At 41.3% G+C, this 71,938-nt stretch overlaps 4 protein-coding genes across 4 annotated transcripts in view; 2 read left to right on the forward strand and 2 right to left on the reverse strand.

The window, feature by feature from the left end:
- The first annotated feature begins 3,287 nt into the window (after positions 1 to 3,287).
- On the forward strand, positions 3,288 to 33,340 carry Kmo (kynurenine 3-monooxygenase). Its single transcript, XM_028755258.1, has 15 exons — positions 3,288 to 3,548; positions 9,344 to 9,413; positions 9,721 to 9,818; positions 10,775 to 10,864; positions 15,633 to 15,681; positions 19,236 to 19,323; positions 20,941 to 21,106; positions 21,506 to 21,577; positions 22,384 to 22,505; positions 25,479 to 25,626; positions 27,005 to 27,062; positions 28,627 to 28,709; positions 30,519 to 30,620; positions 30,709 to 30,768; positions 32,129 to 33,340. Exons 1-15 carry the CDS (start codon positions 3,495 to 3,497, stop codon positions 32,306 to 32,308), a joined length of 1,440 nt encoding a protein of 479 aa, XP_028611091.1. The 5' UTR covers positions 3,288 to 3,494; the 3' UTR covers positions 32,309 to 33,340.
- Positions 33,341 to 34,697: 1,357 nt separating this feature from the next.
- Opn3 (opsin 3) lies at positions 34,698 to 60,670 on the reverse strand. Its single transcript, XM_028755259.1, has 4 exons — positions 60,207 to 60,670; positions 37,552 to 37,871; positions 35,843 to 36,094; positions 34,698 to 35,434 (listed from the first exon to the last, which is right to left on the reverse strand). The coding sequence occupies exons 1-4, from the start codon at positions 60,571 to 60,573 to the stop codon at positions 35,171 to 35,173; spliced, it is 1,203 nt and encodes a 400-aa protein (XP_028611092.1). The 5' UTR covers positions 60,574 to 60,670; the 3' UTR covers positions 34,698 to 35,170.
- Positions 51,142 to 60,263, reverse strand: Chml (CHM like Rab escort protein). The gene is made up of 2 exons (XM_028755257.1): positions 60,207 to 60,263; positions 51,142 to 56,710 (listed from the first exon to the last, which is right to left on the reverse strand). The coding sequence occupies exon 2, from the start codon at positions 56,389 to 56,391 to the stop codon at positions 54,526 to 54,528; it is 1,866 nt and encodes a 621-aa protein (XP_028611090.1). The 5' UTR covers positions 56,392 to 56,710; positions 60,207 to 60,263; the 3' UTR covers positions 51,142 to 54,525.
- Positions 60,671 to 68,028: 7,358 nt separating the features above from the next.
- Wdr64 (WD repeat domain 64) overlaps positions 68,029 to 71,938 on the forward strand; it is a 118,370-nt gene continuing 114,460 nt past the window's right edge. The window contains exon 1 of the mRNA XM_028755285.1: positions 68,029 to 68,173. Coding sequence (XP_028611118.1) covers positions 68,029 to 68,173 — 145 coding nt within the window. The remainder of the gene's footprint in view (positions 68,174 to 71,938) is intronic.

Consider the following 71,938-nt stretch of genomic DNA (forward strand, 5'->3'; position numbering starts at 1 on the left):
AACAATTATCTAAAACATATAAAATATTCCACAAATTTTCTTCTTTATTTTTATGATTTTTACATCATTGAAAAACCATGTATCCCAGGCTGACCTTGAACCAGTCCTATTACCTCAATGTTCCTAGGGCTGGGATTGCAGATATGGGTCGTTTAAATGTATTAATTAATTCATTAAACACTGAAAGCAACTTTGCTAGGTAGAACCCACTATGATCCCTTTTGCTAAGAGAACATTGATGTCTAAGAACTCCTAACTGTTAATGTAATGTGCCTTCTAGTTATCAATAAAAGTAGGTTTCTACTTGTAACAGCAATAGAAAGTTCCAGTTTGGCTAAATAAAACATCTACCAGTGAGAATCAAAAGGTGAAATGTGTAGAGAATGTGGAATAGCAGTGGTGGAAGTGTGAGAAACATTGGCTTAGTTCACGGTTGTCAGTAATGGACATGAATTTATAGGTTTTCATTAACAGTTGGCACTGTACATCCTTATTTTAAGAGTCGACCTTCTATCCAGGTAAAACCGTGGGTTGCTTTGCTTAGAACGGTATTTCTTTAAACTCTGGACTGGTCTGATAATAGAGACCTGCTTCGTTCTTGTTGACACCTGGTGATTTTGTTTGTGTTTCCAATTTATTTGCACTGTTCTTTAGGTGATGTGACCTTTGTTCTGCTTTAAGAAACAAGCACAAACCTAATCTAATGGTTTTCTTTTCTGCTCTAAAGTTCAACTCCCAGCTGACAGAACTGATATCACAGTTCAAATCTGGTCAAATCCTGCAGCGAGGATAACAGTTTAGTGGTAAAACACATGCACAAAGTTCAGGGTTCCAATCTAGCAGTGAGGAAAGAGACTGAGCTGAGAAGGGGCCTCTTATGCTTCTCAATAAAAACCTTAAGGTAGAAGTACACCCCATATAGCTTGGATGGCTAAGAGGAGGTTTTTGTTTTGGGTTTTGTTGTTGTTTTGTTTTTTGAAAATTGTAAGAAATAACCATTAAAAAGTTGTATATATAGGAAAATTCAGTAGAAAGTTTATAAGACAGAACCATAAAATTCTCCTGCGAATTAGAGGAAATACCGAAAAATAAGAAAAACAGTATGGATATGTTCTTCAGATTAGCAGTCTGACAGAATAAACATTAAACAATATAATGGAATAGAGTGGGGACAAACCTTTTGTCTTCCTTAGGGTTTGACTGCTGTGAACAGACACCATGACCAAGGCAAGTCTTATAAGGACAGCATTTCATTGGGGCTGACTTACTGGTTCAGAGGTTCAGTCCATTATCATCAAGGCGGGAACATGGCAGCATCCAGGTAGGCTTAGTTCAGGAGGAGCTGAGAGTTCTACATCTTCATCTGAAGGCTACTAGCAGAATACTGGCTTCCAGGGAGCTACAGTGAGGGTCTTAAAGCCCACACCCACAGTGACATAGATACTTCAACAAGGCCACACCTACTCCAACAGGGCCAAAGCTACTAGTAGTGTCACTCCCTGGACCCAGCACATACAAACCATCACATCTTTAAATCAATAAATTCAAGAAAGGGCCATTGGAGCTGGAGAGATGGTTCAGTGCTTAAGAACACATGCTGATCTTGCAAAGGACTCAGTTTGGTTCCCAGCATCTGTGCAGTGGCTCACAACCACTTGTGGTTCTGACCCCAGGGGATCCTACAACATCTTCAGGACTCTGAAGATACATGTGCTGACATATGCATGCTCCCTCATACATACACACATACATAGTTTCATAATACAGAAACATCATCTTTAAAAAGAGAAGTGAATTCCACTGAGCCAGCAAATATGAGCTAACCAGACAAAAGTATGCTAACAAGAAATGTTGGACCACCAGAGCCAAACGCAAGAGCTCAGAAATTTCCAGGGAAGCTCCATACCACGTATCAGAAATTCATCAAGATTTCAAAACAGTGGTAATACTGGGAAAATAGAAATATGATCAGGAAGCTGGAGCTATAAGACAAAATGTCGATGGATCTTAAGAAGTGTAAGCTGAGGAAGAAAGAAATCAGTTATGAGACAAAAGAATGCTTGAGGCCTGGGGCAGCAGACTACTAGAAAGCTGTGATGTTTTCTTTCTTGGACTCTGTGAAAGGCACACACTGTGCAGGAAATGATTGTACTGTACATTTATTCTTAAGCACTTTACTTTCATGTGAAATACTCCTTAATCTTTAAAAAGCTTCTAAAAAATACAATTTTCTCTATATCGATACTAAAGTTAATTGAAAGAAAAATTGGGGTGGGAAGGGGTGTGAAATCTGCTAACATTTATATCGAAAAGTTCAGGAAGGAAGAAGAAGGGAGAAAATGAGGCCAAGAGGGAAAGCAAGGAAGGTAAAAAGGAGGGAAGAGAAGGAGAAAGGAAGACAGGAGGGAGAGAAAGATGTAGGGGGCTTGGAGAGGAATGAGTAATCCACACAGCAAACCACAGCTTGTCTCTGGACAAGAGAAATGGGCTCCTGAAGAGACAGGATTCACAGTATTACCATTGTCTGTATACCCTTGCCATGTCTTTAACTTCATGCCATGTGATCTGCAACCTACTAGAAAGACTCAGCCGTTTTCTAGAACATCTAGCATACTCTCCCACAGGGGGCGCCATCGAGTGGTGTTTCCTTCTAGTCCCTACCCAAGGAAATGCTCCTTGTGTTCTCATCAGAAATTAGAAAAAACAATAAATCTTCACTGATGCTCTTATTCTACTTTATATTACAGTAAGGTCCAGAAAAGAAGCACAGCTCACAAATAGGCCCCAAACCAAGTACTATACGCCTCAAATGAAGTAGAGATGTCAAAGTGCTGAGACACCCTCACACCAGACATTCCAGAAGAGATGCAGGGAGCTTACCATCTTGCCCATGGCAAGGCATGAGCTAGATTCTAAAGTCCTGTGCAAGAAAAAAACAAACAAAGTGAAAACCTGGGCAGTTGGTTACATATCTACAAATCCTGCTCAGGAGACAATTATTAAGACAGCAAAGAATGGTTTCCAACAGAGACAGTTAAAGGCAATAAGCCCACAAGAACCTTTCAGGGAAATTCTTGGTTGGTCTCAGTAGCAAGAATTAGCTGCAAATCCAGGTCAGCTCAGTTTCTTTGAGAAGAGGAAGCTGCTTCGGGACCTCAGACAACATAAGTCTCATTCACACCCATATTTTGAATGAAAACGAAACTGACACACGTGGTAGAAAAAGAAGAAGAAAAGCCCCAAGGCTGTTATTTGGGGAAAAAAAAGTGTCTTTTACGTGACTGGGTTTTTCAAATTTTGGTTATCACAGTGAATTGTCTCCGAGAGCCAGGCTGATTGGACTTTGGGCTTCTAGTGAGTTAAACACTATCAGAGGAAGTGAGCTTTGACCAAACCTTGCTTCTGGCTCACAAAGGCTCTGGGCCTCTGGCAATAAATAGAACGCAAAACATCAGCATGTAGGGCAGAGAGTTCCAGCCTGAACAGAGGCAGCTATGGCATCATCTGACTCTCAGGGAAAAAGAGTGGCTGTCATCGGTGGTGGTTTGGTAAGACTATTCAGACATTTATTGCTCTTCAGGTGTTTTATTTTTGTTATTGTTATCTCACTAATGACCGGTTACTTTTGTGGATTGTTGATTCTGTCAAAACTTTTGATGTTTAAATATATATGCTAGAAATATAGTAGTGCTTTTTACTACAGTTATCAACACAAAATAATCGCTGATATTTCTATGTATGCGTGTTGGGTGCTAATCATGTCTCTCTACCCTTCTACACTCTTCCTTCTCCCACATCTCCTCAATCTCTCTGAAACTTCTAGGTCTTCTTTCTTCTTCACTTCTCTCTCTCTCCCCCCCCCCTCTGTGTGTGTGTGTATGTGTGTGTGTGTTTCCATATGTGACAGAAAATATGCAGTACTTGTCTTATGTATTTATATTTCATCTATCCCAATGTCTTCCAAATCTACTCATTCTTACTGAGACGACCTGAGACACATTCTTGTTTTTAAATAACTGGATTTCATTCTTCTTTATGGCTAAACACTACTCCATTGTGTGTGTACCATATTTTCTTCATCTGCTCATTCACCAGCAGCCATCTTGACAATAAATACAGGTAACAGCATTTGTTTTAAATTGTTCTTTCCAGGAAATGTATTTGATATCCACTAAACACACGAGTGTCTGTTTTCTTTTATCATTTTGGTTTAGTATTTCCTAAAAGATAAAACAAATTTCACCTTATTTTGTTTCCAAACATGACTTTTCTTTTAAAACAGGAATCTATCTCAGGTCATTATAATAAAAACATTTTGTCCCACTCTGCTTAAGGAGAGGAGTGCAAATGTGTGTTTTATTTTCATAGCCGAAGCTAGCTCCCTTAAAAAAAAATATGTACATTTTTTCTCAATAGAACTTCAATATTAAAAAAAAAATCCACTTAATTGAAATCATCACAGATGCTCTTTAAAATTAAGAACGGAACCTCTCTACAATTCAGTTACACCACTTCTCAGTTTATATCTATAATAAGCAAGTCTACGTACTGTAGAGAAACCAGCATGCTTGTGTCCACTGTTGCAGTACTCCCAACAGCTAGGTGACAGACTGACTAGGGAGCCACTAGAAGATGAATGAATAAGGAAATGGTCACACACACACACACACACACACACACACACACACACACACCATGCACACAGGTATTACTCTCCCATAAAGAATAATAAAATTGTGTTGCTCGTGGGAAAATGAATATGGCAGGTCCTTTATTATATCTGATTCTAAAGAAGCAGGTATGGTTGCCCACATCTGTAATGCTAGGCCTCAGCAGAGCAGGGGAGTGGAGTGAGGTTGGGGTTTACCTGGGATGCACAGTAAGTGCCTGTGTCTCAGCAAAGCAAGCAAAACAAAGCACTCAGGAAGAGCATCATGTGCAGTGGGTGTCAGGCATCAGGCCAGCCTTTGCACTAACTCTCTCCTATTAAATTGCTGAACAAAATGAGAATGTATACATTGCTGCCTGTGTCGTTTAAGGTACCATGGATAAAGGAGTGGGCCTTCTAGGGAGGAGAAGGGTAATGGAGAAGGAAACAAGGAGTCAGCAGTGAGCTATCAAAGCAAACAAGGCACTGCTTGGAGGGGAGGGTCTTGCAAGTTTTTGTTTGTAGTCCCAAAGATAGCCTTCTGATGAAGGGATAGGACCAGCCACCTCAACAGGATGGGAAGCAGACATGGCCAGGGCATATATATAGCATCTTAGAAGATCAGGGAAGAAGACTGGATTCTATTCAACGTTGCACTATGCTTGAGGGCTTGGGGTGGGTGAGGATTTTAGTAAGAAAGAAGACTGATTTTGAAAGATCCTCCAAGCTGGGCATGGTAGGGCATGCTGGTAATCACATCAGCAGGAGGCTGAGGATGGATGGAAGTTCCAGGCAAGTCTGGGCTTTAAAGCAAGTCTACCTAAAAACAAACAAACAAACATCCTCAGGCTTTTTGTGGAGAACATTTAGGGATATTAGGGAGCACCTGCCCAGTTAGAAAGCTGCTATCCATCCATGACTTACTCAAGGGCAGCAGCAATAACGGAAGGGAACAAATCTACCTGATTTTAGAAGATGCAAAACTGTGTCCTCCCTCTTTCCCTCTCGCTTGCCCTTTCCCCCACAGAGCGCCCATTCTCTCCATACATGTACATATATATGCACATGTATATGAGATAGGTATACATCCCATTACCCTGCTGGGTCCCCTCCCCCTTTACACCTCTTCCCCCCTCAAGCTCCCTTCCTCCCTTAATCCCTCCCCCAATGTTTAAATATGCATTTCATAAGTGAGAGGAAACATGCTGTTTGTCTTTACATTCCGCCTGATGTTATCACCTTTGACACCACCCATTTTCCTATAAATGTTATCATTTCACTATTTTCCAGCTAAATAAAATTTCATTGAGTAGATGTACCACGTTTTCTTTCTCTTCTTGAAGATTTTTTTATTACATTGGTTCTTAACAATTTCACATTATAAAATGCACACTATTTACTCTCCCTCACCCTTTCTAATCTCCTCCCTCCTCCCTCTTCCTTCCTCCCTTTTGGTTTGGTTTTGCAACCCATTTACTTTAACCAGGTCCTCTGTGTGCCTGTCCATTTTGATTCCCACTCTTTCAGCTCTGAGATTTCTCCCTGTCATTCCATCCTGAGGACATCCTAACAGCACATGGTATGGACTTTGATGGGCTGCAGAAATCTATCTTCCTTTATTCAGGAGGTCAAGGGGTGCTTTTAATGTTTCTGTGAACCCTCCTCTATCTTTAAGAGTTTTACATGGGCTTGGTTTCATCAAAGAAGTTTTAACTCTATGCCCTCTGCCTATATCTAACAGTCTTGATGGGTTTTTGAAGTCCTTTACAGAACCTAGTCTTTCCTACATGCAAAAAATATATCCCACACCTTGCTACTTGCTTATTATTAGGTCCTTGGCGCAGTGCTTTAAAACATGTGTAGCACTAGTTCCTAATTATCTATGTCCCTGTGGGAGGCCACGCTCACCACATCTTCCTTACTGTGCTTGCCCAGTTTCTTCCTTCCTCCATCCTCTCCCTGTGGTCAGGAATCCAGCTGTGCCTTAGCAGAGCTGTGAGAGGCTTTGGAGTGACTTTCACATCACATTTCCATGTTATCTCCTTGTCTTCTTAGTCACTTGCCACCTAACAACCAAGACGATACTGACAGTCTTTCCAAATTATGCGCTTTCTACAGCAGCTGAGAAGAGGGAGTACATTCAGAGTGTAAATCCTGTATCCCAAGCCATAGGATCAGCTCTGACCGCTGAATACATGTCTATGTTTCCATTTTAGCTTTAGGTGAGCCTCAGTTTCACAGAACTGGAATCCTCAGTCTTTAACATACTATTGTGACTCTGTTTGGAGACAACTCTCCTAGTTACTTTTTGTTGCTGCTCCTGGTTTATTATTAACAATAAGCAGGGACGAGTCCCCCTTAATACAAGAACTAATATATTTCATTGTCTTCCGCTCACCTTTTCTTCCTTGCCCACTAGAACATTGCCCCAAATATTATCCTTTTATTTATACTTGTATCATATCTATAATCATATGATCATAACACATTAATAAATATAAACATGTATTTTAATTATATATGCTTTATATATAATATATAATTTAATTATACACACACACATACACCTGTGCCTAGCATAGCCAGGGACACCCACGTCTACTACACTGCTTGTTATCCTTCCTTGACTGAAGGTAACTTTTCAGGTAATAGATAAATTGATCTCTTGCTTCTAAGTCCTAGGCTCTCCGTTCTGGAGCCATCTCCTTACTTTAAGGCTTTGCTCGCCTCCCGTCATTTAAATCATAGCTTGTGGTCCTTACCAGCTTTCTTCTGAGCTTTTTCCTTAACAAAAGGGACTTATTTCTGATGAGCTTATTTCTTGAGCTCATTCCTATTTTCTTGACCTTGTTGTCCCTGGAGCCACATCATTTCCTGAACCAATATTTTTATCAATTTGAGAGGAGCAGTTATGATTCTTTTCTGATAATAAAGTAAACTATCACAAACTATTACTGCTTCTTCTCCACATGGCTCAATATTCCCAATCCTCAAAGGCTGACTAGCAGTAATCTTCAGGAAGATTTACCAACCCTCTTGTTAGGATTATCTGTCATCATGTAACAAACTCCCCTAAAACTGAGTATCCTAAAATAGTGACATACTGAGTCTCATTTAGTGGGTTGGGGCCAGTAGTCATGTCCAAGGCGTCATTGGACAAGCCATCCAAGATAACATATGCCCATACTTGCTGGTTGGCGTCAATTACTGTCAGTCAGTTCCTGGCTGAGAACAGTGCATGTGGCTTGTTCATGTGATTTCACACATGTGTTACCATCCAGGTCTTTACAGTCATAATGATATAAGATCAGTGGGTAAAATGCTTATTGTGTAAGCAGGAAGATTTAAACTCAAATCCCTGGAACTCAAAGAAAAGTCACGTGTAGCCCTGCTCTAACCCCAATACTAGGAACAGAGAGGTTGATCCCTGGGACTTGCTGGCCAGTCAGTCTAGCCAATGGACAAGCCTGAGGTTCAATGGGAGACCCTATCTGAAAAACTAAGGACAATCAAGGAAAACACCTAACAGTGACCTCTAGTCTCCACACAAGCATGTGAACCCACACACACGTGCACACGTATGCAGATACCACACCCACAATTAAATAAGTCAATAATGATCGTTTATATATGAACGAATCTCCAAATCATGATGCTGTGTTGAAGAAGCAAGTACTTAATTAAAAAAATCCAAAGTGTGTTTCTAAGAATATAGTTCAAAGATGGACAAAATTAAGCTATATCCCATAAGGAAACAAACTTAGGTGGGAAAACCAGGAAGACGCAAGAATAAATTACCAAAAGTTCAAGTGTTCGTCTCCAAGAAGGAAGAGGGTACGGTGATTAGGTAGAGGTGGGAGAATGTTAGAAGGGAGAAATATTCTAGTTGGGTTGTTTTTGGTTTTGTTTTTTATTTATTTTTTTGTTTTGTTTTGCTGTTTTTACCTGAGTATCAGTTATAAAGTCTAAGTGGGCATAAGGGTCTGCTCTGTAGTTATTCTGCAAAGTACCCACATTTTATGTTCTTTCTCTTTGTAAGTTAGATATATCACTATTAAAAGAAAAAGTAAAAAAAGAGAAAAAGAAAGAAGGAAAGCCAAACCTGTCTCTACAACAACAACACTTAATCTTGAATTACTCTGATTATTTGGTTTTCTTTTCTTTTTCATTATTGGGGATTGAGTTGAGAGTTCTGCATATGACATGCAAAGGTAGTATTCCTGGGTCACCTTTTTATATTGAGACAAGCTGCTCCTAAGTTGCACAGGCAGGTCTTGAACTCAAGAACTTTCTGCCTCATCTAGATTACAGGCTTGCATAATCAAGCCCAGACAGATAATTTGGCTGGTCTTGCCTCTAATCTTCTTGAACAGTGACTACGATGAAGTCAATATAATGAATGAACTATTATATCTACCCATACAAATTATTGTGTTTTGGGCTGGAGAGATGGCTCAGAGGTTAGAGCACTGTCTGCTCTGCCAGAAGTCCTGAGTTCAATTCCCAGCAGTCACATGGTGACTCACAACCATCTGTAATGAAATCTGATACACTCTTCTGGTGTGTATGAAGACACCGACAGTGTACTCATATAAATAAAAAATAAATATTTAAAAAATATTGTGTTTTCCACCAAAATGTCTCTGTATGTACTGAACCAAATGAAGACATGAAAAAGATGATTCTGATTTCTAGGTTGGAGCATTGAATGCGTGCTTCCTTGCAAAGAGGAATTTCCAAGTTGATGTGTACGAAGCTCGGGAAGGTAAGTTGGTAATAGAACCTGGGAGAAATGTTTCTGATTCCTTGATCTACCTCTTTAGATTTTCTGAATAAAAGACAAATGTTTTGATAAAAATCAATTTAAGATACAGGAACTATTTGTAAGTTTTTAAAACCTCAGTGATCTAAATTTAATCGAATACCAATATACACTTGGTGTTTTCTATCCACAAGTTAATGAGCTTTTCAATTTGATTCTGAATTGAGCAGTTGCTCAAACACGAGGATCTGCTCACTCCTTAGCATCATTTAAGAAAGCATGTCCAACATGGCGTCTGTTCCGTTTTTAGATATTCGAGTGGCTACATTTACACGTGGAAGAAGCATTAACTTGGCCCTTTCTTATAGAGGACGGCAGGCCTTGAAGGCCATTGGTCTGGAAGATCAGGTACATTGTTGATGCAGTTTTCTTTCTTTAAAAAGATGAGTGTGTGTGTGTGTGTGTATGTATGTGTGTGTGTGGATGTGCGTGGATATGTGTATTGTGTGTGTGTATGTGTGTGTGTGTGTGTTTGTGTGTATGTATGTGTGTGTGTGTGTGTGTGTGATGTTGCCCTGTGTGTTCATATATGTGCTAGGTGACGATACCTATGCTATTACATATAAATGGTAAAAGTGTTGGACATCCGACTCCACCATGCTTTCTGTTATACTTCCAGGACAGGGTTTTTCATTGAGTCTTGGGTTTGCCACTGGCGTGGTCCTTATGCTTACACAGCAACCATGCCTAGTCACTAAACTGCTGCCCTGATCCTCAAAAAAGTTCTTTTGTGAAGCTGATGATGTTTAATGGTTTTCAACAATCCCATTGCATTGATTTTATCCTGATTTGAAATGTCATTTGATGCCAACCTACACATGAAAATTCATTCTGCAAAGGCTTGGAAAGTTGCAAATTTGACAAGCTAGTGAACCTTTAGCACATGGTGAGTGGAAAGGCTGGAGACATGAAGATAGGACAGGATACAGACATGACATTACAACCCCATCTGATGTCATGAGTCATGCTGGACTCTTATAGGAAGGCGGATCTCCGATTGGGTGGGTAAGAATGCTCTAGTTTCCTTTTCAGTTGCTATGATGAAACACTCTGATCAAAAGCAAATCAGGAGAGGAAAAGGTTCATCTCATCTTACAGGTTCCAGCCCATCACTGGGGGAAATCAGAAAAGGAACTTGAAGGCAAGGTTGCTTGCTATTTCATGCACTATTACCTGAGACCAGGGAATACACATCCAAGGAGATTCAACAGACTAACTGATAAATCACATTTAAATTCACATCTATTTAACTCTCGGAGTGGTATGTCTTACTGGTGGAAATGGCTATTTCTGGTTCTTCTTAGATCGTTTCCAAAGGTGTGCCTATGAAAGCCAGAATGATCCACTCTCTTTCGGGAAAGAAGTCTGCAATCCCCTATGGGAACAAGTCGCAGGTAGGTTTACATTGGACACAGTGGGATTATGCAAAATTTCTGAGTCCGATGCGTGCAATGTGCCTCTTGCTTGTTAGCCACTCCTTTCTTCCCTTGTACTAACTAGGGTACCTCAAACCTTGGTCTAGAAACTAGTTAGCTACTTAGTTCATAGGAGATGCTCAAGTCAGGGCCCAGCCAACAACACCATGACAAAAACGGGGCTACTGCTATCAATCTCCCCCGGCTACTTCTTATTCTGCGCATGACTCCTGCTGCCCAGCTGTTTGGGATGCCCTCTGTCTCCCATTCAATTAGAGAGAATCACCATGCTGTTTGTTGTTGAGTACCATGTACAAGGACAACTCCGGAGCATGCTGTGCTGCAGTTGCCTTCCCCTCAATGACCCTCTTGCCCTGGGTTTGCTTATAATAGACTATATAGAATGAATGAGAAATGTTTTCAGTGCCTTATAATTCCCAAAACAACAGAGGCTAGAGAGTGATGTAGTTTTTGAAAACAAATCCATTATCCTGCTCTGTGTTTTTCATGCTGACGTTCATAACTGGCAGAAAATATTTTTACATCTAATTATACCCTTTGAGTTTAGTTTTCTGAGAGAGAATGGAGGCTTCAAATATTCACTGCTGAGAGGGGGATTCCCAGTTTGCTTTATTTTTGTGGGGCCACACCCTTATGAAGCACAGAGCACGAGTCAGGTTCACATTCTTCTGAAGGACAAGGGATGGTCATCAGGTTCATGGGAAGAGACATGAGTAGAATAAGACAAGGAAACTTCATTGCATGGCATGGACAGGAAATGGAAAAGTGGTTTGGAGAACGAGGGAAGTTGTAGTTTACAAGAAAGCTACAGAGAAAGTTTGAAACAATGTTTCGGAATTTTAAATCAGTAGCAAACCAGAATTAATCTAATCAAAAGGCGGAAAACTGGGTGAGACTTCATTTCTAAGACTTAAATCTGAAATGCCAAGTATATCTCAGAGGTCTGAAGGAGAGAAAATGTAAGTTCACTCTCACATAGTAGAATCTTTAGATTTATTTATCCAGCTGCCATGTTTCATAAAGGAGGACACAGCCACAGACTCATGTGAGATTTATCAAGACAAAACTAAGGCAGCTTTCTTGTCAGCAGTGTGACCCGGAAGCCAGGCAGCACTGCATACAGCCAGCCTCATTGCTCTCTGATTGACAATCTCATGTCACTATTCTCATGTATTACCATGGAGCATCCTGAGGAGGCTGAGCCATCCAACTGAGCTGACTCCAGAGTGAATCACCTATCAGTAAACAAAGACCTTCCAATAGTAGTTCAAATCCCAGAGAAACTAGATAAAGAGAGTGACTGGGACCAGAGGCCACGATGCTTTCTTGATTCCCCAAGAGGGAGCAGGTGTGTGTGTGTGTGTGTGTGAGTTCTAATTTTAGAGCTTTCACTGCAACAGGGAGGAAGTGGTCCCTTCCCCACCTCCGCTGCTATTTCTCAATTCTTTCAAACTGGGTGACTGCCAAGTTTACACCCACATTCATCCTTCAGGGTATGCATGATTACATTGACATCCGTTGTGTTTTAGTTAAACAAAAGGCCACCTTGCCCTTTAAGAACTATATCAAGTTGTTTGAACCACTCAGTTACTCTGCCTGAGGAAATCCAGTTATCCTTGTGACCTCGAGATTTCTACACATTTTCAGGGAGACAGCCTTATTTTGGCCTCGGCAGCCTCTTGGCACCTGGGTCCCTCTCACCCAGTATTGGCTAGCTGCCACCAAGATCCAGATGTGAAATCCACCACTTCAACAGTGTCTATGTATACAACTTCCTCAGAAGAACATGCATTGGAGCTAGGAAGAGGACTCAGAGAGTAATTGTGCTTGCTGTGTAAGCATGAGGCCCTGAGTTGAATTCCCTAGCATCCACTCTGGAGAGACAGCTCAGCAGTTAAGAGCACTTACTACTGTTCCAGAGGGTCTGAGTTCAGTTAGCTGCTCTCACGTTGGGAAGCTTGCAATCACCTGTAAGTCCACCTTCAGAAAGCCCAACACACTCTTCTGATCTCCACGGGTACCTGTATACCTGTATTCACACACACACACAGAGAGAGAGAGAGAGAGAGAGAGAGAGAGAGAGAGAGAGAGAGAGAGGAGAGAAACATACTTTCAATGACCCACCACTCACATAAAAAGCCAGGCACAGGCACACCTACCCCTGCAATCCCAGCGTTGTGAGGTGCAGAGACATGACAATCACCAGGCCTAGCTAGCTGCCAACCTGGCTCCATGTTCAGTGACAGCCTGTTTCAGAGGAATAAGGCAGAGAGTGACAGAGCAGGACACTCAATGACTTCCGTACCCACCACACTCAACATTACACACAAACACACAGAGAGAGGGACAGAGGGAGACAAGGTGACAAGGCTAGAAGGAGAGAGAGGGAGAGAGAATGAATCTACTGAAAAGCTCCGGGCCATGGAGGAAGCATTTTGCACAAGATACACAGTTTAGATATTGGTGACGTGAAAACCTGACTTCCCAAATCCTTGTTCCTGTATCTGTTGGCCTCTTGTCTCTTCCCTCCACACCACACACAGTGGCTTTTGTACATGTCCCTCTCCCTCCTGGCCTGCCCTGGTAACTGTCACAATCCTGTGTAATACACAGAGGTGGGTGGACAAAGCTGTGGTCACACTCCTACGTCTCTGTGTTCCCATGCTCCCTTAGTGAGAAGCACTCTCCTTTGAAGGCAGCGTGTTGTATTTGAAGTACTCTGCGCTAAAACTATTGCATTACTGTTCTCCAAATACAATGTTTAACTTGGCTCTTAGCCTTGTGTTTTCTCATAGTGACCTCTAGGGATTAGCCTTTTAGAATGGGTGTTGGAGGCATGTACTGTGTCAGGAACAACACCGGCTCTTGCTTCTGGGACAATGCCGCCAGACAGTTGAAGTAGATGGGGTGGAGAAGTCCTGGTGGCCGCATTGGACTGATATGTTCTATTGATTCCCCTGGCACAAAAGCCCTATAACTAATATGTGAAGGATCTTTTCACCACATTGACTTAAACAAAGCTTTATAATTGGAATATTTCTTATCATCCTTTATAATGTTTCCTTGCTGTGCTGGGAATGGAACTCATGGCCTTGCTCATGCTGGCAAGCCACAGTCCCTGGCCTCGCACACTCTGAACACACATGCCAAGTTAGCTAGTCCTAACAGCAAACACCTCCTCAGCCACTGTCACTGTGACAACTGAGTCATCTTTATACTGCGTTTAGATTTGATTATTAAGGTCAAGTTTCTACTTCAGAATGAGAGGAAGAGCCGGGCGGTGGTGGCGCACGCCTTTAATCCCAGCACTTGGGAGGCAGAGGCAGGCGGATTTCTGAGTTCGAGGCCGGCCTGGTCTACAGAGTGAGTTCCAGGACAGCCAGGGCTACACAGAGAAACCCTGTCTCGAAAAACCAAAAAAAAACAAAAAACAAAAAAAAAAAAACCAAAAAACAAGAATGAGAGGAAGAGCCACAAGTTAGCATTTTTGTGTCTCTGCTAATTTGGAAAAATGATATACTTTAAATAGTTAAACAATGAATTCATTCTGACTCCATCTGTGTGCTTGTTTGGCTTGGTTTGCGGAGAGAGGGTTTCTCTGTGTAGCTCTGGCTGTCCTGGAACTCACTCTGTAGACCAGGCCAGCCTCGAACTCAGAAATCCGCCTGCCTCTGCCTCCCAAGTGCTGGGATTAAAGGCGTGCGCCACCAATGCCCGGCAAAAGTCTATTTCTTTTCTTTTCTTTTTTTTTTTTTTGAGACAGGCTTTCTCTGTGTAGTCCTGGCTGTCCTGGAACTCACTCTGTAGGTCAGGCTGGCCTCATATGCATAGAGATCTGCCTGGCTCTGCCTCCCAAGTGCTGGAATTAAAGGGGTAGGCTACCACTACCCCAAATTCACTCAAACTCGTAAGACTGAATTGTGACGTTCATGGTCCATGATAGGTATTTCTGAGATATATATATATATATATATATATATATATATATATATATATATATATATATATGTTTAAACTTAACTTTTTATGACTTTACCAGTGTGGAGATGACTATAAGCAACCCAAGATCTATTATTATGCATCAGCTTTTACTTTACTAGATTTTTGGTTCTGCTTTTAAACTAAACTAAAAATAAAACATTTTAACTGATTCTTAAAGCATTATGGTCCCTAGACACCACATGTGCATTGCATTATGGGACAGTCAACCTGCTACATTTTACCACAAAGTCTGAAATAACCGATATATGTCATAGCAGAGGCTGTCCTCCCCCACCCCTTACCCCTCAAACCCTGTTACCGTCACACACAGTTTTCTCTGAAATTAAGCCCTTGGAGGTAGATTTTTTTTAAAATGCATTTGCTTTGATGTTATCAGTAATGAAACAATGTAGCAACCATATTTAGGGAGCTCTGATGGAAATATGCAATTTAGAATATTGTTAAAATTATGTTAAAGAAATTAATATTTTCACTGTATGAGGTTTGATTTTTTTATAGTATCAAAATTTGAGAACAACTAAGATAAAATTTTCGATAGTATATTAAGCATATTAGATTAAAGTTATTTATTATTATCATCATCATTATTGCCATACTACTTAGCTAAATCGTTCTAAAATTAGTTTACAACATTCAGCTAAATAGTGAATATTTCTTCTTGCTGAGGAACTTAGTTACATTTGCCCACTCTCCAGGAATGATGTCTACTTTGTTTTTCTTGCAGTATATCCTTTCCATAAGCAGAGAAAACTTAAACAAGGATCTTCTGACTGGTAAGCCAGATTCACCAGATTGAGTAAAGCCCATGAGACTATTTGGCTTGTCACATGACTTACTAGGGTTTGGTTGCTGTTCCTTTTCATGGGTTATAAAAAGTAAGATCGTGTACATTACAGTGTCCTTGAGAAGTAGTAGTAAGATTGTCACAGAGTCTGTCTCATCAATTATCTAAGTGAGAATAATCCATTCCCTAGACATTGCAATTCTACCACACATTGCTCAGTCAAGCACTCACAGTCCAATGGGTCAAGAAACATAAACTGACAGCTTGGCCGGTGCTCTATCAGACATGCATGTCAGGGAGAGAAGATATGTAGGCTGAAAGGATACAGGCTTGCGGGCATTGTCACAGCTCCTGAATGCCAAACCAAGGCCCGGGGCAAAGTTAGAAAGCTGTGTGGTGAAGGGGAGGGCAAATTCATGTCTTGAGCAGAAAAATAGGCTGTGTAGAGGGTAGTGAGAAAGTGGAAGATGCAAGATCTCAAGATCTAGTTCTTAAGTTTGTTCTCTGAGTGATTAGAGAGGCCCACCCATAGAAAGCTACCAGGCTCTTTAAGTAAATCTGCAATTTAGGGAACCAGAACCCCACACCCTTGGTAACCTCTCATACCCTTGACTTCTCACTCGTCATTAAATCTAATAGTTAATTTTACCAGTTCAGAGATTATTTTTTTAACAGATTCACTATCAGCAGAACATACCCCTCACACATTCCTATCTTTTATTTTTAATTTTAAAAGCTTTTACTTTTTCGATCATATAATTACATCATTCCCCTCTTCCCTTTCCTCACTGCTAAACCATCCAGATACCCGCTCCTTACTCTTTTTCAAATACATGGTCTCTTTTTTCATTAATTGTTATTACAGGCGTGTGTGTATGTGTGTGCGTGTGTGTGTGTGTGTGTGTACATATATACATATATATATGTGTGTATGTATACACATATACATATATATTCCTAAATATAACCTTTTTGATCTGCTTAATGCTATTTGTGTGTATGTGTTCAGAGCTGATCATTTGGTGTTAGCTAACCAGTTGGTGTGCTCCTTCCTGGGAAAGACAACTAACTGGCTTCTCCCCCCTCGGCATTCCTTAGTTGTCCACAGTTCTCTGCATAGGGTTGAGGCCCCATGGGCTTTCCCCCACCCACTTTGCTGCTGTCCTTGTTCAGCCCATGTTTAGGCAGGCACGTGGTGAGGCTTTATGGGTGTAGCTTCTGACAGTAGGAGGAGACCCAGACCCACAGCAAAATCTCTGATCCTGTGGCTCTCACAATCTCCCTGTCCCCTTCCGTAATGCTTCCTGAGCCTTACATGCAGGGGTGTTTTGTATATGTATGCTTTGGAATGGCTCCACGGCTCTGTGTTTTGATTGGTTGTGGTTTTCTGTAATGATCTCCATCTGTTGCAAAGAGAAGTTTCCTTAATGAGGGGTGAGAACGACTATGGATATAAGGATTTATTATGCTAGTTTAGTAGAGTGGTGGTTGTAGATTTTCCTCCAAGACCCACAACTTCTCTAGCCCTGAGTAGTTGACTTGGTTCTCAGTCCTTTTGCTGAGCTTCTTGATGTATCCTAGAAGCCTTTGACTTCTTAGAAAGTTAACTATCCCACAGAATTAATTTTATCTCTAGTTATATTTGGAACTGTCTTTTCGATAGATTGTGAACGGAGGGGGACCAATTTACTACACACATCCCTGTTGATCTTTAGAAAGAAGACAAATACCAAGCTGTTTTTAGGAATAGCAATGTAGCAGATCTGTTCAACAATCTCTGAATTTGCTAAGATAATGATTATAGCAAGTTGATGTTGAAGCACCAGGTACTATAGCAAGTGGTTCATAAGCACTAGTTTCCACAGTCCATTCAACAACTATGTGAGGTGGGAATTAAGCTTATCTCAGCTTTATAAATAGCAAAATGACAGCTTAGAGATCTCAGTTCTCACTGATAAAAGTGGCTGAATCTAGATTTGAGCTTTAGTCTGTTTATTCCAAAATCTTTGCTCTTTAATGACTCAATTTCTGATTTTAATATTATGTGTGAAATATGTGCTAACATTAAAGAGCTGAAATATGAAACAGGCACACTCTTGGTATACATGATAGATATTTACATTCTGTTTTTCTCTAGGGTTATGCTTCAAGGGCTCTAAATTAATAAAGAAGTGTGTATGTACATCTCTTTCTATGTATGTATGTATGTATGTATGTATATGCATATATATGTATATGTGTGTGTGTATGTGGGGGGGAGAAAGAGAGAGGGAAAAAGAGAGAGAATCTCTGATCTAAGCATTGTTTGGCATATAAAATTCTTCACTGCAAGGCATGAAACATGTGAACCACCCATTCCATATATTTGATTAATTATAAATACTTTTCTTGAACTAAATCACCTCCCTTATAAAAGCATTGCAGGTAAAGCCATTCTCAGATGCATCTACTTTTCATGGACAATTGTTTCATGGTTTGTTCGTTCATTCAGTATTAATAATAAGGAAAATATGGATCAATGTGGTTGGGACATTCAATAACTCCTGTATCAAGACACTTGTAAAGGTCTTTTTCTAAAAGTAATTCTCAAGTTTCTTATACAGTGTTCTTCCCAGTGAACATCATAAGGTTGCATGTCCAGTTTGGGACCACACATGCCAGCCTCATATGTAGTATTCTAATGGTATGGACATGGGTTTATGTAGCCTGGTATAAAAAAAGTTAATTAAAAAAAAAAGACATCCTAACTGTATTAGATAAACTCTTATTTATGCAGCAATGAGATAAAAAGAATTTCTTATTTCTTATTTCTTTTTAATTCCTTTTTGTTTTTGAGACACAGTCTTACTATGTAGCTCAGGGTGACCTTGAACTCATGACCCTCCTGCCTTAGCCTCCTGAGTGATGTGATCTCAGGCACATACAACCACACCAAGGTCAACTTGTTCTACAGTTTCTCGATGTTCATATGTTGTACTTATAATACCATGAATCGGAAGCAACGAGGAAAAAGAGACACGCATATGTAACATTCATAATGGTTGAATGTTTCTAGTCACAAATCAAGTCTTAAAGGCAATTTTAATAGTAATACATGTGACAATTGCTTCTTTTCAAGGGCACAGTCACAAAGGTGCAGGAGTTTGGTGGATTTTTAAAAAGTGACAACAGATGTTTTCCATTTGTCTACGTTATTAAAAATTATACTAGACTACACACAAAACAATTGTCAAATTACCATTTTAACAAATTCAGGTGAAATGAAATATAAGTGTCTTCTCTGATATGGTAGGCTCACACTCAGAAGCCCAGCACTCAAGTGGTAGAAGCTGGAGATTGTCAACTCAAGACTAGTCTGGGTACACAATGAGTTCAAGATTGTGCTACATAGAAAGTAAGACCCTGTGACAAATAAAAAAAATCAGCAAATTAAGTAAGCAGTATCCCTGTTTACTGTTTACGGAAAATGACCGTCGTTTCCATGGGATTACTCAAAGGTACAGTTGCAGCTTGGTTCTGTTTACCTTCTGTTTCCTCCCTCAGCTGTGGAGTCATACCCCAATGCGAAGGTGCACTTTGGCCACAAGCTGTCGAAATGCAGTCCAGAGGAAGGGGTACTCACTGTACTCGGGTAATTGCTCTTCAGCATTTTGGCTTCAGAGGGTAAGGGTAGGAATTGAGAACTCTGCCTATAAACTTTGTTCTCTGGCTCTTTTGGAAGTGTTAAATGATCACTGGATCGAAAATTCAAATGGTTTTCACAACCATAGATTCTTTCTGAATACCCAGACCTCCTTCATTTCCATGCTCCAGTGACCAGTCTCTATTCAGACTCTCTCTTCTTGGGAAATAGGTGACCTTACCCTGCTTCGTGTCCCCTGTCCTCTGCTGTAGTGTGATTTCCTTGCCTGTCATCCATCAGTTCTGTGCCTTCTAATGTCCCACTCTCAGAATGCCGTGCATCCAGTTACAGTTACACAATCACTTGTAAATTCAAAGCTCTAGCATTATCATGCATATCCAGGGCTTTTTCTCATCCTGAGTCTCAGCAAGCTCCTGATCAGTGATGTTCCAGTGAAAGAACAGTGGCATTATCTCAGATTTGTAGGTGCCTTGCTCATCTCTAATGCCTTCTCTGGTACTCTTGCAGTATAGTCATGGTGGTTTATTGTGCAACACACCCCTTGTTTCCGACCGTTAAATCTGTAGATTATCTTTCTTCTCCTGGATCTACAGTTTCTTTCCTCTTCCTGAGGCATGATGGTGTCCAGCTCTTGTTGCTGCATGTGTGGGCTACTGCTACCCTCTCCTGTGTATCCCCTCTTCCACTTCAAACTGAACAGTCAATTTCCTGAAACTGCCATTTATCCATCATCATCCTTCTAGTGGAAGAAATCATTTTCTCCTCCTGCCAGAATCAGGAATTTAAACTTTTGTCTTTATTTCCAAAATGTTCCTTCTCTTCTCCCCTTTGCCCTCTATGCATTTGCACAGTTAATCTTCCTTGTACAAGGACTCTTTAATCACTGGTACAACCAGACTCATCAAAAGTATCCAAACAGAGATTTGCAACTCGAAGGAAAAACAAAAATAAAAGTTCTCTGTGTTGACCATGCACAGACTTTTACTCTTGCCCTTGCTGCCTAGTGATACAACCTCTCATACAGCATTTCTAGAAAGAAGTTGAAGCATCCAAGAGGACATGCGTAGGAATATGCAAATGCAGTGCTGTTTTACATAAGGAACCTGAGTATCTGCAGATATGAATATTCTGGAGCCAATCTTAGAGGTCAACAGGAGACCAGAATGTTCTGTTCTTAAGCTCGTTGTCTGGTCTCCTTCATAGAAGCTTGTTTCCCTGAGCAAATCCTGGTCACATCCCTGCAGATGCTCGGAGTTCACTTGCATACTTGGGACTTACAGACTTACAGATTTGCTTGCCCCTACACTGCATTCCCGTTTTCTCTAGATTTCCTTCTTTCAGCCCTCACACTTCTGGAGAGCACATTTGTCTTTAGTGCCAGGGTCCATGTACATTATTCTCATTTTCAAAAGCAAAACCATGTCTGGGACAAGCATTTTCATCTTCATCTTAAATCTGCTGGTTCAAGTTAGATATAGTCCGGCTTTGTGTTAGATTTATAAAAGTGAGTTTTTTGAGTTACCTCTAAAGTTTGCTTTTTACACCCACGTAGAAATATGTTACTGTTTTTACTAGATTTCTTTGATTGTTTACTCTGTTTTTCAGACCTGACAAAGTTCCCAGAGATGTCACGTGTGATCTCATTGTGGGATGTGATGGAGCCTATTCAACTGTCAGAGCCCACCTCATGAAGAAGCCCCGCTTTGATTACAGTCAGCAGTATATCCCTCATGGGTACATGGAGTTGACAATTCCACCTAAGAATGGGGAGGTATAAACTGTGCAACCTATAAAGGCACTAAGGGTAAAACAATTTCGCAGAATCCTACATGCACATACTTCTAGCCACATGTATGTTTTATATGCATATATTTTTATGGGCATAGACATATATATATATATATTGACATGCATATTTGTGTATGTAGAAGGACAGGGAGAAAGAGAAGGAATATCTTATAGTATGCTCTCCAATCTTGAAATAAATGGTTATGAAAAGCTTGCCTAAAGATGGAATCCAAAGTACTTTCTAAGACAGGGTCTACTTCATGCAGTAACACACATGCCATGTACCATATCTATGGGAACGATCTAGAATGCTGCAGAGGCAGGTACAGAGCAGTGGGAGAAATGAGCTACTTTAATTGAACCTGTGCTCTTTGCCCTGCAGTATGCCATGGACCCTAACTGTCTTCACATTTGGCCTAGAAATGCCTTTATGATGATCGCCCTTCCCAACATGGTAACGTGCAAATTCCTCTTGACTACATATATATAATTAATATTTTTATCACTTACTTTTGTGTTGGACATTTATGTACCTGGTTGATCTCATCATTTAATATATTTAATGATTATATCTTTGAAGTTTTGTGCTTCTGAGGAAGAACCAGAAGCAAGTTCAATACTTACGTTCGAAAGATAGTACTTGCGTGAATAATGAAGAGTCCGTATCTAGGATGCTGCCACCGGCATTAGACATAGTCTAGGAACAAGTGGGCACAGTAAAAACAAAGAGATTTAGGTTATGTATTAGAAAGAAATTCCAGTTTTTAAGGTCTGTGGGACATTACGGTGTACATTCCAAGTGTTTGTGTGTGTGTGTGTGTGTGTGTGTGTGTGTGTGTGTGTGTGTGTGTTCTTTCATTAGTCTCCAGGGTCTTTCCTTATACAGCCAGCTTGCTGTGTGTTCTCTGGTAGTCTTTTTCTTCCTGTGGCTATCTATCACAGGATTGATACTGTCTTAAGAGGAAGAAAACAAGGAGGAACAAAAATCACATTGACCAATTTAAGCAATCTAAGGACTGCAGTGGTTACTTGGTGAATATGGAAGGTTTTCAGGGTAGCAATTCTCTGGGTGACCCGGGAAGCAGGGAGCACCTCTGAGACATGGCAGAGCTTTCCTCCAGGGAAAAGTGACAAAGCTGTCTTAGAAATTCCCCTCTAGGACATCTTAGTTCCAGTGAGGGCCCCATGGTTTAGGGGTCTACCCTCAGTGTCAACGTCACAGGTGTCTTTTCTCTCTCACCCTGTTCCTCTCCTTCTCAGGACAAATCTTTCACATGCACCCTGTTCATGTCCTTTGAGGAGTTTGAAAGACTTCCAACACGTAGTGATGTGCTGGACTTCTTCCAGAAGAACTTTCCAGACGCTATTCCTCTGATGGGAGAGTAAGTCTCCATGTGAAACTGTATCTTTCATTTCATTTCTTATCATTTCATATCTTTCATTTCATTTCTTTGAGTTGTTCAAGTTCAAACAATACTGTTTCAATTTTCTCACACACACAAAAAAAATTCTAAAATGCACTGGCTGGAAGACAGCATCAGAGCAAAGTCTAAGTGGGCTCTCTGTTGTAAGTAGAGATTCTGTAAAAAAGTGTGCTCAGTTTACCCTGAAAACACAAGTACAAGCATCCCTAAGCTTTTCTCGGGCTCCCCAGGCCACAAGATTGGTTGTGATGCCTTCTTTTTGAAAGATAGAGACATGTGCATGACACAGCAGGTGCAGTTCTCAGTTCCTTTCCTAGTCATATGTTTTCTGGTGCTCAGGGCTCCTTGTGGTGAAATGTGAACACGATCCTACTTGGGCAGGTTGGTAAAGTACTAAGTAAGATTCTCGTGAACAGTGTCCAGCATGGGACCCATGCCGATTAAATTCTGTCCCAACCATGGCTGAGTTAGCTAGCTGTCTTATGATCCGCTGCTGTCAGGCCAGCCTATGTCAGCATCATTCTCCACATGTACTTTGTTGTATGTTTCCACTGAATGACTTTGCTTCCTCCAACTCCTCAAGCACCTCCCCTCTCTGTAACAGAGCAAACACCTAATTTACTTTTTACTCCAGTGTTTGCTCCATGGAAACTGAACAATGCTAAAGGAAGAGTGTTATCTATCTAGGCTACCACACACTGAGTGACTTAGAAGTGACAGAAACCATCTTTGCCAGTTTCTGGAAGCAGAGCTATTTAAAATTGAGGCGTCCTGGTGAGAGCTATTTCCTGGCTCACAAAAGAGCACCTTCTGCCCAATGAGAGCTCCCCATGACTTCGGGGCTTTCATAAGGGCACAAATCCCATTTGATCTGGGCTCCAAGCTCACAAGCGAGTGAGTGAATTAACTCCCAAGTTCCTGGCTGCAACTACCATCACACTGAGGATTTGGCTTTTACACATGAATTTGGGACACATGAGCAATCAGGCTAAAGAGGAACAGGAGTTGATTTTGTTTTGAGTAGACCAAGCTGCCTTGTAACCAAGAACCCTTCTTCCTCAACTTTTGATTCTGAGAACACAGTCGTGTGCCACCAGGCCTGGTTTACAGTAATATTTCAATCTCCCTTTTGCCTCATACTTCCCAGCTTGGACCTTTGAGATGATTATGAAGATGCCTTTCTAATAGTGAAGTTACAAAATCCACAACTAACTGTATAAAAGGGAAAGCGTGACCCCCCCAACCCATAGCAGGGATGAAAACCTGCCAGGTTTCACTGGTTCCTGGTCTACATAGACCCCCAACTTCCCATCCTTGAAGACGACCTGTCTGCACACCATTAGCTCTCTCATGTAGTTTTAAATTGTTCCACAGTCATTTCTCACATCTTTAGCAGACTTTATGTTCTTTCAAATGTTTTTAAATTACATTCCGTATTTGTGTGTTTGTTGGAAAGGGGGCACTGTGCATGCACATCAGAGGACGACTTGCAGGAGTCAGTTCTTGCTTTCCATCATGTGGATCCTGGGGACTGAAGTCAGGACATCAGGCTTGGCAGCGAGCCCCTTCCCATGCTGAGCCAGCTGGATGGCCCTAGACTTAAGACTCTTGAGGATATGTCATGTTTTGGTGTTTACAGTTTCTATAAAACCTCTGTGAATGCTTCACAAGTATCAGAGGTTTCTTTGTGTTTATCGTCATCATGTTCAACAACAGAGATATTGGGTCTTGTACATTGAAGTCTTGTACACATTGGCCAACTTATAAAACCTTCCCAGACAGGATTTTGATTATTGTTATCCATTTCCTAATACAGAAGGATTCACATTATTTTAGTATCTATTTGCTGTGGTCTAGTAAAATACACTGTGCCATTTGTTCACAAGAGTGTAAAATATACTGGTGTTTTTAAAAACAGTCTAACACGTAATAATACATTTGAAAACACTATAGTTCATGTACATAGCAATGCTTTTATGACATGATATATACATATCACATTTCAAATTACTTAAATGCTTCCAGACTTATCCTTTTGCATGTGATTAACATTATCATAAATAATGGTGATTACAATAGTGGACTTGAGTGTATACATGTTTATGTTGTGTGTACATGTCCATGTGGAGGTGGTCCAAATGTTCATGTGCCCACACATAATGTGGATCTTTCTGGAGGTCAAAGGGTAATGTTGGGTGTCTTCCTCAATTGCTCTCCACTATATTTTTGAAGATAGGCTCTCTGATTGAACCGGAAGCTTGTTTATGGGCTAAACTAGCTTGCCAGCAAGATGAGTACCTCGGGCTTGATGAATGGACAATCTAGACAATCACTAGTCAAATATTGTATTGGTGATTGAAACATATTTCAAGTAAAAGTAGCTTGTGAATCTTTTCTACAAAGCATTGACAAATATTTTGGTCATGGCACAGTGACTAAATGCCCAAATTCTGGCAGTAGAATGTTTGTCAGTCAGTCATTTCCAGGAACCCTCCTGTCTCTACTTGCACCCAGTGCTGAGATTATAGATATATACACTATAGCCACATCCTGTGTGTTAAAACACGTGTGTCTCCATACTTGACTTTTCGAGTGGAAGCTAAGGTTGTGGACTCAGTTCCTCATACTTACATGGCTAGCCTTTTATGAAATTAGCCGTCTCCTTAGCCCCAGAAGAGTGGAATTTAAACCAAGAAGAAACTTCAATTTCCCTCTTCTGTTTCTAGGCATCAAACCAGGGCCTTGCATATGTCAAGCGAGCACTCTTCCGTTGAACTGCATTTCCTTCCTTCATTTGCTGTTTTACTGTTAGCATTCTTGTATATTCTTTTCAGCAAGATAGCATGACAATAAAGTCAATAAATCTGGAAAAACTTAGCGGTGCTTGGCATGCAAGTAATCTTTTCGTATTCCCGTTGCTTTCTTCCAAAGGCAAGCCCTCATGAGAGATTTCTTTCTGTTGCCTGCCCAGCCCATGATATCAGTAAAGTGCTCTCCCTTCCACCTGAAGTCACACTGTGTACTGATGGGAGATGCAGCTCATGCCATCGTCCCATTTTTTGGGCAAGGAATGAATGCGGTGAGTACTTTTCCTGTAGGAAAGTTCCTAGAATACGCCAAAGACTGTCTCCAGTAGTAAATCCTAAAAAAAGCTCTGAGCCATCCTCACATCCCATTCACTCATCACTCCAGTTCCTCAGTCAGACCAATTTCAACTCCACTGAGGATCCAGACTATTTGATACAAGAACACAGTAGAGAAAAGCACAGCTTATGATTGAATACTACTACCTTCATGAAAATTTTGCCATCCTGGTTAGAAAGAAATTTTTTAAGTGTAGTGCTTCTTTATTAAGTGTTAACATTGAGGAATCTCATTAACTTCTTGCATATATATATATATATATATATATATATATATATATATATATATATATGTGATAACAGTTTAGCAATCACTAGTCATATTTTGCTTTAATAATAGAACTATATTCCAAGTAAAAATAGCTTGTGACTTTCTCACAAAGCAGTTGCAAGCATTTTGGTTTGTTAGAACATAAGTAAACATCCGTTGTAGCATGGTGGATAAATGCCCAGGTTCTGGCTGTAGTTCAAATCTTGCTTCCAGGAGTCACAAACTGTTTTACATAACATACCTGATATCCACCCACTCAAGTGTAATACTACAGTTTTATTAAGTGTTCATTCCAATACTTACAGAGAGAAAACAAATTATTTTAAGTAAAAATTTAAAACTGTTGTCTTCGTGATCACTTATGTCAAAGCCGCCATGCCAAGAATCTGCAGACATTACTTATTTCAAATGCTATCACTATATTTGATGTGAAAATATATTTTTTGTTGTGTCTAAAACTGCAGTTTGAATTTGTAGAGGATGGAAGTACAGCACTCAGGGTTCTTATTCTTTGTTGCACTGAGTATCATCTTATTAGTTTTTGAAGTTCTTCATGTTCAACATTTGCTTTAGGTTTGAGTTATAGGAACTAAGTTAATTTGATCCTATTATTAATATTTTAGCAGCAATGGGGATTGAACCTAAGGCCTCATGCATAGCAGATGCAGTCCTCTACTGTTCAACTACATGTAGTCCATGAAATCATTCTAAACATGAATCTTAAGGGCCTAAATAGTTTAAAACAAACTCATGATAGAGACATGCAATTGTCAGTCTTAAAAAAGCATTGGGATCCACCCAAATCACAGATGTATTGATTTTTTCCATAATTTCCAAATCACATTTCAGATATCAATGGGGCAAAGGCAGAACCAGGATCCAGCTGCTGGTCTATGTATCATGATTAGACATCAGATAAGAACCTATCTGTTATGTACTAAGGATTCACAGCTGTGCATTGTACCTGCCAATACTCGTAGTGTTAATAATTTCCGAGATGTTTCATTATTTCTGCCTTATTTTGACCATTTTTCTTGTTTCAGGGCTTTGAAGACTGCTTGGTATTTGATGAGTTAATGGATAAATTCAATAATGATCTTAGTAAGTACACTTTCTCAGTGGGCCATGGACTGGGCCAGGTGATTAATGATGGGCTTTATTTATGATCCTGGTACTTGAATAACATCTCTGCCCCAGGCATTGCCTATCCCAGACAATGAGCATTCAGAGAGGGAAGCCTAGGATTCAGGGAGGTCCAGGCTGGTCACCTTTCTATTACTATAACAATACCTGGGATAATCAACTTAGAGGAAGGGTTTACTGTGGCTCTCAGTTTCAGAAGTTCTACTCTGTGCTCACTTGGCCCCCTTGAACTAGGCCTGTGGAGAGGTAGCATCATGGTGAGGCACCAGTAACAGAGGAAAAAGTCACTCACCTCCTGGTCTGAAAGTGAGAGAGACCGAGGAGACCTGTGATCCATAGTCCCTTCCAAGGGCATGCCTTCAGTGACCCAAGGTTCCCTTGGCAGGCCTCATCCTTGTGGGTAACCCTTACCTGGAGAGCAAGCATGTCATACATAGGCATAGATACATAGGAACACTATGACCTAGCCTAGGACAAGGACCCTGCTGTGATCCACTCACAGATACAAGTCCAGAGCACCAAAAGGTGGTAGAATTTCTTTCCATGGCACCTTTCTTTCCCTTCCCACCTCAGTGGCCCACCTTTGCCTACAGCCTTCACAGCATACCCTCAGAAATGCCCCCAAAGAAGCATGAAAAGGAGTAATAAGTAAGGGGTGAGCATCATTTAAAGTTGCTGCATGAGCACGCAGAGTTACTTGTTTTTATAACTAGAGAAGCAACTTGAAGAGGAAAAGGTTTGGTTTACAGTACAAGGAGCCATGGTTCATGGGACTGGGATGGTATGGTGCTGGGAACAGTGCATCTCAGTCAGGAAGCAGAGAGACTTGCTGGCATTTGGTCCATTTTCTTCTTTTCATTCATTTTATTGCACCAGCATGTTGGTTAGTGCTGCCCACATTAAGGGTGGATCTCTTCTCTTCGGTTCTGCCTCTCTGAAAATCATCCCTGTAGACACACACCCAGAGATGTGTTATCATGGTAATCCTAAATCCAATCAAATTTGCAATATAGATTAACCATCACTGAATTATTTTCCATTTGTGAAATAAGGGAAATGACAATTTTAACAACCAATAGTCTAACATTAGCTTTATTGTAAGATTTATTTGATCACAACAGGAAATACTCTATGGACATTGCTTAATACCTGTAGACTATTATGGTAATCAAGAGTTTTATAAGATTAGAGTGTTGCTAGTGAGAACACTGTTTAGTTTGACCTAGCTGGAGACCAGTAGATTTTTGAAGATTTTATTTTGCTTTATGAAAATATTTTTTAATGCATATGTGTGCCTGTGTGTGACTTTACACCACATGTGCATAGATGCCCTTGGAGGCCAGAAGATGGCATTAGATCTGAGCTGAAGTTATAAGTGGATGTGATTCATCCAAGGTGGGTGCTGGGAACTGAGCTCAGGACCTCTGGAAGAGCAGCCAACGCTCTTAACCACTGAGCCATCTCTACAGCATTTTTTGGTAGATTGTTTTAAACATATATATGCTTTAATTTTGGCTTCTAGGTATGTGCCTTCCTGAATTCTCAAGATTTAGGATCCCAGATGACCATGCAATTTCAGACCTGTCTATGTACAATTACATAGAGGTGAGCAAAGTTTGGCTCCACTCCATGAGATGGTTCACCTATGGACTAGAGGGCTTTTTAAAAATTTTCCTTTGTTCCATCCCTATCTCCTCTATGCTGCATAAGAATATCTGTGGATAAGAGCACACATGTACACATACATAGACTCATGTGAGCATATGGATGTGCATGCACACTCACACACACACACACACAAGGAAGCATAAAGCCTTCTTTAAACATAGGTAGAATGTTACTATGTAGCCAGTGACAAAGACTCCTACACATCATTTCTGCCTGCATTTCAGGAATGCAAAGATAGCGGAAGATGACAAAATATTTAAAATTTCACAGATCCAAATTTCAAGAATTTAGGAGTTGGCCATACTCTCTATTCTCCTGAAATATGAATTTGAGATACATTGAAATAATTGTGGGATCTTAAAAATATTGAATGACTTTTTAACAGGATATCCCGAGTCTTTAGAATACCGTAAAATAAAAACAGTGTATCACATTAAAGAAATTCTTGATCAGAAAGCTGATCAAGAAAGCTCAGCACCTTTAGGACTTACATATCTATTCCATTTTAAGCCAGTCACATGAAAATTTCATGACAAATGACTGTTATTATTGCTTTAAAAATAGTGGAATGAAAAAATTACACAGTAAACAAGGAAAACAGTGCCCATTCCCATTTCTTTTGAAGAAAGAAATAATGTGGGCTTCAACTTATGCATAATTGTATCTCATATGACAGAGTTCTAGAAGAAACTGAAAGACATTGTTGATATATATTGCCTGACTCTAAAAATAGGTCACAGGCTAAGAGATGATTCTGGATGAGAGCACTTGATCCTCAAGCATGAAGGCTTGAGTTCCCTTCCCCAGGTTGCATGAAAAAAGAGCTGGGCGTGGCAATGTCCTTTCGCTGCAGAGTGTGAGGGCCTTGATTGATGTCAGTATAGCTCCAAGTTCAGTGAGAGACTCTGCCTCCCTGGAATAAGGTGGAGAGTGACAGAACAGGACACCTTTCTAGTCTCTGCATTCACGTGCATATAGAAGTGTGCATATCTATGCGTGTGTGTGCATGTACATGCTCATGTGAGCACATGTGCGTACGCAAGCACACACAGAGAGAGGGAGGGAGGGAGAGAGACAGAGAGACAGAGAGAGAGAGAGAGAGAGAGAGAGAGAGAGAGAGAGAGCAAAACCCAGATGGCTACAATGCTTTTGTTCTAAGAAGTGATATAAACAAGGACAGACATGGCAGTAAGTAATCCTTGTTGCCAGAAACAGTGTTGCCCATTAAGTAGTGGACAACAGAAATTGATCAGATCTTTAAGCTAGAAATTCTGGTCCAGGTTGGGCAGTGGTGGCGCACACCTTTAATCCCAGCACTTGGGAGGCAGAGGCAGGCAGATTTCTGAGTTCGAGAGTTCGAGGCTAGCCTGGTCTACAGAGTGAGTTCCAGGACAGCCAGGGCTACTCAGAGAAACCCTGTCTCGAAAAACAAAAACAAAAAAACAAAAAAACAAACAAAAAAAATTCTGGTCCAATAAATGTTTTGTTGAAACAAAGATTTTTATATTGTAATTTTCTTCTGAATAAAACCAGACTAGACAGTGTGTGTTTTTAAGGCAATGTATTATACTACTGAAATTTCTTAAGAGAGCTTGAAAATAACTATTATGAAAATGAGATTTTATTTGACTCTTTTGTTAGCATCCATTATTGTGACAACTGTGAATAAAGAATAGTAGTATGTTGTTGTAAGGAAACAGAGGTGCTTCGTTCCAAGTATTCTTTTTAAGACTCTTGTCATTACAGATGCGAGCACATGTCAACTCTAGGTGGTTCCTTTTTCAAAGGCTCCTGGATAAATTTCTTCATGCAATTATGCCATCTACCTTTATCCCTCTCTATACCATGGTAAGGACTGTATTAAAGACTTTCTCTCATTAGACACCTCTGTTTAGCTATTAAAGAACACAGCAGATGCTTTTAAATCTCTCTGCAGGTCGCCTTCACCAGAATAAGATACCACGAGGCAGTGCTGCGCTGGCATTGGCAAAAAAAGGTTGGAAAAAGACTATTGAACAACATGATGTGCTGAAATTTCATACAGTTTCATGGTCATATTTATGTCAGGAAAACACAGACATGACAGGACAGAGACATACTTATCTTCCAGATAAAACCTGTCTCAAGTCTACAGAGTATGGAACACACACTACATGATGGGGGCCGGGAAGCAAAGTGAGATTGAGGAGGAAACTGTGGCTGAGATTTCTCAGCTTTTTACCTTGTATTAGCTATGTGATTCATTCTTGACTTTTGCATTGTGTGGTATCTTTGTGGGCTTAACTTGTCAAGTTAGACCGAATTGTGTCGTTTATAAAACACTACCTAGTGGAATGTAGTGTGGAATGTAGTGATGCATGCATTTTGAGCCATTGACTCAGAGGTGCCATTTCATGCTATTCTAATTCCTCACTGCTTTGGGGAATTTTATTTGTTGATAGTTGTATTAGGTACATGTATACTGCACCAGATACTTTGATGAACAAGATGTTGTCCTGACCCTATATGTGGCTTAGGGGCTAAGAGAAAAAGTGTCTATGGTGGAGTATGCTTCATGAACCACTGCAGGAGAATAGGGGAGTAAGCTAGAGAATGAAGATTGAAGAAACAAGCGCCAGGAGGCCCTGGGTGTAAGAATGGCCATATGGAAGCTGGAGAGGCAAGTGGGACCTTCAGCATCCTACTGAGACAGCTAGGATTTTACCTAGATCCCTTCACTGTATAGGGAATGGTTTGGAAAGAATCAAGATCTATCTGTAAGTTCTACCTCTATAAAAACAAATACAAACCGACTGATAAGGTTGCTCAGTGGGTAAAGTACTTCCTGAATGATTATGAGACACTTCCCCAGCACCCACATAAAAGCTGAACACAGGACACAACTGCCTGTTCTAGTGGTGGGGGTGGGGTTGATTCCAGGGGCTTACCAGCCAAAACAGGCGCTTCAGGTTCAGTGATAGACTCTGTCTCAGAACAGTAAATTAGAGCGAGAAGGGTGAAGCCACCTGACATTGACCTCTGCTCTCTACATGCGTACACACTGGCAAGTGTATTTCCCTTGTTTGCACATATAATACACATATACACATACACATCGAATAAAATAGAGTTCCTGACCTCAAAGATAGAAACACACAAAGAAGAAGAGCCAGTGGCATGCAAACTGAAATATGAGTAGGGACAGAACAGAAGTCAAGCAAGTCAGTTGGTGCTTCCAGTTAAAAAGCAGTAGAGGATCATGTGCTTGTCTGTGATGTAGGAAGAAAATCACGTGCTTGTCTGTGATGTAAAGACAAAGTTTAATTCAAGATTTAATCTCTGGATGAAAAGGTTTTAGAGTTTTGTTGTACTTGCAGGTGATAAACAGAGGACTCTTTGTCCTTGGGTCCCTGACAGCCATCGGAAGCACCTACATATTTGTGCACCACCTGTCCCCGAGACTTCTGGAATTCTTGAGAAAACCTGCCTGGATGGGAACCACTGGCTACTGGAATAGGAGCACAGACATTTCCCTGCAAGTTCCATGGAGTCACTAGGACAAATTCCCCAGTTCACTAGCCATAGTGTCAAAGTTCTGGGTAGCAAATGCTTGATTCCTCTTCAATATCAAGGGTGAAAAGCATGCTTCCATTGCCATATTCAATTCACTACTGAAATCTAATTGTCAGCCTATAATTAAGTTCACTGTAGACTTCATTATTTGTCAGCCGAGCGAAAGAAGAGCGCTGTTTTTACAGTGTCTCATCAGCTTGCATGCTTGGGCTGGGTCATTTTAGATTTAAAAACACAATAACCAAGGTCTCTTTCACTTCTCAAAAAAAATTTTTTTTCCTATAGAGGACAATATAAGATCAAGAACACTGAGGACTGAGGACCACAGCTTGCCTAGCGCCACTTCCTGTTTAGAGCAGTAGATGGGGCCTGCGGGTTCATAGCCACTTGCTAAAGGTAGAGGTGTGAACGAGAGACAGGAGATTCCAAAGAGTTCCAGGATAAATCTATTTTATATCCCTGTTCCCAGACCTCAGAATTATTAGTTTTTGAAGAGAAGGAAAGTATATTAATGGCATCCTAGGTGAAGGGTAAGAAAGGGTTGTTAGTAGTAAAAATTTATACCGGGGGAGAGGAGACAGGAGGGTGTTTTCCAGAAGCATAGACACTGTTTATTCCATTTCAAACATGTGGAAGTGATGTCTTGACTGTCCCACAGATAGAAGCGAAGTTAACTTCATCGTCATAGTGCAGTGCAGACATACCTCCTCTGCTTCTTCCTTCAGTAAGCTGGCTGACTGGGACACTTAGAAATTCTTTTCATTGTCAATTTTGAGAGCTACAGTAATGGTTATTGAGGAAATCAAAAACTGAGGAAATAAAGATAAAACAATTTGGCATTTTCCATAATGTCAAAGGCATCCTTGAGTCTTAACAATCTATGTTTGATGTGTTGGGAAAGAAATATCATTGTTTTCCTGGTAAGGATGTAGCTCAGTGGGAGAGCACTTATGTAACATGGCCTTAGGTTAGATTCACCAACATTGCAAAAGTAAAGAGAATTATTATTCCTTTTATTTAAGTTTATTTTTATTTAAGTTCGTTGGCCATGGCTAATACAACAGGCAGATTGTCAAAGGAAAACAAACTGAAGTTTAGGAGTATGTATGTATATTTCATATCCACATAGGAGATGCTCAGAAAATGAGCTGATTTAGGGCCTAGAGAGATGGCTCAACTGTTAAGTATGTGTGCTGCTATGGAAGAAACCCCTAGTTTAGTTCCTAGCACCCATTTCAAGCAGTGCATAGCTGCCCAGAACTCTAGCTCCAGGAGATCCAATGCCTCCAGCTTCCTTGGGCTCTGTACCCAAGGGCACATAACCACACAGACTTGCCTCTGCAAGAGAATTAAAAATCTTTAGAGGCCTTGTTCTGGAAGAACAAGGGGGTGCATGGGAAGAGTTGGAGGGGAAAAAGGAAGGGAGGAAATAATGCAATTTTAAGTTAAAAAACAAAAAAATATTTAAAAGGAGATCCATGTGATATGAAACAATATTGGGAAAGAGCTTAAATAAAAATCTAGTACATTTTAAAAACCATTTAAAAAGACAGTGAGCTGGCTTGCAAGGTTCTTAGTTATAACATCTTCAACAGGAAATAGACTTTTGGAAACAAGCCGAAGGATTGAAATCCCTGGGGTATCAATCTTTAGGAGGTCACCTTGGCAAATGGGGGAAGGTTTTTCTTCTCATGCTTCTTCTCAATGACTTCCAACTCAAGGTGACCCTGCAAACTGGAACATATTTGGGGGTATTCTTTTTTCCCCCAGGTATGAACAATGACATGTGGGAAGGTATCCTCTTTACTCACATGGAGCCTACTGATAAGCAATGGAAATTAGATAATACAGTGGATGGAGCTCGTGAGGTAGCTCAGTGAGAGAAGGAGCTTGCTGCCAAGCCTGATGACGTAGGTGTGATCTCTGGGACCCACAGGGTGGAAGGAGAGAACAGATTCCCACACGCTGTCCTCTGATTTCCACATGCACAATATGACATGAATGTGCGCACACACACACACACAATAAATAAATGCAATAAAATTTAAGTAATAATACATGGTATTAACACTCTAAAATATTAGCACCTCCCTCTGAACATAACTGCTTACTAGGAATTCCTCCTCTGGTGTACAGCTTTTGACAGAATAGTGGGAACTTATTAAAAAGAAAGGAAATTTTGTCTGGTTTCTGAGATGAATAGATAGAGGTGTCAATCTATCCTCAGTACCCCGTTTCCAATACCCATTCTCTGCTGTGGTACCAATGATTCACATGACCACAGTGAAGTCTCTTTGCTTTTCGACAGTGTTTCCTACAGAACCCTCTGGAACTGGAAGCCCTTGAGGCTATACTACACACATGACAACAGCCTTTGGTTTTCAGATAAAAGTAGGGATTGTTTTATTATCTCTTCAATAAATTGAATTGGTCAAACATACAACATGGCACAGAATAGGACCCAACACTGCCACCATGTATTCCAGATGTTCTGGTCATTGTACACGTGTATACGAGACAGTTATTTTATAGTGAAATACATTTGATAAACAAAATGTATTGTGTGCTTTGGCAAATACAGTTGTTCAGATATTAAATCCTGGCATAGAAGATGATGATGCCAGCTGGTCATCTTGTGCCACCAGGAGTTTCTCAGGTTACGGAGCACCCTTGAGTTAAAATCATTTGTCCTGCTCAGTCCCTTCTTGAATACAGACAACATATGGGCAATTCAGACTTCCTGCAGGGCCACAGAGGTTCCATCAGTATTATACCAAATGGGGACTCTGGGGCACTCCTGACAGTGACACTGTGTGGCAGCTGATACAAGACTCTGTCTTCTGTTCTTATAAAGGGCGCACTTGGATGACATCAACCTTAGATGCGCTGCTTCTGTCACTGTCCTCAACTGACAGGGACTCATTACTGGTGATGATAAAGATGATGGAGGAGTTGTTAAAGGTCACTTTCTTCTTTGGCCTGTCGCCATCTTTCTGTGACATCACAATGGGCCTGATCTGCATTTCACTCTCAGCTGCTGGTAGGTTTTTAGCAGGCCGCTGGCATCTCAGCAGGCGGAAACATAGGAGCTGCAGAAGAGACCTCCGAAACTGCAGAGAAAACAAAGCAATAAAGTCAATTGTTAAGTTATTATTTATTTGTGTGCGTGTGTACGTGTGTGTGTGTGTGTGTGTGTGTGTGTGTGTGTGTGCATCTGATACCTGCAGAGGCCAGAAGAGGGTATTGCATACCCTGGAGCACTCATTACAGGCAGCAGTGAACCACTTGACAGGGGTGTGCTGGCACTCAAATTCTAGTCTGCTAGAAGAGTAACAGCACCCTTAACCTCTGAGTCATCTCCCCACCACACTTAAACAGAATTCTTGACTTAGGTTCTTTTTCTTTAGATTTGTTGTTTTATTTTATCCTTGATACTGTTCTAAGTTGTCAAACCTCAAACAATCGATTTCTACTTGTTACTCAGGATGAAAAAGAAAGTCCGTAATGCCAGAGCTTACCTTTCTGATCATGAAGATGTAGATGACTGGGTTGTACACAGTGCTCGATTTAGCAAAGAGATAAGAAACAATAGACACAGTTGGGGTGACCAAGTGTCCATAACCATTGACCACCAAGAAGCGGGTCACAATATAAGGCATCCAGCAGGTGAGAAAGACAAAGGCCATCAAAAAGCACATCTTGGCTACTTTCTTCTCATATCTTAACATCTTGATCACTTGAATTGTCTGAAGATCTTCAACACAGCGAAGCTGCAGGGAAACAGGATGAGACTGAAAATAACCCCTTTCCTTTTGGAACAGACAAGTGACCATCATTGTTTGTCCTGTCTTTGTGGAAAGTAAAGGACCACAGGAGATTGACTTCTGACCTAAATCTTGCAGCCGGATCTAGCCTTTATCTCTTCAGTTCCCTCAACTAAAAACCTACTGTGGTTGAGCTGAATGAATAGCTAATTAGAATTTTTTAGTGTGTGTGTGTGTGTGTGTGTGTGTAAGAGATGGGTTGGGGAGAAGGAGAGGGAGGGAAACAGAGAAAGGATGGGCACACACATCCAACAGCGCATGTGAGGAGCTTGGAGGACAACCTCCAGTGTAGACTCCCATCTTCCATTTTATTTCAGATAAGATGGATGCTCTTAGCTAACCTGCAAGTTTCACGAGGTTCTCCTGCCTCATATTCTCATCTTGCTATAGAATTGCTTGCATTACAGATACACATTACTGCACTATACCTGGCTTTACATAGACTTGGGGGATCTGAACTTAGGAGCCATCTCACAAACTCCCTTTAATGGTTTTTAAGTGCTTTTCTAACTTACTTAATAGCAGTAAAATGAATTATTTTATTTAGATTTTCGAGTCCCTAAAAGATAACCCAAAAGGTTTGTGGATGAATGGAAACAATTTCTTCATGATTGAGGAAACTGTTCTGTTGAGTACTGATTCATAAATTATCCAGCCAGATCACAGAGTCACAGACTTGTGCCGTGATGGGCATTCTACAGAGAGAAGCTTGCAGCTTGAAATGCAGCCAAATTATTTGTATGTTGTTCTCTGTTCTGATGATAACATAGGCAAATCTCTGTTAGTCACTTCCCCTGCCTTAATTCCTTCCCTTAGACCTACTCTGCTTATAACTCATTCCAAAAATAGTTATGATCAGTCATACAGACATATACATGTAATGCACATATACATAACCCTAACAGACACACAGCAGTTAGGAATTGGCACGTGGCTGAAGTTAATGTGGCCATGTTGCTGGGCCTGTGTGTCAGTTACTTCATTCTCTTCCTGGCTGTTTTCCACAGAAAACCTGCTCAGTGTATGTTCTAGTCCTTTATACCTCTACTAATCTCTCGAGAGTTCATGTGATCTCAGAATGAATCTAACTACTGAAATTGTAACTCTTCCTCTCAGAATTCTTAACTGTTGGGAGTGGTGTGGTGTACGGGTTGGAACTGTCCATCTGCCTTCCTTGCCTCTTTTGGTATTAGAGGGTGGTACACAGAGAGCAAATGTCATTCCTCACTGGTCGGCTTAGGGAATTACTCTCAGGGCAAAGTCCAACCAGAGATTAACTCCTGTAGAGTCTTTCAACTCTGGGTGACTAGCTGATCATCTAGGAAGAATTTGATTCTTTTTGCATTAGATGACAGATGGGGGGGGCATGGTTTGGCGAGGGACATCTGCAGCCTTGAACTCACCATTCGAACAGAATACAGAATATGACCGTAGCAATGGGCTATGATCCCCATGGGTACCACCAGGCAGCCAAGAAACAGGAAGAGAACAAAGGAGGAGTCGTTGGCATCCTTGGATTTCCAGTTCACAGTACAGCCCAGTCCATGTACATCTAAGATGTACCTATTCCAGCCCAGGAGAGGCGCTCCTGCCCATGCCAAGGAGTAGAGCCAGATATAGGTAATGGCCCTCCAGGCCCAGGAAAAATTGATCACTCTGGCATGTACCACACGGATATAACGTTCATAGGCCAGCACAGTGAGGGTGGTAATGGAAACAAACCCTGCAAGATAGGAAGGAAAAGTAGAATATGGAGCAGGAGAAGTCACTGGAAAACCATACATCCTCCATAAACACTGTTCAGAGAATAGGCAAGAAACATCTACAAATACAAAGTGAGTTCTCTAGGACTGTGGTGTCACGTCTGGACAGAGACAGATCTTGGAAGAGAAAGGTGGCAGGGCCATACTGTCCACATCCAGTGACTGGCTGTGGTTCCCAGCAGGGATCCCACAAGGGTGATTCCATTTTACAACACAGCTTTGGTCTTCATTTTGAGTCCAGACAGAGACAGGGTGGCTATACCTATTGTACATTTGGATACCACCTGTCAATGAGAACCTCCTGCCCAGCACACCCACAAGAAACAGACTGATGTGTAACATTCCAAAAAGTAAAACAGTGCTGCATGTAAACTTGCCGAAGTAATCTGAGAACATTAGTTGGGTTTATTAAAAAATCAGAAGAATTAGACCACAGAACTTATTAAACACAGCAGACCAACAAAGAGGTAAGCACCCGTACCGTGACCCTGTTTAGAGACATGGCCCTGTGAGGTGCACACTGACCTGTCACTGGACCATCATCAAGGAATGGACAGGCAGAGAACACCTGTCTTTGGTGCCTTCATCCAGCTGGGTTCCCCATTGCTGGACACCGGCCTATTCAAATTGCTGTCTGCCTGTCCATGGACTGGTTTTAGGTGCACACACTCAGTAAGACAAACAATGTCCTCTGCGTAGACTTTTAGTGGGAAATCCCCATTTACCATCTGATGCTGATGTATGAATCAGTGTATCGAACTTAGATAATCAGGCTTGGCAGCAACTGCTTTTACCTGCTGAGTTGTCTAACTGGCCTTCCCTAATAATTTGTAATAGCATTCATTTCTTTTGTATTGTCATCTACATTTTAAATTATTCTGTGCTGTAATTCTGGAGGCTTCCTCCTTCCTCACTAACTACACTCCACAGTCAGACTAACTTTTGAGAAGGAGAAGGAGCAAGCCTTTGTGAAGTGGGAAAGGAATGACAGAGGAAAGTAGTGCCTTAGGGAACAGAAGCAGATCACCAGGAAAGAACGCAAAGGGAACTAGAGAACTGAGAACCAGGTACCTGTAAACAAGCTCCCTGCAGCCCCTGAGGGGTCAGGCGGGGGGGGGGGGGTCTATGGACCCTCAGACTCTGAAGACAGTGCTCTACAAAGTCAGCTCTCCATGGTGCTGCTCACATCATGCCCACATTGCCTGCGGCCAGCTTTGATAAATGCTGACAACAATCCCTTAGCAAGCAGGAGGCAGCTGTGCAAACAACTGCAGAGTGAGGGAAGTGCTGTGTCTGAATCCTGGTGAAGTCATGGGGGAATACTGGGACGGGCTATAAGGGAAGTGGATTTTGAATTGATGAATATGAAGAGTTTATAGAGTTGGTGCAAGTGTGATAGGAAGCAAAGCTGAGGGCTGGAGAGATGGATCTGTAGATAAAGTGCTTGCTGGACAAGTGTCTGGAGCTGAGTTCTGATCCCTACAACCCACATAAAAGTGGATGCAGTTACACAGTCTGTAATCCCAGAACTTCTATATGTAAGCTGGAGCACAGACAGGAGAAATTGTGAACAAGAGCTTAATTGCAGCTTATATTCATAATTATCCATTTGACACCAAGAAAGTCAACATATTTGCGAAAAAAACAAAATGCTCTCCCTCTTTCCCTCCTCCCTTGCGCTCTCTCTCTCTCTCTCTCTCTCTCTCTCTCTCTCTCTCTCTCTCTCTTTCTCTGTGTGTGTGTGTGTGTGTGTGTGTGTGTGTGTGTGTGTGTATTTTCCTGCTTCATTTAGAATGTGAATGAACTTGGTAAAATGGTAATGCATACAGTGTTTTTTGTCACTTGAGAGTAGAATTGCTTCAGGTTGGTGCAGAGTAAGCAGAAAGCACAGAAATGGAGAGCGCTCTTGAGTGTCAATTCAGGATGTGTCAGACACTCAAGAACAATGTCATTTTCTCCTTTGGCCACTAGATGGTCACATCTTGTAGCACATTTCTAGATCATTGTCAAGACTGAATAAGCAATTTTGTAGCAAAACAAATGATGAAAGCAGTACTGCCTGCCTCCTGGGCCAGATGTTTGTACCTGTTTGATGGAAGAGCTAGTGAGGTAGGGCCCATCACTCAAAGTAGCACACACCCACTTCAAGGAAAGTGGTAGAAGAAAGTCCTTGGAAGAGTGAGAAGAGACCTTCTGTGAGAAATTGGTGGTTTAACCTGGTGAGGGGCAGGAAGTAGGGGTAGATGGTACTGGGCTTGCTGATCCTATCCAGGAAGAGGTGAGGCTGAGCTTTGCTTATCTGCATAGGGCAATGGAAACTAAGCCATTTGAAGGCTACTTCAAAAGATGCTACTTTGTTCCTTTTGTGGGAAACAAAACCTGCTACCTTTTACATCAAAAGGTTAAGTAGGACCAAAACCAAAAACCAAAAAACAGAAAACAAAAACCAAAAACAAACAAACAAACAAAAACAAAAAACATTTTTTTTTTAAAGAAGTCAGTTTGCAAACATGTAAAAATTATGCTAAGCTCAGCACTTCTGTTAACATCAAGGTTGCCCTTTGTGCTCAAACCTGTATTCAGCATAGCAACTGTGTTACTTTAAATTGGACAATGTGAGGTGAAAATCTGACCACTTTGAACAAGGCACAGGATCTCTTTATGTTAGGATTAAAAATCCAGCAGGACTCTGGCCAGGTATACTTGCCTGCTTGATTAAGCACCCATCTGAAGAAGTAAAACTGTTTGCCTTGCAAAAAACCCCTTTGGATCATATCGGTTTAGTGAGGCCCCAGTCCTACTTCTTATAATTAGCAGCCTTTACTCATATTTAAACATTAAGGGGTAGAGGTACATTTAATGTTTGAAAACACTTGCTTGGTATTTTAAGCAAGGTGGCAATTCACTGACAATTTACTTATGCTGTCTACTTGTTGGAAAAGCTTCCTTACCCTCGTCACTAATAGATAATTAGTTCATTCCAGCCCACGGGCACAGAGAAGTGGACTGCTTCTAGTGTGTCAGGGATGGTTCTGAGCAGCTCCTGTATGGTGTTATTTAATCCTCTCAACACTGTGACACTAGAAAGTACTATTGCCATGGCCATTTAGCTGAGCCAGTGTTTGAGCCACAGAGCTCGCTTCCAAAGCCCAAGTCTGGGAATCAACATTTCCCTGCATGGGAAGTAGGGGGTGCAGAAAGGAGATTTAATCTGTGTGATGCTGAATGGATACATTCCATCACCGTGCTGAGCTGCAGTATCAGATCATTTTGTAAGCTTAAGATTTTTCAAGCTGTTAGAGTGCTCAGTTTCCATTTAAGCAATAATTCTCCAAAACACCAATATAACAGCTGCCTTCTGATTTACCTTATTTAGGTTAAAAAAAATGTTCTAGTGAATGATCTCTTCTTTCATACCTACTTCCTGCTGTTTCTCAATTTCCATTTTCAATATTTTTTTCTAAAACATAAATCTTTCTTGATAGTACACAAGATCCAGTTCCAAAACCAAGGAAGAAGAGCATAAGAGTTAGAAATCTTTAAAATGTGTTTTAAATAGTTTGCTTTAAAAAAAAAAACCACCCTCCGGAGGTGAAGAGATGTTCAGTCATTAAGAGTCATTGTCACAGAAGGCTCAGGTTTGGTTCTCAGCACCCACTTTGTAGCTCACAGCTATCTATAACATACATATACATATAACATACATATATATAACTATAACTCCTATTCTAGGGGATCAGACAGTTTTTTACCTCTACAGGCACATACATGGTATGCATACATATATGTAGGCAAAATCTCATCCAAATAAAATAAATTTTATTTCTCAAAACTATTATTTCTGGTAAGTACTTTAAGCATACCTATTACTCACTGCCAGGCAGAAGTAGCCACGCTGTGCCTGTAGTGACTCACAATGAGCTGCCTTATCGAAGCCATCGAGTCCCCAAAAGAGAGTTAGTCGGCTGGCAGTGTTCATGCTTTGGTCTATAACTCTCGTCTCATAGTTCAAACATCTGCTGCTGTTTCTATTCTTGCTCATGCTGCTCCTCGCTAGGACTGCCTGTGGTTTTGTCCATTAAGTATGGTAACTGTTTAAAGGAAAGAGGGGTAAGTAATTGATGCAGCTGGTAAAATGCCGGGCATGGACACCCCAGACACCCTGTGGTAACTTGGAAGACACCCACGATTCCTTCCCATGATCTCACCCGACTATTTAGGTCTTCTGATACCAGCTCTCACTGGTCTCTAACCTCCTTAACTTCCAGTTCAGCTCTTTGTCTTTTCTACAGCCCAACTTGGACAGACATCCCCATTTTAGACATTTACCTTAACCCTGAGGTGGCAATCTTTTAGCTCCTTCCTCCTCCTTTCCAGGTAATTGCTGATTCCTGCAACTGTAGCTGACGAAGACAGCCCCATTAAATCCCTCTCTGTGCTTATTCCTGCTTCCCAGGGGACACAGAACTCAAGGTGGACAATGTGCTGACTGTGTGACACGCCTGAGGTCACAGGATCTTGCTTGAATGAAAACCCAGATCATCTGGCTGCTGATCCAGGGCTTTTTCAGGATTGTTTTTCCTAGAAAGATCTGTCCAAAGAAAGTTGGCTGTAATCAAGAGGGAAACTTGGTCATTTTTAAATTCATGAAAAGAAATCGTCTTGTGAATGAGCTGTGGAACGGTGCTAGGGTGCCCTTCCTAGTGCAATGAGTCTAGTTTCTAAGTACACTCTAGCATGCTAGACTAATAATTTGGCACCAAGGGAACAAAATGTGAGATAACTTAAATGAGCAAATTAAAATATTAGAGAAGCCTTAAGGTGGAGAGCTCTTATGCCTAACAGCACAAAAGGAAGTCAAAAGCATAAGGAATCTGAGAAGTACCTAATTATATTTCCATTCAGTCACTTTATAATTGGTAAAACTCTCCAGAGATCCAGAGTATACAGCAGATGGTAACACTATTTTAAGTGACTTTATAGTCACTTAAAATATGATGCTATGACTTAACTAGAGAATATCCATCCAGCTTGAGGGACCAGGGTATTTTTCTAAGAATGAGAAGTTGAAGTGTGTTCGTGTAAGTAATTAATCAGCTAGAAAATATAGGCTAGCCAGGATCATAAGAGGAGAATGGGGAAAGAAGATAAGAAGCCTGTGGGATGCCTTAAAGGAAGACATTGATACAAGACTGAGAGTAAAACTCAGGAACCAAATGTCTAGAGCTTAAAGCGTTACTTTGTCACATGGCTGTATGGGACGTTTAAGGTGAAGTTCATCTTGGAGACAAGGATGGGGATTTGAGATACACAAGAAAATCATTTCCTCCAAAGTCCTAGTCATCCCGAGTCCCCAGTGGCAAAAGTAGGAAGAGAGAAAGAAAAGTGCAGGTTAAAGTGAGAGCTCTGTAACTGTCTTGTCCAAGGGCACAAAGCAGGACTAGGTGTCAGAGCAAGGCTGCTTCCAGCACCACTCGGGCTTTCAAGCTCTCCCTTGCTCATGAACACAGTCCTCGTGTCAGAACAGCAGCCCTGTCCTTAACTGGTACCGTGCTTCCATCCACCGGCCTGTCAAAGAGCCACCGTGTAGCTTCCAGGAGGCTGTCTCAACGGCTGATCCCAGTGCTCAGCCCACGAACCAGTTCCTGTGGTGATTCTGACTTTCAGACCAGCTGACCCAGGTTGGTTTGGATAAACGCCAAATCTCACAGGGTTTTGGTTTTGTTGTTGTTATTCATTTTCCAAGATTTCTACCACAGGCCCACTCATTAGGCAGGCACACAGGGTACAGAATCATTGTGTATCACCCCATACCAAAATGCACTGCAAACAACCTTTGACTGTGCCACCTGCCCCGCCCCAGCCATCTCCATACCCATGTTTTTCTACCCAAGTCCCTGAATTGTTTCCAGCAGTTTTCACACCTGCAGCAGAGCAACACTACCATGACCCTTGGTCTGGGCAGTGCACTCACAGGAAAACTATTTAAGGAGCTTAGCATCTATGTTGTTCAAGAAACTTCTACACACAGGGCTGGCTATCAGTTGTTTTCCTTTCTCATTGGGTCATATTATTTTGCTTACCTCTAGATTTTGATGGAAGTAAGGTTCTTTCATCCTAAGAATCTATATCTTTAAAAATGTATATTTATTTTTCAGTAGAGAAAACACACACACACACACACACACACACACACCTAACATCTATCTGTCCACCAATCTGGAGGATAGACTCAAATGGGTATAATTTAATGGACAACTGGGGAAGGCAACTGCCTGCTACTGGGAATGATCCAAAAAGAAGGCAAACGTCTATGAATGATGTCATGGCCAGCCAAGGAAGCTCTGTATTTCTCATGCATTTGTGTAGCAGTGAGTTCAGTTTTGTAGTCTCATTAGCAGAGTGATACAGAGAGTTACAGCATGAACGCTGCCTTGAAAAGCAGCAGTGAGACTCACTGTGCAGTGGCCTCCAGTACTTGGGCTTTGGCAATATGGGATATTGGACAAAACAGCTGAGAGCGGTGAGAGTCAAAGTCTTTGGGAACCATTGGAGTTAAAATAAGCGGGTAAAGACATTGTTCAAAGGCATTGGGTACTGGTCATGAGCAGAGGCTGCAGGGGCACGGTGATTAGGTTAGTGTTGGACAAATTCAAAGAAATACAGAGGCCATAAAGAAATGAGTTGTGGAGGCTATCCATCCCCCTTCAGAAACCTTGCCGGAGAGATGAGCTACAGTGAGACAAGTTTTTGGAATAAGGAGGATTTGCTGGGTATGGATCCTGAATGGTTTGTCAGGGGTTTAATTCCACACTGTTTTCTCTTTCTGTGGACCTTTGAGTCTCTTGCAGTTTCTCATTTATCTGAGGGTGGTGCAAGGAGAGAGCTTAACACTAAGGTCAATCCTGTACCGTCCTCTTTTTGCGTGAGCTTTTATTTCCTTAACTATTAATAATATGGGGTAATAATACCATCTAAGTACCCCTAAGTACAGAACTGAACTGGAAATTGAGTTCATTAGTATTCATAAAGCACTTATAATGCCACCTGGCCAATAGTATATAAAACAGTGTTGGAGCTGGATATTATAATTCAGGTAGCTTTATTTTACATGTATCAATGATACTTTAAGACAATTGCTAGCAATGTTATAGAGGCAAGTGCACAAAATGTGAATGCTTCAATACACTTTACCAAAACTGCCATAAAAATTAAATTCCTAGTAAGATATCTGTTATTCATGTTAGTCCCTCTATATGGCATAGTACATAACCTGGCTCTGTCCAATGAACTCTGTTGATCTACTGATACTAAATGCCAGAGAGGTGCCTGGTGATTTTCTTTTTAAAAGAACTTCCCATAATTTTCAGACCTATCCTTCAAGCTAAGTCTGTCAGTATAGTTTCATGAATGGACATATCTGACAGTAAAGCATTAGTTTACTGAACCAATGCAATGTCAACACTGAACCAGGCTCTTAGGAAATTCCCTTTGACTTTTACATTTCTATCCTGTACTACTTCGGTGCCATATTTCTTTCTCCACTAAGGAAAGCGTAAATTAGATAGACTGTGATATGTAACTGGAAGTCCAAAGTGGCACAGTCTCCAGGCACAGGTCTAACAGAAAAGAATTTTGAGCCCCATAGTCTGGCTTTGAAATAATGCCATCAGAACAGTGTGTCTCCTTTCTATCACAGGCTGGGTTCAGTGCAAACCCATTCTGGGACAGTTATAACAGTACTGGCTATCTTTGCCTCAAATCCTTGAGCTTCCACAAGCCTATGAAGGGGAAGGTACACCTAGGAATCGTAACAGTCCAGAACTAATGGAAGGGTGGGAGTTCCATTTCAAGTCAAGCAAGGACTTTGTTTCTGACAGCAAATACTTTCCCTTGAATCATCCCATATTAATCCTTTCCAGCCTTGAGGTCCAGGCCGACTACCTTCCCATTTGTGAAGCATTCCAAGATCTGCTTACGAGTAACTTTCCTGTGCATTCATTGGTCTATGCCTGTGTTCTCCAGTCATTTGTACAGCCTGTAATATTTGTACAATATAACATATTAGGTAACTGTAGGTCAGTGTCAGCCCCAGTAGACTCCAAGCTGTACTGCTTACCGTTTGGTGACTCTGGGAATTAATGAACAATCTGTCTTATCCTACGTAGAAACACAAATGCTTACCACAGAGCTGCTTTTGAAAAGTAATGCCTATACAGAAGAGACAGGAACAGTTCCTGGAATGTATGTAGTTCCTTGTGCCTCTGGACTATATCTGACACTTCTCTGAAGACTGAAGTATCTCTCAGTCACAGTCTGCGAGTTATGGTATCAGAGTTCATTTGAAGCACATTTTTGCCCTTTTACTTACCAGCTTTGTGATGTTCACCAAATTCCTTGCCTTCAATGTGTGCTTTCTTTTCTGCAAAATGAGGCCAATAAAAACATCTAACCTGGGTGGTTACTGGGGATTAAATAAAAGATAATAAGAACTTACAGGAGTGCCTACGAATAGTAAGTGTCCAGTGTTAGATTTTTCATCCGTAAAATTCGGTCCAGAAACTGGGATAAATAGTGTTCAGCGAGGGAACCTCTGCATCCCACTGTGGAACCATCTTAAGGGTTTTCTCTGTGTTAATTAAGCATTTCCTACAGTTAACATCTGTGGCACTGTCTCAACATCTTCTAAACCTCTGGTCGAGTGTCAAAGGAACTGCAATTCCACTGTGGGCAACTCTTTCAGTCTTTCTCTTGGCTCCTCAGATGCATGTAATAAGAACTTTCACAAAGTACTCTTTCAGAGAGCATTTCAAAATATGCTGTTTTATATTAGTTTGGGGGTAGTTTTTTTTCTGTAGCATATAAAATGTCCTCGTTTCTAATTGTCTTGTAATTATTCTATTTCTTGGAGATGTTTTTTAAAATCCATGAAATTTCTCATTCATATTTGACCAAAAAAAGAGGGGAGGGGATGTTAACTGATTTTGTGAATTGTTTCCATGATCTTAAAACTCTGGAAGGAAGGCACCGCTGACTCAAGGGAGACTAGTGAGTACAAGCAGTGTGGTGATGATTAAAGCAGCTCAGTGCATGGACTGGAATTACTGTGTATAATGACAAGTACAAAGAACAAGTGATCTAGTTAGAAATCCTGAGGACAACAGGGAGACATCGGAGCACAGAGAAATGAGATTCCTCGTGAACATTCTGGGTATTTATCTGGTCTGAGCCTCTCATTCTTGAGTGCACTGATGTCTGTTTGAGTGATTCCCTGTTGAGAGCTCCCCTGAGGTAAATACCCTTATTTCTGTCTCCCTGAATGCTGATAGCCTCCCCTTTCCCTTCCCCTACTCTTCTCTCTTCCCCATTTTGACAACAAAGCCTCCCAACACTCCCTAATGTCTCCTAGAGAGCAGATGTCTTGGTTTGAGAACCACTGTCCTAATGGTAGAAAATTAATAAAAGTATTAATGGAACATCATTAAAGTAAAGCTTGTGCCATTTTGAAATGGTCTTATTGATTCATTCTAGGCTGATTCTAAAGGGAAAATTCTTAATTACTAATTGTCTAAAAGCAAGATCCTTGGATCTTTAGCAAGACATTCTGCAGTATTTCTTCCTTATGATGTAAAACTCTTGAAACTTATTTAAAAGGTTTAATTATAAGATTATAAACATAATAATGCTAACTTACAAAGAATATTCTAACTCAGTTATCAATAATAAATGAGATGAATAAAGGTTATAAACATAATAATGCTAACTTACAAAGAATACTCTAACTCAGTATCAATAATAAATTTGAGATGAATAAAGGAACAAGTAGATCTCAAAAGACAGACTCTGCCTTTAATTATATGCCATACAGCAAAAATAAGTGAAATTGTGGTGCACACCTATAACCTCAGGATTGAGAGGTGGAGAGTCACAGGTTCAAGATTATCTTTAACTACACAGTAAGTTCAAGGTCAGCTTAAGTTATAAAACTCTGCCTCAAAGAGGCAGAAGCAAGCAACACCCTGGTATATCCTCTATGCAGATGTGTTTGAAATGCAAGGTCATACTGAGCAAGTTCAGGACATCGTCAAGAATTATTTCCTGCAAACTATAAAATGCTTGAAGATGCTATTTCCTTTTGACTAAACTACAGACACCTATCTTCCTGACACTGGCCAATCATACATACATAGTCCTTGCCATCCTTCTTCTTGTGGGTATTCATCTGTAAGTAGTTGTAAGGAAGTGTATAAAGGATTAAACATATGTAGCAACAGTAAATGCTAAATTCACAGGACAATTGTAGGAATAATTAATGTAAGGCCCTTGACAGCAATAGCAGGATAAATGTTTCACATGTGAGTATAATTAACGTCCTCATCCATTCAAACCTGATCAGTCTGCTTTAACTGTATAAATTTTAATTCATAGCATGTTTGTTAGAAAGTTATTTTCTCAGTGCCATCACTTCAGGCTGTGATTCATGTTTTGCACATGAACGTGGAACAATCCACTCTATTCAGATTCAGGACAAGTGGGACCACAATATCTTAAGAGATGCTGGTGCATCTATATGCTAACTAGGAGTCCAGGCATATCACTTAGATCTCAGGACTCACTGCTAAATGGATATAGACTTGCCCTTCCTTATCTTACAGTGGTACCCTGAGGAAACTAGTCAGTGTCCTATGCACACTGTAGTAAATTGCTGTCCTACTACTCACAAAACAGTCGAGTCACCCATGATATGCATTGAGTACATTTTACACAAAGCTAGAGATATTGTTCCTCATGTTAAAACATGAATGCATTCTTTCATTGATCCAAAAGAAACAACAGCTCATTTTAATAAAGGTTAATAAAAGGGGTTGAAGATGTGGCTAAGCTGGAGAATGCTTTTTTAATATTCAAGATACCCTGGGTTCAATCTCCAGCACCCTCAAAGTAGGTGTGGACACACACCTGCAACCCCAGCCAAAGAGGGAAGATCAGGAGTTCTTTTGAAATGCAAGGTCATACTCAATAAGTACAAGACAACCTGAATATATGAAATCTTGTCTCAAAACAAAAACAAAAAACCCCAAACCAAAAACAGTAATAATAAAAATTATAAAGACTGGTGAGATGGTTCAGTGGATAAGGGATCCGCTGATCAGCCCAAGGACCTGATTTAAATCCCTGGAAACTTTGTGGTGGACTGTGGCAGCCCCCACCACAAGTGAATATATAAATGCAAATTTAAATGAAGTGCTAACACAAAGGCCTATGGTAATGGACCTCAACTAGATCAACCACAGAGGCAAATCAAGCCAATCCTAAGCAGAGCTTGACTTTTGGTAGTTTTGGCTTCTGTTTGTTGGCTGTTTATATTTGCACCTCCCTGAACACTCAGGACCTTGTGCTTTGGACTGTTGTACCTCCTCTCCTCTGAGGTCATCTGCTGGAGGTCAGATGAATGGATTTCAGCAACCACTGACTGATCCAGCATTTAGTCTTTAAGTAGCTTGTTCTCAACTATGTAACTCAAAGCTTTAGTATCCTCTTGAAGAAGTGCCGGGGGCGGGCGGGGGAGGGGGTTAGGAGGGGGGTGTGTTTGAATGTTCTTACAAACTGTCACTCTAAAAGAAGAAAAGCTTACAAAATAAAATTCGGGGGAAAGGATCATGTATCGCAAGCCAGAAAGTTGTTCTTGGTTTTCTGAGGAAAGGGGAAGGTGGTGGGTAGAAAACGTCATATATGCTTGTTAATGGAAAGGCCACCTTACCTTAGAGCAAGTGTTCCAGCAGGCTTCTCAGGTAGACAGCATGTCCTGTTTGCTTTCAAATTTTTAACCATTAACTGACTGACACCACAATCAGCAGTTGTTTAGCTGACGTTTTGTGTTAAATCACTTTGGATCACTGAAGCAGAATGAAGAAAGTATCAGCCTGTGTCCACAGTCCCTAGGTATATTCCTTGGCAACAGCTCCCTGCAACTCTCAGTGGATACCCATGAACTGACTTCATCTCCATGGCTCTCAGACTTAAGTCTCCACAGTAATGCATGGCTTTAGATTTGGATCCCTATGTAATTCTCATTATCTCTTGAGACAGGATGTATGCATAGCCCTAGATGGTTTGTTATGTGATCTAGGATGGCCTCAAACTTACAGCAATCCCCCTTCTTCAGTCTCCCAAGCTTTGGTATTACAGGCATCCACTATCGTGCTAAGCCATGGAAGATCTTCACACTGACGAACTGGAATGCACCTTCTATTTTTATGATTAGTTCTTAAAGTTAGACAGCTGAGAAAAGACAAGAAAACAAAAAGCAATCTCCACCCAAAGTTTCTTCTTATAAAGTCTTGTGAAACTTTCAGCACACATCTTTGGAGATCACCTTTTACTCAAATAGAAATGTATGTTGTTAATTTAAAACAATTTACATGTTTCCAAGATATTAGTATTTTTCATCAATTAAAGAAACCATTTCACAAATTAATCTTTTATTTTAGTTCTACACATTAATATCTTACAGAAACAAAGAGATCATATATTAACCTGCGGTTACATGCCTTCTGATTCCTTCCAGTGTAGAGGTCTAAATTTTTATACAAATGTAACCAGTACACATAATTTCTGGTGTAAACTAACATCTTTTTGATCCTCAGACATGTTTACATACAATCTTACATATGCCATTTAACTCTCTGTAAGCTTACAATAGCACTAGCAATACAGCAAAATGCATCCATTTCTTAGTAGGCTTTCTTAAAAAAAATATAAATGAAATTGCTAGAACATCTGTTTAAAAGTAGCTTTATTTATTTATTTGTTCAGTCTAAGTATTTTTGTGGGCATGTCCTACTCAAAGTGATGTCAAAAATATCTGTTATAGAATTCTGGTTAATCTCCTAAGTAGTTCTTCATAATGACCATGAATACATGATGCTACTGTAGGAAGACTCATGTAGATTTAAAAATAGTAGGACCTCAGTCAACACTGCTTCAATCTCTATTTTAATACACATTAATTTGAGGATCAAGGAAATTATTTTTACTTCTTTTTTTTCTCATTTGCAACCTATTACTTTATACTATGCACAAGAAGAGTAGGAAACCTAAAGAATTTGCATCCACTTAAAATAATAATAATAAAAACAAGCCAGGCACACACCTTTAATCCCAGCACTTGGGAGGCAGAGGCAGGCAGCTCTCCTAGTTGGAGACCAGCCTGATCTACAGAGTTCTAGGACAGCCAGTGTTACACAGAGAAAACCCTGTCTCGAAAACCTAAACTAAACTAAACTAAACTAAACTTAAAAATTTTAAAAATACCCATGAAATAGCGATAGCTTTTTTATTCCACCTTCTCTCCTTGTTTTGTTTTTCAATTTAATTTTAGTTGATGTACCTTGTCAACGTTCACTGCCAGAACATTCCTTGGCATCATGACTGGGGTAGAAATCGTAGTCTTATTACTTTTATGCTTAACAGTTTCACTTACAAATAAACTGCATTACTTGATGTCAAGTGGACCGAGTACCTATCCCCATACTGATGCAGCTTCTAAATCCTTCCTCCCAGATAGCTAACTAGTCTTAACTTCCTTGAACCCAGCACCACAGAAGAGTTAGACAGGTTGCAGAGTTATTATGCCTTAAGAACTTGAAGGGCAAAGCCCTGTATTTTCCCCTCTAAAATCGAATGTGGCTTTCCTTGCTTACTTTCCTGGATAATTTATCACAATTCTCTCAAATTACATAAAGCATAAGCTTGGCATCACAAATGATATTATAATAAAAACCATTTACATACAAATGTCATATGCTGGCATTACCTTAGATATGAGTTCTTATACATTATCCAACTTGATCTTCACAATAAGTCTGTTAAGTATTAGATCTACTTTATAGATAGTGAATGGAAGCTAAAAGTGATTGCCTTGAGATCAGACAACTAATAGTCAATGATGTGAGGTCTCTCTGTGTTTATAGCATTTTCTCTAAGCCAAGATAGTTCTCATAGGCATACTCATATTTCAAATTTAGCTCCTTCATTAAGCCTTATCTTTTAGTATCTTTAATTGTTCTAATATAGCTAATATATACATATATATATATGTCAATGCTTTTTAAAATTCCATCGCTGTTAGAATCTATAGATTTCAAGAAACTATCTTGCAACTTGTGAAATTATCTTCTGTTTGTAATATATTTATATGTTATAGGTTTTGTAAATCATAAAGCCATGGAAATAGAATATATCTGTACTGGTTTCTTTCTGAATCTTTAATTTGTATTTTTATTCCAGTGACAATTTTTTCAGCCATATAAAGATAAAAATAGTAACAAGGCCTTTCATTTCTGCTTGAGAAATGGTTCATACATGCTTTCCCAATATAAGTTTGAGTTAAGTTTTAAGTAGTTGCTTATATTATGAAAACCCTACAAAATCATTAGCAAGCATAATTAAAGCCAATGTGACTACGTTTCTTGTTAGTGCAGTTAATTGTAAGGGTTCTATTCTGTTCCTGCTGATGTATGGCTACTCTACTGGACAGCCCTCTAATCCTGAGTCACTGTAAGTAATTGTTTCTGTTTGTTGTTAGCTCTTTGCCAACTCTGTACCCTGCAGTTCCCACCTACCCAAAATGAGGGGTGTTATTTGATTTTTAGAATTGAGCCCTCATTGAGTCAAAATATAATTGGTAAAAAGCAGCATTTATGATTTTATTTCTTAAACATCTGAAAACTACAATAAGCCCATTCTAACTTGCTAGAAAATTAGATAACGTTCCTAATAGGTTTTACTGTTTTAATTAATACTTTTTACTGGTTTATCTCATTTCCAACTTATTATTTTGTGATGATTCGAAGTAATATATTTGCTTCCATAGTTTAAAACAAACAAACAAACAAGCAAACAAACAAATAAACAGACAGTGCTTTGGCCTAGTCTAATCTTTAGTTCCAATACATTCAGTTCTGCCTTTTGAAATGTCTGTTTATCTTTTACAGTTATAGCTCTTTTAAATGTCTCTGGGACAGACTGGTTCTGACAAACTTTATACATTGGGTTTGAATTACTCTCACTTTTTACTGATCCATTTTACTGATCTCAGAATTGTTATTCTCTTAATTGCTATTTTTTAGGTCATTTCAGTTGTTAGGCTAGATTTAAACCTTAAGATATGCCCAATATTTTCACTTTAAAAATCAAACACCAATCAATGGCTATCTACTGTCAGCATGCTGTCATTCATGTGAATGACTTGCCTTGCGTTCCTCACTAAAAAGGAGTAAGAGTATACTCAGAACACACTGTGTCTATTACCATGCTGTGCCCCTTCCCACAGTACAGAGGATTTTCCCTGTTGGGGTACAGTAGGTGGTTCTAGAGGGAAACTTCCCATCTAACTCCAGGGAACAGACATGTAGAAGTCATACCCTCTGTCTATTACCAATGCTTATCAAAGTCCAGCCAACCAGGTGGCATGCTTCACCCTGAGAAGCCTGGATGGGGAAATCTATCTAAAATGTAAAGCTATCAATAATCCCATATTAAGATGTACCACTGTTCCTCCTAGGGAATTCCTTTCTGATAATTTCTAACATCTATCCTACATCTATCTATACCTTTTTCTGGGGTAATTAATTTATGTTAGCATGAGTTGGGAGTTCTTTTAAGTGTTATTGTCGGGTCTATAAAAGTTTTTTCTGAATAAATCCTGTTCCTTTAGTTTTCTTTATAATGTACTTCTTTTTTGGTGGGAGGGGTATTGTTTTGTTTTGAAATAGTTTCAACACTGTAGCCCAGACTGGCCTGGGTCATAGCAATCCTCCTGACTCAGCCTCCTGAATGAAAGGATTACATGAGTAAGCCACCATGCCCAGATTGTGTATCTTAAATATGTGTTTCTTAGACTACTAAAAAGTATCTCTTCTTATAAAGTAGAAGGCTAGGGTAGTCTCACTGTCTCCTGAGTTCCAATGGTCAAGCAGGTGAATTCGCATGTAAGTGTCAACCCCAAGACACAGCAGCATGCACAGCTAAGCTTCTGACAGTCTTATCGCACGGCATTTAAATTAGCTGCTACTCCTACTACCATCTCTATGTGTTCATGTAATATACAAAAGAACAATCCCAGTTTATGATTTATGTGTCCCTCTATGTATCTGAGGTGGTATTAACAATAGTAGCTGCAGCAGTAGCTTAAAAAGTCCTTAGGCTTTAATTTTGTGTAAAAGAAGATAAAAACCTAAACACAGGAACAAGTGTGATATTACCTTAAGTAAGGAAAGGTGCTAATGAGGGACCCAGAAGTAAAATGAAAGTGACCGGTATTCAAAGATTCTGTATTCCTGGAGGCAATTCTGAAACAAAAGAGTCAAGTCACCAACAAATCAAGTGCTAAAGGCTAGCAGTGCCCAGTATCTCAGTGTTGAAGACACGTGACCAGTGCTTCCTACAGTTACTGCTGGTCACTCTTTCATACGACGTTTGGAGGCCAAGGATGAAACATTTCCAGTGTTTGCTTTTGTTTTTGAAGGTGTTCTAAGTTTTAAAAGTTCTTGCTGTCCTTGGGGTGTCTAGCTTAGTGGTAAGTGTATTACTAACTCCAGTAGTGCCTGGTTGCTAACCCTCAGCTTCAAAGATAATGTCTTCAGGGTTTGGTGGAGGAGGGCAGAACTCCTCACTGGGAAAGATCTCCTGGAACAGTGTTTCCGCTTGCTTAACTGCATGCTCATTCCCCAGGCCACAGTCAGGCCCAGAGCAGATATACACATTGGAAGGTAAGCCGCAGTATGAGCTTCGGCACACTCCCGAGGAATCTCTCATATTAAAATAAAGAGCCCACAGGAGTCTTGGTTTTCTGAGTTCTTTGTCTGTTTCTGCTTCTGTTTCTGCAAAAGGAATAAATAACTGCTTCACCACGGGTTCCAAGTCTTCTCTGGCTGTTTTTGAAGAGAAACAGGTCAGGTGGACCAAATAGCTGTCCTTCATACATGTCATGGTTGATGAGCATAATTCCATGACCCGAACAGAAGCAGCTCCTGGCTCCAGAGGAGGCACTACCAAAATGGAAATCTGCTGGTCAGAATCTGTCTTCAGAATGGACTGATCTGTGATGAGCACTGCCCTTGAGATCTGCTTATATTGCACATTTGAACATATTTCCTTAGAAAGGTAACTGTCCTCCACAATAAAGTAGTTGGCACTTATTCTCTGACCAAAGTCATCTACAATTCCTTTACATCTTCCAGAGTCTTTGTCAACTACAAGGCATTGTACTTTATGGCGAAGACAATAGATTCCACCAAAAACTGCACACATCCTACAGAAACACTGGGGTATTTCTCCTTGGCCATATAAAGGAAATATAAAGGGAGTGTTGCCAAACCGGCCAAGACACTGAAGGAAGTTTTTTGTTGCTTGAAGGCCATCTAATGTAGTGCAGGATGATTCTGATGTCATTGCAATTGAGTGCAGTATGAAATGCTGCAGGTTGGGTGTTAGTTTTTTAGTTTTTAAGTAGTCAGAAAATGAATATTGTTTGAAGTCTTGGTATTCATCAGAATGTTGTTCATAGTCTAAACAGAATGTAAGGAACTTCATTAGCATTCTCTTTTCAACCATAGTGAGCTCTTTACTATTAAAGACATCTGCTCTGGAGCAAGGCACCTGTTCTATCTTCCCTTCCCGAAATGCAAGGATCCTAGTGACAGCCTTGAATTCTGCGTAACGACTAACATTCGATTTGATTAGAAGATCAATCAGTGACCCTTGAGAATACAGCAGCTTTGATACCAAGTCAATATTAAATCTGCGGCTCTCCTTAACCATTTGAGAGTAAGTAATCCTATTTCTCTTTGGTTGTTCAGTGCTGTCTTCTACAAGTTTGTGTTCACCTTTATCTCCATCTGAAACTGTGTGCATACCAGTTTCATCTCCACAGTACTTTTCTTTCTCCAGTGAGTCCTCTGCATCAGCTGAGGGTAGTGAAAGCTCTCTATCACTTCCCTCTGTATGTCTAGAAGGTGCCTCATAGCTTGTACAGTATGCCGAGTGCCTTTCTTTGGGCAAGCTTGCAGAATCTAGAGAGTCAGCAGGAGTAGCAGATGCCTCTGAGGAGGGACTTTTCTGCAGAGCATCAGTCTCTTGCATGCTGTCTTCCACATCTTGACTAGCATAACAAAAGACTTCTGTGTGCTGAATAGTTTCATCCTTCTTGCAAAGAGTGATGGCTTCTTCTGTTTCATGAATCAGGTCTTGCCATGCCGTAGTCATGCCTTCCTTGTCGTCATGGTTCTGCTGATAGTCCTTCAACCAGGACAGCAAACCTGTAAAGCTGAAACTCGCCCAGTTCCCTCCATAGTAACTCCTTGAGTCAACATGCAGAACTCTCTGTCCACTTCTTGAACATGCAGCTGCCAGGATGGACTCAGGCAAACCTGTCCCTATGATAATCACATCAAACTCTGTGGGAAGCTTGTTTGCCATCCTAGGAGCTGACACTTCAGGCCACAGCTGATGAAAGAATACTGTAGAGATCTAGGTTGAGGGCTCTTCTGAGGTATTGATGCTGTAATAAAATCTCTACTTGTGATGCTCATTCAGAAACACTGAGTTTTAAGTCCTAAGCTTTTAACTGTTACAATTTTTAAACATTAAAAAAGTCAGTAGCATGAAAAACACTATAAAGTGCATGTAATCATATCTGAGCATACTCAAAACAGATGTGTCCTTTTCATTTCTGCATTTCACCTTAGCGGTAAATGTTACCATGCATCACATACGCATTTGTGACTGGAACTCTTCTCTGAAAGATGAAAATTCAAGAAAAGAACACAATTGTAAATAATAGAAAAGCAATTTCATGCAACAGCAATTCCAATCCACTGGAGTCTGGTTTGTTAATGTGGATACAAACCTCTACCCAAAGCAACTCATTAAATGCTTCCCAACAGTTTTTCTAATGAACAAAACGTATTTTATATACCTTCCCCTGAAGTCAGGCAATACTGTTGTGAGGTATAGACACAATATCCCAATAAATTTAAAAAAGTCTTATATAATTATTGATTTTTAATAAAATATTTAGACAATACCATGAGTTAAGACTAAAAGAACTATGTGGCTTTACTGTGTTGATAGAAACATGCTATGCAGTTATGATCAGGCCAACATAATGGAGAATATTACTGTGGCCAGCAAAGTCTGAGGTAATCCCAAAACAACTGTAGAGAAGATTTTTACATCCCTAACTACCCTACGGATTTTGCAGTAGATACTTGAGACACTCAGATATTCAGATATTACAATCAGCATCAAAGTACATATATAAGCTAAAAAACAAAGCTCTTGGTTACCTATTTAAAACATAAATAATATCTATTCTTTATATCTAAATAAATAAATATTTGCATTTTGCTAGACTATCTCTGCAACCATGAATATCTTTCTAAGGATGTTGTTTTCGTTTCTAAAGAAATAATGAAAAAAGATTCTTCTGTTCCCTTCCACTGCAATGCTGGCTATAGTCCATGCAATGCTAGGTGTGGCTGGCAGCTGTTCCCTTTGGACATGCTCACCTGGAAGTCTACAGACTAACACACTTATACACCCTATTGCCAGCCTTTTGATTGCTCATCACATACATTAGCAATAAGTGGTTTTTGGCTTCTCTACTTTTCACTACCATTAAATCTGCTGACATCTAGGTGCAGGTACAAGGAAGAAAATGGTTATTCTGATATTCGTAAAATTAGCCATTCAATTGGGATTTAAATGAATTCACTAGGTCACTGGCTGGACGGATCAGTTTAACTGAAACAGTGATCCTAACGAGCCCAGCTGGTGGAAACCTCTGACCAAGATTATCAGGGGATTTTTAGCCTTCTCTGAGATGCCAGGACCAGAGCCCAGAATGAAGCAATTGCTTGGTGTGTGTGTGTGTGTGTGTGTGTGTGTGTGTAAGAATATGTGAATAACCTACTTGAGCTTCAAGCAGAGTACAAAGAGGGAGAGAAAACCTATGAGGATATGTAAAGTATAAGCATGTATGCACTTCCCCCAGGCACAGAACAAGGCTGAAGGTGGCAGCGAGAGAGGAGGGGGTTATAAGCACCAAATGTAGATACTTTCTAACCTATAGAACACAGTAGCCTTGAAAAATACAAAGGAAATAGGACAGATGACTTTAACCACAGAAAGCTCAATAGAAGATAACAAAGATGGGAAAACTGGCAACCTATGAGATCGAATGGCTTGGGAAAGCCCAGACAAGAGGGTAGCCATACAACCCACCCTTGTACCATCTGACCAGTGCCAGCAGCCTCACCAAAGCCTGGAGCAAGCACCTAGCAACTTTCAGCAATTAAAAATGCACTCTCCTTTGGTACTCAGAATTGATTAGTCCTGGCTTAGGAACAGAAAGGAAACAGTCTTCTCTATCTCCAACCTTTAAGCATATTCTGGGAAAAGAAATTATTTGCTAAGAATGTTGTAAGTTTTGCAGTCACTGCATTCTAGCCTTTTCCCCAGAAAGTAACTTATTCCCAATCCTCTAACCCCAGAAGAGCAACACCAGGTTTTAGGATGGGAATAAACGCCATGATTCAAAGTCCTAATAGATGCCCTGAATAAAGAACAGTCCAGTAAAAACATCCGTGTGGATGTTTCTTGTAGTCTTTAAAGAAATCTCTTCTGATGCTGACAGACCTCAACAGGAATTCAGAAGGGGAAGAAAGGGCCGAGAATATTCTGGAAGATAGGGTTGGCAGAGCAAGCCAGGGAGAGACAGGGTGGGTGCTGCAGACATAAGAAAAACTCAACCCATTCCTGTTTTCTCAGTTCCAGATGAAGACACTGAACACGACAGCACAAAAAAAGTACTTCACAGAAAAAAAGATTTTAATGTCTTCAAACAAACACCTGTCGCCTACCCCAGGGCTTCTGCAAGCGAGGCCCTTGACACATCACCTTCTTTAAAGATGAATCCACTTAAAAAAAAAACAACCCTCCCAAGAAACATTTTTTAGGTAACAGAGAGAATAATTACATAGTCCACCTATAATGCCACTCATATCCGCTTACAGATCTTCCTTGAGGTTCAGTATTGTTATAGAAAGGAAGTCCTTAGATCAATGTTTATTAGGGTAAAGAGAATAAGAAAGTATCAAAATTGTGAATCAGTGAACAAACATACTAACTCCTAAATTTTGTGTTAAAATTTTAAAAAGGGAATCATGATAAATACCATGAGATTTGGGTTTGTCACATGTAAGTTGGCAAATAATAACTGCCCAGGATATTACACAGATGTTTTCTCTAAGATCTGCCAAGATCAAGGCAATAGTAAATTATCAGTGTGTTTTAAGGTTCATAAAAAGGGACTTTAAGCCTTAAGAAATATCCATTTCTATTTTAAATCATTGTACAAATGAAATCCTTGGGAGACACACACACACACACACACACACACACACACACACACACACACAGAGTTTTACCCAGGTTTAGAATACTGGATTAGTCAACCTTCAACCTGTCAATTCTCAATATAAAATTCAAGAAATCAAGAAGTTCTACTTTAACTAAATGAACTGGCTTCCCTGCTAATTATTTATTCACACGAGTTGGACTTCTTTGAGCCATTTGTAACCTGTGGTGGTGACAGAACCAATGCAGATAAAATACAATAAAAAATATAATACAGTCTCACTCCCTAGAAAGCATTCAACTATTTATAATTGCTAACGAGTGAAAGAGGGTAAAATACTGCGTTATTTAGGATTCTGCAAGTCACTTTGAGGAACAAATACTAACTAAATTTATGAATTAAAACTCTTTGTCCCCGCCTCCACTTTTCAGGAGTAGACTTTTTCTTGCATCTCTTGACTCTACAGGCCCTCATTTCTTTCTCCCTGTGTAAAGTCCACTGTGAGATGCCCTGTTGAGCTACAGTAGGAAGTAAAAACAGATGAGGGGACATAATGTGGCACAACAGCGGCAGGGAGACTACGGAAAGTGCGGCAGAGGCATGAGGAGCTGGCGTTGATGACTGGCTGGGAGGAAGGATGTGTGTAGATCCAGGGGAGGAGGGAAACAGTTGGGGGATGAAGACCAGGTGGAAGGGAGAATTCCTGGGAAAAGGGAGGCGAGGGTTGGGGATGAAGGGAGGTTCTCAAAGAGGAGCGATAGGGAGTTGCGGGTGATGACTGTCTATCAGGGACGATCCTGGGAGGACGGAGGCCCAGAGCTGATGTACCCAGGGAAAGTTGAGAGGCAAGGAGAACGCGTCCCGGGCGACTCACCAAAGAGGCTGCCGCTAAACCCGTCCCACGCGCAGCCCACGGCGTCCCACACCCAGCCGTTCCGCAGGCTCGACGCGAAGGTGAAAGTGACTCCGAACAGGGATACCAGCAGATCGCCGAGGCTGAGGTTGACCAGGAAGAGGTGGGTGGGAGTGCGCAGTCGCGGGAACTTGGAGTAGAGAAGCAGCACCAGCAGGTTGCCGCCGACGCCCAGCAGCGCGAGGCAGCCCAGCAGCAGCGCCAGGCGCTCGTACGCGGAGGGGCTGAAGAGAGGAGCGGGGCTCCGCGTGCCCGCCGGTGCTGTGCCCTCCGCGCTCGCCCCGTCCTCCCAGTAGCCCTGGCCGCCGCTACGGTTCCCCGAGTACATGGCCCGACGCCGGCACGGCGTGAGGGAGAAGGCTCGGTGAGCCCAGCCCGCGGCGCGGAGAACAGGGTGAAGCTCACGCTCAGCTGGCAGCTCAGACCATTGTGCCCTGAGTCGCGCCAGGCCCGCCCAGCTCGCGCGCACCCGGGCCCCGCCCTCCAGTGCTAGAACCCCGCCCCACCGCATGAAGCTCCGCCCTCCCGCGTGAGTCCCGCGACCCACTCGCAGACACTTGCAGTACCTCCCACTTCACCTCTCTGGAAGCCACGCCCTTTTATCATGCGGCCCCGCCCACACAGCAGCCGTTTTGGCCCCACCCTCTTCAGGCTTTTCCGCTGTCTCGCCTAAGGCTCCTCCCTCTGACTCACACCCTTGGCCCCGCCCTCCAGCATACGGTCTCGCCCTCTGAGAGCCTCTGACCACGCCTCCGAGCTGGGGCCCCGCCCTGCTACCCTGGGGGCCCGCCCCTTCCCCTCCCATCTCCGAGGCGCGCTCCCGCCCAACAGAGGCAAATTTCAGAGTCCAGTCAGGTCTTGCTCCGCTTCTTTCACCCTTAAGCCTTACTGGAAACAGAAAGAGACAGAACAGAAAAAAAAGAAAGTAAATTCCTTTACGTAGGTAAATTAGCCACAGCCGGTCCTCACAGGCCGTTTCCCCTCAACGAGTTCGAAAGCATTTCATCCATTCATCGGTTAAGTCACTCACCCTAGCATACACTCATTCATAAATATTTATGAACGCCTGCACTTAACTCAGCTGAGCATGCTGAATGAAATACTCTTCCTCCTGAGAAGTTATAACACCTCATACACCCAATAGAAAGAAAAAACACTGAAATGCCCGAGGTAGGGCGGTAGCGAAACGATCTTACAAACAGGGAAACTGAGATTAAAATAAAACAAACAAAAGCAGCAGGCTGAGACTCAACTACTCTAGAGCTGGAAGATGTGTCCCAGAGTTTATGACAGTGTGCTGAGATGCTACTCTCAGAGCCCCAGAAGAAGAAAGAAAGTAACATCAGAGTGGCACCCACGTCACCCTCTCACTGGATCCCAAGCCTTCTCAGCCAGCAGTAGGGGTACCCTGATACACAGTCCTGTCCAAGTGCTTCACTGGAGGTGATCTCTCGAGCAGTTCTCCCCCTCCCTCAAGGCTTTCAATCCAAATCTAGCAGGTATAGAGAGGATATATTTAGAACAACATGCATTTTCCACTGGCCCTTTCCCCAGCAGCAATGCAAATATAGTACAAGTCAAATATAGATTGTGAACGTCACTTCTTTAGGCCTGCTTTCTCTGTCTCTACTGCAGTCCCCAACGACTATTCACATGAGGATAATGTCCTGAGCTGCATGCACCTGAAGCTGTCATAGGCACTGGTTTGTGGAAACTAAATTGATGTGCACGGGTGTTCACCCCTCCCACTTGTGTTAGATTCAGTGCATCTCCAAAGTCTTCAATAATCAGCTAAGTGGAGAGATAGCTTGATACCCTGCCTGCTGCGCTGAACACTTAACTAAGAGGCAGTGTGCGCCGTCCTCGAAATCTTGATCTTATTTTTAAGACTTCTAACCTGAACTCAGCATTTACAAGACCTTTGAGCTCACCTGACCTGAAAATTGTTTTTAATTTTGTGTTTTAGACTTATAGGACCATTTAACAAGCTTTTCCCCCTGCAGACTTCTCACTATAGTACTCTTTCTACAGTAAGATTGCAATGTTAGTGGAAGGAAGGAAGGAAGGAAAAAAGGAAGGAAAACTCCTGATATTTTTCCCTAAAGTATTCATTCTTGGGCACAGAGTCTTTTTATCCTAAAGCTCGCTTTCTAGAGGTGTTGAGAGAGAAGACAATAATCAAATTGGTTCATATATAAGATGTCAGATGCTAAGTGCCATAAACAATGATAAGGCAGAGACAATAGAGGTGTGATAGTTTGTATATGCTAGCAGAATACTCACTTCCAGGCAGCTAGGACTAGGGTATTAAAGTCCACACCCACAGTGACACACCTACTCCAAGGCCACTCCCTGGCCCAAGCATATACAAACCATCACAAGAGGAAAGAGAAAACAAATGTGCTGTTATTTAGACCACTCTGCATTGAATTCTCTAAATAGGACCTATGTGCCAAGGTGGGACTCCATTTGCCCCCTCGGAGGGAAACAAGGGAGCTATCAGAGCAGAATAGCAGGACATGAAGATAGAGAGGTAGGTGAGCAGCAGTGCTTTGGCCTCTATGTATCAACATATAAGGTTGATACAATGGACTGTAAGGTCCAGAACATTGCCTGGGCAAGAGGCATGGGGCAATGAATGAAAGGAGTAAGAGCCTGGGAGGGAAATGGTTAACATTTTGATAATTGATAATAGTTATTATAATGGTCCTGTGAATTGGTAAGGTCTTTTATCTGAGTTGATAGAAATAAGCAAGATACTACATATACAATTTTCTTTGTTAATAAAAATGTTTCTTGTAAATTTCAGAATTAGGTATTTATGGAGGTTACAGTTTAAGTGGAAAATTCCCCATGGGATTATGTGTTTGAATACTTGGTTCCTGTGTGGTGCCACTGTTATAGGAGCTTGTGGAATCTTTGGATATGGCAGTATTCCCCAAAAGATCATCTCCAAAGTGATCCAGAAAAGCTAAGCAGTGCCTGGTCATGCCGGCCTGTGTACCGTTAAGAATCCAAGCCCTGGCACAGGGATCATCAGGTGCTAACATGCATTCTTCCCAGGAGACCTCTTTGTTGGCTTATTCCTGGAGCTGGGTTTGGCCATGGTGAACCAGATGTAAAGCAACCTGCTACCCTGCCCTGGTTAGTTGTTTGTTTGAGTTTTTGTTTGTTGTTTTTGTTTGCTTGTTTGTTGTTGTTGTTGTTGTTCTCCCAACCTGACACAAGCTAGAGACTTTTGGGAAAACAAAGAACCTCAGTTGAGAAAATGCTTCCACTAGACTGGCCTATAGGAAAGCCTGTGGAGCATGTTTTTGATTAATGGTGGATGTGTGAGGGTCCAGTCCTGGGTTGTATAAGACAGCAGACTGAGAAAAGCACAACTAGCAAGCCAGTAAGCCGTGTTCTTCCGTGGATTCTGCTTCAACTCCTGCCTCCAGATTTCTGCACTGAGTTCCTGCCCTGACTTCCTTCAGTGATGGACTGTGATGTGAAGTGTAAGATAAACTAAACTCTTGCCCAAGTTGTTGTTGGTCACAGTGTTTTTCCACAGCATCTTTCCACCACGTAAGGATGCATAGAAAATGCCCATAGGAGGAATGGGCATTTGCCAGCTACCGACTGCTAGAGCCTTACATTGTTCTCATCCTTCAGAACTATAGGGAATGAAATACTGATGTTTGCAAATTACTGTGTGGGGGGCAGTTAGCTCGTGCCTGGGCGCGGTCATGGGTCCTGTTGGGCTGTTGTGGTTCCCGCATGTCTGCCACACCAGTCAGCTGGAACCCTGGGTCTGGGAAGCAGAAGTGCGGGATTTGGACTGAGTTTACTCTGTGCAGCGCCAGGCTGATGCTATGGGGCTCTTCTGGGTGCGGGGAGATCTCACTCAGTCTGAGGTCCCACGGGGGCAGGGCTTCTGAGTGGGGGTCTCCAGGCTGAGGCGGCTGACCCGGAAGGCCGGTGGTCTATGTCCTCAGGCGCCACTGAAAGCCACAGAAGAATAGAGACTGGGGGTATACGGACTGGACCAGCCCACAGCCAAGAGGAATGGGGAGGGGGGGGGAGGCCCCAACAGTGCCCCACGGGTAGAGACTCTTGGTATAGCACTCGCTTGGCTGGATCAAGGCTCGGATCAGCCAACTTGGTTGAATTGGTGGCCTCCATGGCAGGAATGTAGAGAAGCCCTCAGAGGGAGATTAGGCGGCTGTGGCCTTCTCCACGGTTTCCCATGGCAGGGCCCCAAGACACGAGGAAGTCCATGGTTTTAAAGGTTTATTGTCATGGCAGAAAGTAGATGAATCTGGCTATACCCCCCCCACCCCCTTCCAGGGCAGACCTGAGTTAAATAGGGAGGAAGGAGGGAGGAGGGTCTGGAAAAGAATGCTTAATTGGCTATGCCCTCTGGCCTTTAGGTATCTCATTAATATGGAAATCTCTCGAGGCACTGAGACCTGTAGTCATGTCCTCTACCTGTGGAGGGGCTGGTAGGGACATTGCCCTACATGACTGAAAGGTGCTGCTGATCAATGGAGGTCTTAGACCGAGTGTCAGGAGCCTGGAGTCTGGGAGCATGTCAAAATGTATGCCATACCTCACAGAGTCTCGGGCCATTTCTAGCCAGTGCTCTACCAGAAACCAAGCTATCCTTTTCACGGTCCCACAACTGCATGACATATTTTATTGTAGCAACAGGAATGGACTAAGACCAATGCAGCAGAAGATATAACATCTAATATAGTAAGCAATAATTTCACTTTAACACATTTATTTTTTAAAGTGTGTGTGTGTGTGTGTGTGTTCATGTATGCAAGAGTGCAGGTCCCTGTGAAAGACAGGAAGGGGCTGTTGATGCTAATTTTTAAGCTACTTTATTGGTTTCTTATACTTTTTTTCTCTTCCAAACCTTATTCCTTCCAACACCCCAACACCAGGTAGCAGAGAAAGAAGGTAAGAGGGGAAAGGTGGCATAGTTCTCTTTAGCCAACTTCCTGCTAATTAGGGGCACTGAACTCCTTGGGGACAAGTCCAATCTTCATAGGATATCTCTAACTTCTTGTTTCTTTTCTCTGAACCACCACCAACAGCAAGAGGAGCAGGAACCAGCAGAAGGAACAGCCATGCCCTCTTCTCCTTCAGAGTACCCTTCCACCCCTCCCTTCTCGGGGCTCTGGCATTTATAGCCTCTCCAGAGTCCTCAGAATTAAACTATGTAAAGCTGCTAGAATCACAGTCTGCTAGAGCATGCATGAGGCAGATACTCTGCTGCTGTGGATAATCTAACTGAAGCAGCTCCATATCCCACACCTGGGATTAAAACACAGAACATGTTTACACAACATAACTGGATTTTAAAAAATATACCAAAACTCTCACTACAGAGGGTATTGGAATTCCCTAGAACTGGAATTACAAGCAGTTGTGAGCTGCTGGATGCTAAGTGCTGGTCCTCCAGGAATATCTACTTTAAGTACTATCTTCCCACTCCCACTAATAATTTCTTAACATCACCAGTAATCTTGAGAGCATTCCAATTTGTAAATATTTTGTAAAATGTGTTACTTTTTAGTTTGATTGTGAAAAACCTAAATACAGTCCACATACTTTTCCTACCTCTGCCATTGCTTGCTTGCATCATTCAAACACTGGCACCCTGCGTGGTCGCTCTGTCTCTCCCACTTTTCCTTTCTCCATTTAGTTCTCACACACAAACAGTTCTGGTAGAACCTGTTCATGTAGAAGTCAGAGCATGTCACTGTTCTGCTCAGGACCTTTCTGTGTCTCCGAAGAAAAGCCCTAGTCCTTATGATACCTCTGTGGTCTTACTGGATCTGACCACAGCTCAGTGGCTCTCTGCCCTTGTCTGCCTGCCTGTTGTTTTCTCCACACACCTATGTGCAGCTGGAGTCTTTGCTGTTTCTCGGGTGTGTCAAGCACAAGCTAATGTCAGGCCTCTGTGCCTACACTTTGCTGGAATATCTTTTAACCATTTAGTCTCCACAGTTTGTTACCTCCTCTGCCAAATATCTTTTTGTTAAGTAATTTATTTTTCCCCTGGCTCTCCCACACTCCAGTGCACACACCTCTACTCAGTCTTCAGAGCATCTACCACCTTCAGAATACCATGTACGTGCTTGTTTTCACCATTAGATTGTAAGCTCAACACACTATTTGCTCACTACTGCGTCACTACTACCTAAATAGCTGCTAGCGTAAGTAGGTGTCTGATAAATATGTCCTGAATGAATGGATGAGGAAATATAAGAATTCATGGATGAGGACTGTAGGAAGATAGTTCCTAGGATGTTTCCCAACAGTATTTGAAAAGCTTTAAAGGACAAAAGAAAAAACGAATAAATAGAGTGAGGAGATTCTCTATGTAACGTGTTTATAGAAATTTACTCCCCTAATAGCTAATAGTCAGAGGATGGACACCTGCTGCTCAAAACAGGAGTGCCCCCTAATGCCATTCCCTTCAATTCTGAACTCAGGATTGCACAAGATGATTTAAAAGGTACACTACCGAGGAATAGGGACTCCGTCTGTCTCATGTTTTCATAAGTTTCATAAGTCTGTTGATGAGCAGACAGAATAGACTTTTATAAAGTGCTGGGAGAGAGACGTTGGGGGCTGGAGACATATCTCAACTGAAGAAGTGTTTGCTGTGCAAACATAAGGCCATGAACTAAGATCCCCAGCACCCACATTAGAAGATAGGCACAGTGGGTTAGACAGCTGGATGCAGAGACAGATGGATGCTGAAGGCTTGCTGGCCACCTAGTACAGTCAATACAGCTTCAGGTTCTGGAGAGATCCTACATCAAAAATAAAAGTACAGAGTGATTAAAAAAATGTTCAATATCATCCTCAAGCTTCCTTATGCACACATGCTAGCAAAACTATTCACAGCAGAACGTGCGTGCACTTGCATGTGTACACACACACACACACACACACACACACACACACAGTTGGAGATTGGAAAACTTGAATCAGAAGTAAGCATTTGGACTGGGTGGAATTAGATGGTAGTATTAATGGAAAAGAAAGCAGAAAGGCCTCTTCTTCAACTGGTTCCTCTTAAAAAAACTCCTCACAAGGACGCCTTTTTTATCTGTGCCTCCTTTTAGTATTTTAACTCAAGGTAAATGAGAAAAAAAGAAATGTTTTTATTCTCCACAACTTCTAAAAATATCTTTATTGGTGCCAAATAAGACAGGTGATGAAATATATTTTCATCCTCACACGTTCAATTTTCCATATCCAGGAGAGTTACAGGAACAAATGTGAACTTTACTCTCTGTAGTATCATGTGGGAGACAGGAGGCTGGGAGAAAGAAGAGACATTCATTCCAAGGAAATCAATGCCTAGTTTCCTTCCTTTACCTCCCATTTTCCCAATAGACACACACACACACACACACACACACACACACACACACACACACACCCTGCAGGAGGTGGATCTCAATCTTCTGTGGAACTTACAGAGATACTGTGACCTAATGAGGCCACATGACGGCCACTGTTAGCATTATGAGGTCAGGACCCTTTACTAACACCCTTGCCTTTATGAAATGCAGCAGGCCTCAGCTTTCCTCCTGCTGACCTCCTGGGAACAGCTCTTACCCCTTGTTCCTACAAGACGGGGATATAAAATCAGAGAAATGAGACCTAGGGCAAAAGTTGAAACAGCAGAGACACATTATAAGAACTAGAAGCTTTTCCACATTGGCATAGTTGCAGTATTATTTCTGTGCAGAAATAAGAGGCTCCTTATGTCTGTATGGATGCCAAAGATGAGAAGCGGTTCAACCTTGCACTACAGATCAACAATTTCAAAGCGTCCTTGGTTGAGTTCAATAAACTGGTTGAACAGACAACAGCCCAGAAAAAGGAAGAAAGAGCAGGCCTGTTTATTCCAAAAGAAGGTAAGATGGATGGTTACAGGGAAGTCCATCTGGAGTTGTTGATTAGGTCGTCAGAGAATAACAGTCTTGTTTAAAATCCAAGACACTGAATGGGGGGCCAGACCTGAGTTCTTTCTCTGTCCCCGACATACTTAGCTAAACGTGAGGAAGCCTTTTGTATTTATCTGTAATAAAGAGTTGGATTAAATAGCACTAAGAGCTTCTATTGCAGGCACTTTCAGTCACGGGCCCACCTGAGACTCAGTATAGCATAGGGAACTTACTAGAACTGTAATAAAATGCAGTCCACTTTGCTTTGAAGACAACAGGAGGTAGAGAGGAGTCACCTGCCCAAGTCACTTGAGAGTCAGAAGGGTTCAGATCTTTCCTGATACTCTCTGGATCTTGGCTGAGCTCTCTCTAAAGTGTCAACAAAGCTTTAAATTCCCTCCAGTCAGCTCGTTTTACCTCTTGCTACAATTGATTCTCCAAACTCTCACTATGGTTTTGAATCATTGATGGGGCTTCTGCGCCTCTCAGCCAAATTTCCTATCCTAGCAGAGAGCCAGGCACAGAGCCTGGAATTCATTTGCTCTCCCTTTTCCTCTAGCCCAGTACTTCCTAAATCAGCAGCCATCCTCCCCTTCTCTTCAATACTGTCAGTTTGCTGCAACAGCCTCAGAAGTCTCTTCTTCCACCAGCTTTGTCCTTTGAATCTAAAATATCCTCTGGCGCCCCGTCCTTGTCTCTCTTCCCTTAAGCTCCATGTCTCCTCTCTGCTTCGCGGCTAAATTTCCCCACAGCATCTCTCATCCACTCATGCCTGGGTTCCTTCATTTTTGCTGAAAATGTATTCAGTACCAAATATTGTTGCCAAATTCAGTAAGTTGCATTTCTTTTCTTTTTCTTTTTTCATTTAGACAGTGTCTCACTATGTAGCCCAGGCTGGCCTGAAACTTGATATCCTCCACTGTGCTGGGATCCCAGGTGTGCACCACCAAGGCTGGCTTTGTGACACCTTTTCAACCCATGTGGTCATTTCACCGCATGAATCTGATCTCTGCTTCTACTTTGAGAAACTTCTCCCTCTCCTACCCTCCCCCACCCCTACCCCCACCATGCTCCTCCTCTTGTGTGTCTATCTTGACACTCTCTTGGTTTTGTTCATTTCTCATTCTGCTTTTCTTTTTCTTTTGTCTTGAGTTTTTGCCTAGTGTGTTCTTGTTCAACTCTTACGGTATGAATGCCGGCTTCCTCGTCTCCAGAGCCACGTATTTAGCATCACCTTTGAGTATGTACTCATAGTTCTCTCAGATTCTGAGTTCCAACACACACTGGAAGTCTACCATCCAGACTTAGTCTTTCTGATCTATTTCTACAGAGTGTTTCCTCTGGCTCTGCCACATCGCTGGCTTACAAACTCATTTTTAGAATCTGTACACCCCATGAGTCATGCCTCAACCTTTCAACCTTGACATCAGCTTCTGGCACCTTCAATCCTGTTAGACACTTTTCAACAATTCTAAATATGTCATAGTCTTTCTTTAAAAAAAAAATGTTTACTTATTTACTTTGTAAACTGTAACTGTAGCAACTGAACTATATCCTCATGACTGAGCTGAACTTTTCAGGAAAAAAAAAGGCAAATCTATGTTAAAAATTCCACAAGTATGTGAAATTTTTAATTGACTAATTAGAGCTTTGTTACCAACCAGCCCTAACTTAGTATCTCTTATCTATCACACAAAACCTTTGGGTTGTATTAGTAGACCACTGACTTTCACCAAATCCAAAGCTAAGAATAAGATAGCATGTAAGACGGTAGCAGAGCTTTGCCTCTTTGATATTCCCATCAACGGGTTTGAAATGCCCGGAGTCACAGCGTTGTTGTTGTTGTGTGACTATGAAAGGTAACCACATCTGCACTGGAATATGTTATTCAGGACAAATTGTATCTGTTCCCAAGCTATGGTCACTCATACCTGGCTCAAAACGAACTTTTATTCCCTTTGAGGTAAGAGCTGTGATTTGTATCAACAGCTATTAAATTGTTTCTTCTGCCGTACTTTTAGTGGCTAATATTTTATCTTTCCAATTTGGATATCTTTCCAGTCCCTCTCTTCTCTTTCAATTTTTCAAGGAAATAGAATGCTACCTCTTTGCAAACACTCCCATATTTCCCCAGGCAGAGCCATCCTCAGCACTGTTACTGTGTTTATTGCTGCCTTCAGGAATTTGCCTACTTTATTTAGGCTGCCAGGGTTAATATGTACTCCGTGCTTGATCATTGACCTGTAAGTGTTTTGAAGGTTTTGCAAAGATAAGGCCAGCTCAGAGCCTGGTGTCAGGAGGCACTCCTCAGATATCTGTTAAACAAAGAAGTTAGCCTTGCTTTTTTCCAAAAGCTTGCAACCCCAAATCTGTGGTGCAAAGTTCCTCCTTCAGGAATTTTTAGATTAGATAAAAAAACTAAACTGATAGACAAATGGCCTTCTGTGTCTCAGGGACAAGATTTAAGGACTGATGAGATGGAAAATATGTAATCCCAATTTGCACCAAGCTTCTAATACTATCCAAATATATTTATATTCATTAATAAATATTGGAAGATAAGAATTAACTCTTTACAGTAGGTAAGGAGCTAGGACTCAAGAGAATGTTTTAGTGAAAATGTGTCAACATCAAAGGGTTGCTAAGTAGATTATAGAGATTTGTCCTGGTTACATTATTCTTAGATCTCACCAGTGATTGAATAGAATTCAGATTACCCTGTGACCAAATCCTCCTCACCCCCCATTCAGGTACATTCCAGATAGAACAGGTGTCTTTAAAATAGTTACATACACATTTGGATGTTTTTATTTTCCATGGGGCTAATGGTGTCTTCCTGGTTGTTCTTGTTTAGGTAGATCAACATTTGCTGAGTTTTAAAACCGGGAAATGAATGCCATTTTTACACTAAAGCTTCTCAGCCGTGACATTATTGACTTTTAAACTAAAGAATTCTTCGTTCTGTGTGTGAAGGCTAGAGGGGGCAGCCTTGTACATTGTTGGGAGTTCATCAGCATCCTTTGCCTCTAGATGCTGGCAGCACACTCATCCTTGGCCATGACAATAATGTCTTAGACACTGCCAAAGGCTCGCTCTCTCTCTCTCTCTCTCTCTCTCTCTCTCTCTCTCTCTCTCTCTCTGTGTGTGTGTGTGTGTTGAATGGGCCTTAAGTTTACTTAGACAGCTATTGGTTACCCCCAATGTCGTTGTCCCACTATTATATCATTGGGGATACCATGCCGATCTAGTCATTGTTGTGGTTCCCAGGCTCTACAGCTGAGTAGAACTGCTGACTGCTTCTCTACCCTTAAGAGCTTATGTAACATCTTCTGATTCTGTGAGAGCCAAAGAAGGCTTCCAGGTCAGGTCCAACTCAATTCTTCCAAGTCCTGTTTCCAAAGTACATGTTGCCTTAAGCAATAGTTTTATTTGTTTGTTTGTTTGTTTTGTTTGTTTATTTAATGTTTGAGGAGACTGTTGTATATTTCAGGCCAGCAACATGACAGGAGGTTTCCCTTAGCAGGCACTAGGGGCTTTGTTAGATAGTGGATGTCTCTTGTGGGGAGCATTATCGCTCCTTTAAATAAACGAAAACTACATATACAGACACACATATGTTTAAAGAAAGTTTATAAAATACTGTCATCCTATGGATTTTTAAAAACATCCTTAGTGCCATTGTAAGGGACCCCCGTGGGGGGAGACCCCACTCTCACCCGGAGTTGCGCACACCCA

This window comes from Grammomys surdaster, unplaced genomic scaffold, assembly GCF_004785775.1.
Source record: "Grammomys surdaster isolate TR1022 unplaced genomic scaffold, NIH_TR_1.0 126051, whole genome shotgun sequence".
Classification (NCBI taxonomy): domain Eukaryota; kingdom Metazoa; phylum Chordata; class Mammalia; order Rodentia; family Muridae; genus Grammomys; species Grammomys surdaster.

Bases quoted from the DNA above. Each gene is read 5' to 3' on its own strand.
- Kmo (XM_028755258.1), top strand. From the start codon at position 3,495: ATGGCATCATCTGACTCTCAGGGAAAAAGAGTGGCTGTCATCGGTGGT. The intron at 19,324-20,940 runs GTAATTGCTCTT...TCTGTTTTTCAG, and splicing joins GGGGTACTCACTGTACTCGG to ACCTGACAAAGTTCCCAGAG. The intron at 30,621-30,708 runs GTAAGGACTGTA...ATCTCTCTGCAG, and splicing joins TTATCCCTCTCTATACCATG to GTCGCCTTCACCAGAATAAG.
- Chml (XM_028755257.1), bottom strand. From the start codon at position 56,391: ATGGCAAACAAGCTTCCCACAGAGTTTGATGTGATTATCATAGGGACA.
- Opn3 (XM_028755259.1), bottom strand. From the start codon at position 60,573: ATGTACTCGGGGAACCGTAGCGGCGGCCAGGGCTACTGGGAGGACGGG. The intron at 37,872-60,206 runs GTGAGTCGCCCG...CCTATCTTGCAG, and splicing joins GTTTAGCGGCAGCCTCTTTG to GGTTTGTTTCCATTACCACC. The intron at 35,435-35,842 runs GTAAGCTCTGGC...TTTTCTCTGCAG, and splicing joins ACATCTTCATGATCAGAAAG to TTTCGGAGGTCTCTTCTGCA.